The sequence below is a fragment of the Beauveria bassiana genome (genome assembly GCF_000280675.1).
Source record: "Beauveria bassiana ARSEF 2860 unplaced genomic scaffold BBA_S00025, whole genome shotgun sequence".
In the NCBI taxonomy this organism is placed as follows: Eukaryota; Fungi; Ascomycota; class Sordariomycetes; order Hypocreales; family Cordycipitaceae; genus Beauveria; species Beauveria bassiana.
Window position 1 is genome coordinate 35,159 of NW_007930860.1, and position 65,713 is coordinate 100,871.

The window sequence follows — 65,713 nt, forward strand, 5'->3', positions numbered from 1 at the left end:
GTCCCCTACGGCTTCACCGACGACGAGGCTGGCGTCGGTGGCGCCGTCTCCATCGGCGTCGGCATCGTCACTGCTGCCATCACCTCCCCCATTATCGCCCGCTTCCACAGCCTCATCCTCTCCATCAAGATCCTCATCCCCATCCTCGGTCTTTCCTACCTCGTCCTCCTCTGGATGCCCGAGACCCATGATGCTGGTGGCGTCGCCGGCCCATACGTCATCATGGCCGTCCTCGGCGCCTCCAGCTTCGCCCTCGTCCCCGTCGCGCTCGAGTTCCTCACAGAGGTCAGCCACCCGCTTGGCCCAGAGGTCACCTCCACCGTTGCTTGGGCCGGCGGCCAGATCTTCGGCGCCGTCTTCCTCATCATCGGCAACCACCTCGTCGACGGCGAAAACGGCGACCCCCCGCACAACATGAAGCGCTACCTCATCTTCCAGGCTGTCGTTTGCATGGTCATCGTCCCCGTCCCGCTCATGCTCGGACTCTTTGGCCGCAAGGAAAAGGTTGTCCTGCGTCGCTTCAAGGGCGACACGGCACCCAGCGAGTCGTCTCTCAGCCAGGCCTAAAAGATTGTTGCATTTGGAAAAAGTCAATGCAACTTTTTTTGTTTTTTCACAAATTTTGTCATCATTGTTGCTTGGATAGCCTACTGCATTTTGTATATACCTGGAATGGTGCGTGGGTCATGACTTTTTTGCAAGACGTCTTTGTCTTGTATGTATTTTTTGAGTTTTAAAACGTCGTATATATCACCTTTTCACCTTGTCAACTACCAGACTAGCTACGAGGATCAAGATTTCTAGAATGAGAGGACCATGAGAAAGTCTGATCAGGAGAAAAACACTACCATGGAAAGAAAGAGAGTTGATGCAAACCAGTGCTTATATTAGTAATATGTAATGATAGTATACGGGAAGTCATTTCGACCTTTTTGCAACAATAATGATGCACGCAAACCAATTTATTGTGCAGCTTACAGCTCCAGAATCTCCTCCCACTGCGTTCTCATCCTCTCCATCTCGCGCCAGCACTTCGCGCCCAATTCCTCCATCCCCAGGAGCTGCTCCCTCGTCACCGTCCGCGCGCCATACCGCCTTCCGCACTTTTTATTCAGCGAGCCTGTCGTGTCGTCCTCCTCCGGGTCCTCGACCTCGCCTTGCCAGCCCCAGTCCTCGACCTCGGTGGGCTTGACAAACGAGTCGCCCGCGCGGTCGTAGGCGCTGCCCCACTTGATACGCTCGGCGGCGAGCTCGTCGAGGATGGACTGCTCCTGCATCGTGAGCCACACGGGAGCGTAGGCGCCGCGGTAGCCGGTGGACGTGTGCCAGGGAGAGCCGGCCCAGCGGCAGAGCACGAGGGCGAACTGGTACAACCAGAACAGGAATGCGGGGAGCGGGAAGAGCGTGCTGGCGACGATGCCGGGATGCGAGAGGTACATTCGGGGGCCGACGAGGGCGGTGTCCTCGGATTTGGTGGTGTCTTTGACGTCGGTTGACTTCGGACCCGGACGCGACGGCGTGGTACAAGCGGTAGCGTCGTGGAGCAGGCTCCGCGCGTACGGACGGACATGCGGCAGGGTGCTGGTGAGGCAGAGAATATCGGTGAGGCGTTTGGCCGACTCGTAGGCCGCGGGATGGGTGAGGCACTGGATGTCGTCAACGTCAAAGGTGTTGCGGTGCGCCTCGACGCTGCTGGACCAGATGATGCGGCCGGGAGGCAGGACCGAGCTCCTCGGACGGGTGAGCAGCGGCCTGAGCTTGTGCGTAAGGCAGTAGTGGCCGAATGTGCACGCGGTAAAGACTTCGCCAAGCAGCGGTTTCTCGGGCTATAGAGACGATCAAAGCATGTTAGTAAGTGAGGCCATAAACTAGATTAGGGCCGGACCGGACGGGGGTCTACATACATAGCCGTAGCTTGATCGCTCGTTGAGAATGCACGTCGGCAGCGCAGTCTTGAAATCCGGATACGTCGCAGTCTCCAGCAGGCCCTTTGTGAAAAACGACTTGATCGCGCCACCCCAGTTGACGCCCTCCCAGCCTCCATACGCCGCATTGTACACGACGCTGTCGAGCCGCGGCACGCGCACATTTGTGAGATACTCGTCCGGAAGGCCCTCTGGGTTGCTCACCGTGCTACCGCACAGCGCGTCCGCAAAGGCGTACAGGCCCTTAAGGTCGCAGAGGTCTAGCGGCAGCGAGAGAACATGGATGCGCGCTACTGTGTCCTGCCAGCGATATGCGGCGGCGCCGCCGGCGCGGCTGCGCAGGACAGGGGCGGGTTTCTGCGCCGCGGCGGTGGCATAGGCGCGCAGGACGCGGATAGTCTCAAGTGATTTGTGGGCGCTGCGTGTGGTGGGAAGGAGGATCAGGTGCGAGGTGAGGGAGCGCGTGGCGAGGAACTCGTCAATGAGGCGCTGGGCTATGCCTAGGCCGATGCCACTGTTGTTGATTGAGAACACATTTTGTTAGCTTCTTCTTCTCTGCATGCTGAGGACATTGGCGCCTTGCTAGGAACTTGTGAGAACCGCAGAGTAATTGGGGAGCATTGGAGTTGGCAAAGGGCATATAATCATGAAGTGCTTGTGTAGCTTTGCGGCGTCAGGGGGGGACACTGTGACCAGACAAAAGCGAAAGCCAGAACCGAGAAAGGAGGGGCTTCGAACTACTGCATCAATTGGCATGTCTTTGGGCGACCTCTCCTTATGGCAATCCGCTCAAAACTGCAAATCGCATGGTATTTACCTGTTAGCTCCCGTAATGAGGACAAAGAGCTGGTCGTAGTCAGGCACCTTTTCCCACGGCGCGGGCCGCGCGACGGGAACGGCAGAGACCATGATCGCGGTTTCAGGGAGCTACTCGTACGGCCGAGTGAGGCTTGTAGTCTCTGTCGTCTGCGGTGAGCTTTTTTCTTTTTGTCTGTGATGGGAATAGGTCCGCAAGGGCAACGCGTCAGAGGCAAAAAGACAATCATGCATGATCTGGGGGTTGATGTGACCAATCTCAACTTTTTCAAGCAAGAGCTCCCTTTGGGTGGGGCCGGCACTGCCATCAAGGCAGACCTGCAACAGCTCACAATACATGTCCAATAGACAGCCTCCATATAGACAGTACTTTTATGGCTCGATTCGTTCAAATCATTTTCTTTTGTTACATCATTTAGGTTATAGCTATTGTACTTGTTTTCGCATCCTTCTTGATTCGTCTCAAATGCATGTACTTTAACTGTAGATGACTTGAGCCGGCACTGATTGCTTGCTCATACATTTTCGCCGTAGCCATCCACAGATCAGTCTCTGCTGCTCTGACCTTCCTTGATGGCAGCTAAGATTAGCTCCTTGGCTTTTTCGACACCCTCCTCCGTGCCGATAATTTCAATGGCCTCGTCTTTGGCCTGGTCGCGGGGCACCTGAATCTTGCAGTTGCTCTGCTCGCGGATCGAGTTCACCTTTGAACCGCCCTGGCCAATGACGAATCGGTATGTCCTGGGGTCAGGAAGCACCAGATAGCCCGTGGCATCCTGCTTCTTGGCCTGAGATAGCGCCTTTTCAATCAGTTCCTTGGCCTTGGCAATGTTCTCGGGGTTGCCACGAAGGACCCAGGGGATATCGCCTGTCTCGCCGTTGGCAGTCTTGACAATGTGCCATGAGTGAGCATCGGCAGTGGAGTCGGCATCGTCGGTAATCAGGGGCAGAGCGCCTCCAGTCACACGAGGCCCAGCCTCAGGCTTGCTGGGCAGCTTCTGGCCAGCGTGATCAACTGTGACCTGATGGTTATTGCGAAGCTGGCGGAAGAATTGGCCACCATTGGAGATGGTGTTGTGAAGGTTGCGAGGGATCTGAAGAGTCTCGCCTTCCTGCGACTTCAGCAGAGTAGCAATGTGCTCTTTGGCCTGAGACACCTTCTCGGCAAGTCCAGAGATCTTGACTCCAGTCTTGCCATCGCCCTGGCGAGGGACATCAATGGTGACACCGAGCTTGGTCTCCAGCTGGCGCTTGGCATCACCACCGCGCCCAATCAAGGTTCGGTGCTGGTCAATAGGCACGTCCATCACTTCGGTAATCTGGCTGTCGCGCTGGGCCACAATCTCTTCGATGCGCTTAATGATCTTGTCCACAATATCGGTGCGGCCTTCAACCTTGATAGTGTTGCCATCCGCCTCCTGCTTGGGGAACTGGATCGTTCTAGCCAAAGAACGTCGGTCGTCAGATCCGCCGGCGCCGATAACAATATCGCGTAGAGCAGAGCCTACAGTGTATTAGTAGAGTTTATTAGAAGGAGTAAGCAATCACACTTACCACTAGCTCCGATCAGAGCGCGATGATGCTTCTTGTCAACATCGACCGTCTTGACAACGGTGTCGTCGAAAACGGCACGCTTCTCCTCGAGTGCCTTCTTGGCCTTGGCTACCTGCGAGGCGGTGCCCTTGATCAGGATCTGAACCGTGTCGGTATCACGGTCAGCAGGAACGTCGATGCGAGCACCAGTCTGCTGGCGAAGCTCGTCAAGAGCAGCACCACCTTGTCCGATAAGAGATCCAACCTGCTTCTGCTGAAAGGGGACAGTAGCAGTGGCAGAGTGCTCCTCCAGGTACTTGTGAAGAGAAAAGATCTCGTCGCGAGCCTCGTCAGCACCCTTCTTAGGACCGCGGATGATGACCTCGTCAGGAGCCTGCTGGCGACGGCCCTTGCCAGCGTCGCTTGCGGCGTCGGTGTTGGACTGCTCATCGGAAGCGTTCTTCGCAGAGCGAGGGAAGAAGATGAGTACCTTGTAGCGGGTTTGAAGGCGATTGATTTGGGTACCCTGAGTACCAATGAGTTCACGGTGGTACTTCGGGTCAATCTTGAGGGTGTGCGTTGTTTCATCTGCGAGAGTGCGGCTCAAGTTCTGAATGTAGGTTCTGGCCGTCTCGGCCTTAGCCTTGGGACCCTTCAGCTCAACCTTGCCATCCTGGACCTGAATTTCAACATCGAAGCGGTCACGAAGCTCCTTGATGTTGCTGCCACCCTTGCCAATAAGATGGTTGGCGTACTTTTGAGGAAAGTCAAAAGACAAGGTAAAGCCGCGTTCCTTGTCATCCTGCTTCTCCTGCTCGATGAATGCAGTCGCCTTGGCGGCCAAGTTCTTGACGGCAGAGCTAGGACCACGCAGGGTAACGGTGGTGCCGACCTTTGTGACTCGGATGGGAATCTTGTCAGCAGCACGATTTTCCTGCTCCTTCTTAATGAAGCGGCGGAGTCTTTCGTGGTACTTGGCAGGAACATCAAGAGCAACGCTGTCGAGGCTCTCTTGCTGGCCGATCAGGTCGAGAATATGCTTCTGGGCGTCGGCAAGGCCCTTCTGGAAAGCAGCCACCTCAGCGTCGGAGGGCTTCACGCGAGGAGGCTGGTAGCCACTGTCGACACCGCTGGGGCCTTCGAAAACTAGCAGTACAGAGCCTTGAGGCTGTCCAGCCTCCGGAACAACCAGCTGCACGCCGTATTCCTTCTTGAGACGGGGAGAAACATCGGTGCGCAGGTGTTGGTGGAAGAAGGGATCAACATTGACGTTTCGCATTCTAGCGGGCGGGTGGCCGTTGATGATGCCAGTAATCTCAGACTGGGCACGAATAGCGTTCTTTCCATCTCGCGAGTAGAGTTCCCATGGCAAAGCGCCATCCTGAGAGAAGGGCGTGTTGATGTGGGTGCTGTAGAGCTTCTCGAGGCGGTCAATTTCACGGCGTTGGCGAAGGTAGCGAGTGATATTGGCGGCATGAACAGCAGCCCCGCTGGGAGCATTGCGGTGGAATCTAGACAGATCAATGTTGGACATTTGCATTCCCATAGCAAGATCCATGGCCTTTTCCACGCCAACTTGAACTTGGCCAGGTGGACCGACAATGGTTATCAGGTCGTCCTCGTCATCTGAAGGAAGGATGATGGCACAGCCAGTGTCGGAGAAGAATTCCTCCATGGGGACACCGCGGTTGCCGATAATGAACTGGTGGCGACCACGCTGGATGGACAGCTGCTCAAGTTCAAGCTGTTTGTGAAGCTCCGCAACCTTTCTCTCGAGCTCGGCGCGAACGTTTTGGACAGCGTTGCGATCACCAGCGAGCTGGATGTGCTCATCATCGGCGCCAGCGGGGTGGAAAATGGGCCGCTGGCCTGGAGCGGCCGGGACAGGTCCAGGTCCAGAGCTGAGGTGCTGGTGCGGGGGGACTCGAATCTGAACGCCATGCGCCTCCTCAAGAGCTTGAGCAAGAGAGTTGCCGGGTCCAGCCAGAAAAGGATAGAAAGCGGCAGGGATACCACGGACTTTGGTCTGGGAAGCAGCAGAGCGCTCATTGGCAATCTTCAGAATCTCATTGCGAGCGGAAGCAGCAGAAAGGGCATTGCCCTCAACCAGAACATTGATGGTGGCATCCTCGTCATCGTCGAGCTGTTGGGTATCGTCGGCCTTGGGAAGCTGAATCTTGGCGCCAGTCTTTTCTTGCAGAGCCTTGATGGTAGAGCCGCCCTTACCAATGATGTGTGCGCGAGCCGAATAGGGTATCGCAACTTCAATGACAGTCTACAACGCATATTAGCACATGTTGAGCAGCATCGCCATCTATCACTTACGCGTCGGCCAATCTGATTGACTAGATCCTTGAGTGCCTGCTGAGCAACATCCTGAGGACCAGTAGCATCGAACTTGACGCGGCCATTGCTAACAGTAGACATGGTAATATTGGCACGAGACTTGCGATTCAGGTCGCGAAGAATTTCGGAGATGGGTCTTTTGAGCTTGCTCCGCTCCATGATGAACTGGGGCTCGAGAGTGACAGACTCGACCTGGCGCCCGGGAATTGACATGACTGGAGGGGGGACCTGGCTAGTAGGACCGCCGGCGGCGGTGGCAGTAGGAGCGGGAGGAGTAGCATTCTGAGGAGCGCCATTGGAGCCGTTTTGCTTGGGAGCACCGTTCTTGGCGCTCCAGACAGGGACAACGTTGGAAGTCTTGCCCTTGGGGGCACCGAGCTCAGGGAAGACTTCATGAGACTGAGTATCGAGCGAAGACTGCTTCTCCTTTTGCTTGCCGGCGGTAGTAGAGCTCATGGGGGCGGCCCAAGAACCAGAGGCGTCGTTGGCGGGCTTGGGGAGGTCGACATCGGGGACGTCCTCGACGGTGACGGGGTGGGGGACGTGCTGGGCATGCTCCTGCATGAGCCTCTGGGCGGCAGAGAGCTCGCCAGAGCTTGCGGGTTCGACGGAGGCCATGATGAGGAGTCGAAGTCGGAACGAGCCAGAGAGGAGCGAGGCACTGTCTGAGGTAGGGGTCAGCTTGGATCCATGATGCATTGGGGTTTGCGGAGCCTGGCGAGGGCATGCAAGAATTCTGGAACGACGTAATTTACATACAAAGATCAGTGGCCGTTTATTGCAGGGAGAGGCGACCGACCAATGAGGACGGAGGTAGAATGCCGAAGAGACGAAGGTATTAGATGCGGTTGGTGGTAGTTTTGTGTGTGGAGTGCGCTGGGCGTCTAGAACATTGTGCAGACGCCAACAAAGAGCGATAACCGGTAACCAGAGGAATAGACCAGGAGACGAGGCGGATGCCAGGGGAATTGACGATGATGCCAGATGATGGCGAGGGGTGCAGCAGGAGAGCAGATGGTTTGAAGAGGGTGATGTGGAAGTTTCTCCAGCTTTCTCCACGTTGCGCTTGTCGAGTCGTCCAGAGTCTGGCTATCTGGGTCCGAGTGGACAGGGGCACGAGGGGTTGGACAGCTTTTGGCGGGCAGCGAGCCGGTGGTGGTTTTTTTTTTTTTGTCCTCCTCTCCCTTTTCCTGGGTATTTTCGCAGTCCTCAACTACCTACCTACCTATCCATACAACCGTTTTTAGCTTTGTAGTGGGAGCGCGTGGTGTGCATTGAGGGCGTTGATTATTAGGCAGGCCAGGTAGGTGAGGTTGGAGACTCTCCAGGCAACTTTTTGGCGGACTCAGGAGTGCAAAGGGGGGTCTGGCCACGCTGGAAAACTTGCAAAGTGACACTAATGGCAGAGCATTTGATGGCGATCCCGCGCATTGTCCCTCGACTTTTTCTTTAGCGGGTTGGCCGCAGCGCACAGGTGCTGAGTTCCTATTTATTTTAACTAACTACCTAGCCAATCGCCAGACTACGGTGGCTAGATGCAGTGGACTGACGGCTACTGTACGGTCTGTACCACAGACAAACATTGACGTGACACCATTCTTTTGTTCATTCTCTCTTATTCGTGCCGTTGTTGCACTGACTCTGATGGATCACTAGATTGTGTTGTCGGGGCCGATGCTTTCTGCTGCAAAGACACTGACCCTAGTGAATTACTCGATTGTGTTGCCGGAGCCGATGCTTTCTGCTGCAAAGACACTGGTTCTGTTGAATTACTGGATTGTGTTGCCGTAGCCGATGCTTTCTGCGGCAAAGACGATTTACTCGTATAGCCTAAGCGCCGTAAAGTTGATCGGATAGCGTATTTGCCGTATCGGCCCTTGAAAAGGTCTTCTGAGATCGCTGCAGAAGTCGCTTGACGCCCCTTCTTTGATCCCTTGATATACTCGATCATAAGGTCGACATCTTCGGCGAGCATTACTGGGGGCCGGCCAGAACGAGGTCGAATTTCGGCGTCTTTGGCAGCCACGCTGCGTTTGACTTGATTAATGGTCAAGCCTGTAATGCTAGCAATCCGAGACTGCGTGAAACCGGCATCGTAGTAAAGGGTACGTATCCGAGCACGATCGTCGCGAGTAACGTGCTTCGTGTGTGTGCCGGTGCGTGGCATAGTGACGGACTTTTTGCTATGTGTTGAAAGAGGGTTTGAGATGGTTTAAAAAAGTCCCGTAATCAAGTCGCCGTGAGGTGGGACTAATGAAAGGCTCAAAATAGCCCCTGAATTCTGGCTAGCTGATTTCCTAGTGGCTCCTCGTGACTTTGCAGGGGTGCAAATTTTCAGCCTTCAATCTGTAGACGTGACGATCCAGTTCGGGCTTTGCAAGGCGCATCCAGTGCCATTGGCCGCCGCCTGCGCAGATCTACCCTCCAGATTTGGCACAGTCTCTCGCCGAAATTGGAGATGGATATCGGAAACTAGCACGCGGGTATCGTGATTGAGCTGAAGAAGCGCAATTTTCCAACCTTTATAGCCATCAGGCTTCGTACTTTTCTAGGGTCTCGCACAAAAGGACAACAGCCAAGAGTCAGCGAAAACCGAAGCTCATGAAAATGATACCTGCTACTTCATTCAACATGTCTAGTCGAAGGTTTGGTTGGCTCATTAGTCTTATCGAGACCTGTCATTACTCCAAACCGGCTCGCCGTTGTCTTCAAATGGTTCATGTTTCATGACGCTACCCTGAATCAAAGCTGGGAATAGGACGGCATTATGCGCCAACTGGAATCTACCATCAATACCATTGTTCGTTTGCTGCTATTCAATTCATGTCCTGCTACGATAGACAGATCTATCCTGGCTGTTCATAGACGTCAAAACTTGTGTTGCTTAGCCTGTTGTCCAAGCGCAAGCTATATTGCTATGCTTTGTCCCGAGGGATTGCGGAACCCATTTTCTATTTACACCTCAGGTATCAGGGCTCCGGTGTAACTTGCCAATAAAGTAAAAGTTGCGAATATGCGCACGCAAAGCCGATCACGCAACGTGGCTCGATGTAGGCCCACGACCATGGCATGATACTGCTATTTAACCTGAGTATTGCGGCTTTCGATATTTTAGGATATGCGGCCAACAGCGCATCACAAATTACCATGCAAGGTGGAAATGACGCAAAGGAAGGAAGTACTAATAAGATGGCCATATAGCGGGAGCATGGGGTGCGTCAATCACACCTCAAACAAAGTAGTGGAGGTAGTTCTATAGGTTGATGCGTCTATCATGCATCCTGCATCATATTTATGCCGTCTCTTTTGGCCTCTACGTGTTCGAGTGCCGACTCGAGGCTCGGTCCGCGAGATGCAGCACAGTTACGATACGGCAAGCACAACATCAGACGAGGAATATTTTGCAACATGAGTCAGACATAGAAAATCGAAAATAACAGGGCTGTTTGGCTTCCATCCAACATGGCTGCAGTCGCGAGAGAGGGCCAGAAGAGTGGCACCTTGGCCCAAAGCCAAAACGCCTCGATTCGGCATTAATATCCACACAACAGGGGCGTTGACGGCGGGTAGAGACAAGCGACCTTTTGGCAGAACTGTGCATGAAACAATAGACGTGGGTAAAATTGATGCTGCCTGCAATTTCTCTGACGGCTAAGATGAAAGGCAGCCAGGGCGGCATAGCCGTGCGGCGTATTGTGCATGGGGACACAACAAGCACACACAATTCGTACATACATATGTCAGTGTGACCAGCCAGCAAGGCAGCCAGTGCCAGTGCCACATCAACCGCATGCATGCATCTGTAAATGATGGCGCCTGCTGCAAGATGCATGTTGGCGGGGCTGACGGCTTCATCTACCATGGGACTGTCGCAGGATTGAGTCAAAGTCCAGTCCGTGTTTCGCTTGTGTTTTCTGCGATCCCCGGGCTTTTTCTGGGAGTCTGAGACGCGTCTTGGGCAAGCAGACTATGCGACCTGGTCGGGGTTGGTGGATCAGCCGGTGGCAGATGAGGAGATGAGGGGAGTTAATAATGGAGAGGAGTTGCATGTTTCTGGGTGTCCTGTAATAGCTAAACCAGCAATATCAGTAAGAAGTCTGGGCCAATCGCAGACGATGCCTTTGCTGGTAAATAGTGATGAACAAGTTGGAAAAAAAAAGTCTTGACAATACCAGCCAGCAGCCACCACGGTCCACCAACACCACAACTAGTTATGGAGTCAACTCCGTAATAATACACCAACTCGGCAACTTTGGCAGTTGGTTACTGGCTCTGGCTTCATGATTGTGGAAGCCCGTGGGCGCAACCCACTCACACTTTGTTAACTTGCACTTTTGAGTTGGGTGATGACTGGACGGGGATACGTTGCATGAGTTTGGACGGACGGGGGAGGCTGTGGGCAGAAGGAATTGCATTTGCCGAGTCTTGCTCTGCTTCTTTCTCCCCGTGTCATCACGCGGAGCGTGGCTTGTCGTCGTGCATACTTAATAGTACATTTTCGTCTTTAGCTTTTCGCGTCTGTGTCGACCGCACCAAGCGTGACAATTGGCGCCTCAGGTACTCCGTAGCGGCAATGAGAAGCCCACCATGAGAAGCCCAGGCCTCAACCAACGCGGCGAGTACCCTAGCAGATGTCGACAGGAGAACGGGGCAGACATGGGCGTGTGCCTGGAGCCTGGAGATGTGTGTGCCAGCAGAGGAGCAAAGGACCATTGATTGCCAAGTAGATTCTCCCTCCCCACATTAGCGAGGGTCAGTGGGAATATTCGATAATAGTGTCGAAGTTGGGCGACGCAACGCTGCAGCTTCTGTGTCTTTTGTGAATTGTGCGCTCGGTTGGGTAATAATGAGGTCTCGCCGGAAGAGGACGAGGTTAGATCAGCTTGGTAGCCGCACCGCGTCGGGACGCGTGGGCATACGCTAAGACTACATCGCAGATTAAAGTCAATGTCGGCTTGTGTTGATGTGTAATGATCGTCTGCTTTGTGGCTGCCGCCGTCTTTTCTTTCTCGTCTAGCAGCGGCTGTACTGATTCAGATACCTGAAAGGTATCCATTGGTAGGTAGGTACAAAACAATAGGCCAGGCTGCCAGTTGTTTCCAGGACCGTGCTGTCAAAAGATTTCGCTGCCAATATCTGCCTCTGCCAACTGGCTTCAGTCCCTGCCGACTGGTTCCAAGTTCCAAGTTCCCTGTCAGGTACCTGGGAGCCCACCAAAATAACCCGACGCCCGCTAACCCATCAACTAAATAAAACCGCGCCGAGACCCCTGATACCATGGCAGGTACCTCTGTAACTTATAATTAGCCAGCAAAAATGCCTGCAATAGCTGTACTTGGGAGGTACCGCGAAGCACCATGAGCCTCCACCCAAAACACCACTAATAACATGCATATTGAACGACTAAAAAACCTCGTGAGAACTGCTGTACATTGCTGTCGTGTAGGTATTTACGTCCCGGTACAACCACCCTTTCATCCATCCTTCTAGTTCAACCATCCTTCGTCCACACACACACACCCTCACACACTCTTCAAATTGCGCTTCCACACTGTCATCCTCTAGGTCTTGTGCAGAAAGCTTACAGGCAAACAGATATGGTCCCGGTCTGAGTGAGACCTTGTCGCTCTACCTTCTCCAGACCGACACAGCTAGACACTGGGTGCCGCTTGCTCTCTTGCTTCTTTCCATCCCGCCATCTCTTACTTTTCCTGCCCCCCCAACATGGACAAGAATTCGTCCCACCTCAACGGTAGCTCGCACCGTCGTCGACTTGTCAAAAAGTCATCTCATCATTATTCGCGCTCTTCCTCAGGTCTCGATAGCGCCCACGACGCCCACTCCATCCACAGCAAACGCAGCTCCTCGAATAGCCTTCGGCGCACCCCCAGCGCTCCCCCACCCGTGCGACCAAACAACAACATCGCCGGCGCCTTTGCTGCCTCAACCTCGTCTTCTCCTCGCCATCCCTCCCAGGCTCAGCCCTCGAATGTGTCACCGCTGCTGCAGCAGGGTCACTTCGCCGCCGCCGCCGCAGCCGTCGCACCCTCGTCTTCTTCGTCACGCCTTGCGTACCGCAACAGTCCGTCCTTACCCTCTGAGCATCAGTTTCGCCAGCCCGCGCCCGCCCCAGATTCCGCGCCCACTCCCGGAAAGTCAGTTCCCGACGATTTCATCGGCGCTCCGTTTGACGGCGCCGCCATCCTGAGCAGCATCGACTCGGCATCCTACAGCCCTGCGCCCGTCGCTGCTCCTTCACCAGCTGCATCGACTGCCAGCACCGCCACTACCGCCATCACCACTCCACGCACATCCATCCCCGCCCAACCGCCAAAGTCGTCTTCAACAACCGCCGTCGTTGCTCGCGCCGCCGCACCCATATTCCGTGCCGTCAGTACCAACAAAACCAAACCCGCCCTTCGTTCCTCCAAAAGTGTCACGACCATGGATTCAGGCGTCACCCTCGTCGACAAGTCGGGCACCCGGGTCGAGTCACAGGCCGCCACGCCCAATAGGTATTCGGACGAGTCCGGCGGCATCCCCTCCAAACCGCCCACCGTCCGCAAGAAGTCGGGCTTTTCTGGTTTCGTCAACAGTCTAGTGGGCTCCCAGAAGAAGCCCATGATTTCCGCACCAGAGAATCCCATTCACGTCACCCATGTTGGCTACGACAGCTCTACTGGTCAATTTACGGTATGTCATCAACCCCGCTCATCAGACACACTCATTATAACGCAAGCTTTCTGACTTGACGCAAAGGGTCTGCCAAAGGAATGGCAACGCTTAATCAACGAAAGCGGCATTCCCGAAAAAGAGCGCCGCGAGAACCCCCAGACCATGGTCGATATTTTGCAATTCTATAAAGAGACCACAGAGAGGGCCCCCGAGGATCAGATTCTCGAAAAATTCGGCCACGCTGCCTCAGACAGATCACAATATGCCACTCCCAACCCTTCCAACCCAACATCGCCAACCATGTATCCGACCAACTACATGGGTACATAAACTTCACCCGCCCCCGCATCCACCAGTGGCTAATCCCGTCGCACAGGAAGCTTTGAGAACCCCCGAGCTGCGCCTCCAGTCCCTGCCAAGGGCCATGGCCTACCCTCGTCGAAAGACATGGTGCCCAGCCGACCTGCACCGCGCCCTCCCGTCAGCATGGGCAATCGAGCCGGCCCTCCAAACGCATATCCTACGCCAAAGGATTCTGGTGTCAGCATCATGAATAACGAGGCAGAAAGTGGGCCCATGCTACCCGAAGAGCATCGCTCTCGATCAAACTCGCGTGTTACAGGCCCTGCACCATTCTCACCGCAACAGACCGGCTCGCCTAGTTCTGCGCAACCTACCCTTTTCCAGCAACAGCAGATGATTCAGCAGCAGCATGAGCAGGCCATGGCCCAAGCTCAAGGAGCAATGTCTGGCCAGATCGGACGAGCTTCTAGCAAGAGACAGCCAACTCAAACCCCGTCCCCTATTGCTGCAGCATACGCCCCGCGCGAAGCCAACGGAGTCCGCCATCAGCCTGGCATAACTCCGAACCCACAGGCACGACCTCGTCATCGCTCCCGACAGAGCAACGGCCTCGACATTGTCGCGGCGTTACGACGCATTTGCACCGAGGGCGATCCCCGCGAAATCTTCCGGAGTCTGACCAAGATTGGTCAAGGTGCATCTGGTGGCGTCTACACTGGCTACGAGCGCAACACCAATCAATTGGTTGCCATCAAGCAAATGAATCTCGAACAACAACCCAAAAAGGATCTCATCATCAACGAAATCATTGTAATGAAAGAGAGCTCGCACCCCAACATTGTGAACTTTATCGACAGTTATCTCACTGGTGGTGAGCTCTGGGTGATTATGGAATTCATGGAGGGCGGCAGCTTGACAGATGTCGTGACCTTCAACATTATGACCGAGGGGCAAATTGCTTCAGTATGTCGCGAAACGCTCAAGGGCCTGCAACATCTGCATTCCAAGGGAGTAATTCACCGTGATATCAAGTCGGACAATATTTTGCTCTCCAACGAGGGTAATATCAAGCTGAGTAAGTCGAGTATTGCGACCGCCTCGATCATTGTTACTGACTCGAACACTCGAACAGCTGATTTCGGTTTCTGTGCCACCATTAACGAGGCGCAAAACAAGCGCACGACCATGGTCGGTACGCCTTACTGGATGGCTCCCGAGGTGGTCACTCGCAAAGAGTACGGCCGCAAGGTTGACATCTGGTCGCTCGGTATCATGGCCATCGAAATGATTGAGGGCGAGCCTCCGTACCTCACCGAGTCACCGCTCCGTGCGCTTTGGCTAATTGCAACCAACGGCACCCCACACATCAAGAACGAGAGCAATTTGTCAGATGTCTTTAGAGACTTCCTGTACTTTGCTCTCAAGGTGGACCCCGAGAAGAGAGCTTCAGCACATGATTTACTGAGAGTAAGTTTCCCTTGCAAGCTAGAAGCGATTACAGCTACTAACCACCATGACAGCATGATTTCATGAAGCTATGTGTCGATCTCGGACAACTGTCGCCTCTTGTTCAATCTGCACGAGAACAACGGGCTCACGAAAAGTTGCGCAAAGCGTGAAACAAGCCGATGTTTTGGATAAGTTAATCATACATATTTACTCAGCGGGTTTCCGAATGCATGGCGTGCTGGGCATGGAAGCGTTTGCGCGGTCTGGGTCATGAACTCTATTTACAACAAGGTGCTTGGATATAAGCGTACATCAGCCTCGGTTTTGCGCTGGCTGGAAGTTGTCCGCTTTTTTGTTTATATTGCGAACAATCTCTCGCCCCTTGCCTCTCGCTGAACGTGGGAGAGGTCATGGAATACGGGCGAGCTGGTGGGAATCGATTTTTTTTATTGGTGGGAGGCATTTAGCGACAACAAAAGATTCTTCTCTATTTTTAAGAGTATCGGCAACCGACAGGGAGATATACTCATTGCACGCCAGCTGAAAATAGCAAAGAGAGACGACGGGATGGATAAAATGTAACAAGCATCACACCAAGCGATATTGTACGAACAGAGCTAAAAACATGTATCAGCGCTTAATGAAACTCGAAAGTCCACGATGCCATTCTTCTGGTTGACACGAATCATTGCAACAATTTGAGTTAAGTAGCAGCAATGGTGTAGGTAGTCGTTGCCGCTTCTGCAAAGGTTATAACATTCGGAAGGCGCAGAGGTCGAGCATTCTCGAGCATAGACCAACAGTGCGCTGTTGAACCTCGAATGCATCGTTTCGGCATCATCATCATCGTCATCGTCATCATCATATCAGAATAACCCTTTGGTGTATATCTTTACTATTTCAATATGATTCCAATTCAACCGCTATCTCTCTTTCTCAGCATATTCATACTGCTGGCAGCTGGCGATGACACCTTTGACTGGAGCTCCATCACTCCCTCGGCAGACCTCGTCTACTCTCCGTGCTTTGGGCATTTCCAGTGCGCACGCCTTCTTTTGCCACTTGACTGGCTGAGTGAAAATGGAAGCGACACCACCTCCATTGCCATGATTAAGCTGCCCGCTGCCGTATCCCAAGACCACGCGACGTTTGGCGGTGCCATCTTTGTAAACCCAGGCGGGCCAGGAGGATCAGGCGTGCAATTTCTGCTCGATGGCGGAAGACTATTGCAGTCAATCGTGAATATTCCGAGACAAAAGTACTACGAGATGATCTCTTTTGATCCACGCGGCGTTGGTGCAAGTGAGCCGCGTGTCGACTGCTATCCGGCCAACAACGTTGCCCGCCGCGCCAAGATTCTGGAAACGACGGCCGCCGGCGCACTCAATCTGAGCTCGGCTTCATTTGACTTTGGCTACTTTACTGCGAGAGCTCTCGGAAAGCGTTGCGAGATGACGAACGCTCACATCTTGCCGTTTGTCAATACGGCAAGCGTAGCCAGAGATATGCTGGCCATGGTGGACAAGGTTGCAGAGCTGCGCAAGAAACAGACGATAAAGCAGCAAAAGACGGATGTACAGTCTGACATGCGCAAAGGTGACGTGAGTTCTGATAATGTACCCCGCCTACAGTACTATGGTCTCTCATACGGCACCATTCTTGGTAATTATTTCGCGTCGCTGTTCCCGGGACGCGTGGGCCGCATGGTCTTGGATGGTGTTGTTGATAGCGACGACTGGGCGAACGGCCCTGTCAGTACTGAATCATCATTCACTTACTTTGCTAGATGCTAATGAAGAAATCTTTAGGGGTGGTTGACAATGACTCAAGACGCAGATAAGATGATGGAACTCTTATTCGAAGGCTGCTTCACGGCCGGCCCCTGGGTTTGCCCGCTGCGTCAGCCAAGCGACAAGTCACCGACAGACATTAGCAATCGCACATGGTCTTGGATTAAAGCGCGTGATGCGGAACCCATTGAAGCCAAGACTCCAGACGGCTCTGCCGACGTGTTGTTGCGGTCCGCCGACATTCGCCATTTGATCATGAAGAGCCTCTACCATGCAGACTACCGCTTTGTCACTGTTGCCGGCCAGCTGGCTGAAGCAATGCGGGGCAACCCAGAGCCACTAGCAACATCAGTTCTCCGTATGTTTGGCATATCGGACCCAAGTGATGCGTGCACGATCGGCAACGATACCACATCTACGGCACCAACTGAGACTGCGGACCCCTACAATGCCGTGATTTGCACTAATGGTGTTGACGTCTCTGGCGAGAATTCCACATATTGGAAGAGCTACATGGAGCGTCAAGGCTCCATCTCAACTTTCTTCGGGGAACTTGTGGCCAGTGCTCGCCTTGCCTGCGCTGCTTGGCGTGTACGCCCTAACTGGTCCTTCAAAGGACCCTTCAAAACACCAACTGCTTCCAAGGATCCATTATCACCGGAGTCTAATCGTCCAGCAGCGCCGCTCCTATTTCTATCCAGCAAATGGGACCCAGTGACGCCCCTACGCAACGCACGCGCCATGGCGAGCAGGCATCCTGGAGCGGGAGTCCTCGTGGAGGGCTCGATGGGGCATTGTGCCCTTGGCGGGGGCTATGTGAGCAAATGCCTGAAGAGTGTAGTGTCAGAGTATTTTGACAAGGGTGTTGTACCCGAGAAAGAAGTCTCTTGCAAAGGTACCAAAAATCCTTGGTCTGATATCTTTCACCAGAATACTGCAGCGCAAGGCTTGATGCAAGAAAGAAATAGACATCACTTTCTTGGTGTCTAGTCTAGCTTCCAGAGTAATACAAAAGAATGACATTTTCTACTTGGCAGAATATATGCTGTGACGCCTGAAGATTGCTTTGAAGCAGTGCTGTACGTTGCTCGATGACGAGACTGATGAGGTAAGAATTGGCATACCCAGAAACCTCTTTACAACGGGAACTCGTATCACTCCGTACCATACTTGCATAGAGGTGAAATGGTATCATTCTCGCTTGTTAACTGGTCCAAAGAGGAGAGAAGGAAACAAATGCAGGGCAACAGGTTTGGCCAGTCATGATGCATTTGCTGCTGTCCAAAAACTGTAAAAAAAGAAGAAGAAAAAAAAAAAAGAAGAAACAATAACCGATAATCCCAGTAATCATGCTGAAAAGTAAAGTGAAAACAAAAAGGCTATCGACATAAATTTTGTCTTGTGGCCTCGCCCAGAGTCTATCAGGTCCTCATCTTGACATAATTGCTGGGAAATATACCATGTCTCGTGCCAACCATGCCGGTCCTGGTACTCTATTATTAGTCTCTTGTCGAGGAGGAACAACAGAAAGGAGAGAAAGAAACCAAAAATGAGGAAAAAATGGGGTTGGCAAAACATACCACCAGTCATTATCGCTCTCCGTCTTTTTCAATACGGTAATAACGTCGCCCTTTTTGAAGCCCAAGTCGCCGGGCTGGTCAGCGTCAAAGTTGTACAGGGCAATGGCCTCGTTCTTGTTGAGCGATGCGGCCGTGTTGAATGTTGGTTTCGGGGCCGAGGGGCGGCCGGGACCCTGCTTGCGGTCCGAGGGCGGGTTATCGTAGTAGCCGTTGCCGTTGCCGCCAGGGCCGTTGTCGTGGTTGGAAGCAAAGGTGGCGGCTCTGGAGGGTGCGTTGTGGCCGGCGGGACGGTCGTAGACGTCATCTTGCCAGGTGCTCGTGCGACGGGGCGAGCGGCCGTTGCTGTGGCTGTCGTTGCGGAAGCGGTCAAAGTCGTCGCGGCTGTCGTTGTAAATGGGAACATCGTTGTACATGGACTCGTCGCCGGCGCTTCCGCCGACGCGCATGCCGCTAAACACGCGCGAGTTGAGCACGTTCATGAGGGGTGCGGCCTGCGGAGGCGGGGAGACGGCGCCGGTGAGGAGCTGCTGGGCCGTGTACCGCGTGCCGTAGAGCTTCTCGTTGGCGTCGCGGCGCTCGATGATGGCGGAACCCTCGAGAGAGACGCCGGCAAAGAGTCCCTTTGTCTTGCTGTAGCTAAAGATGCCAGCGACGCTCTTGAGCGAGGCGGCGCCGGCAGCCTCGGCGTTGCGGCCGACAGGGCCGGCGGCCAATGAGACGTTGCCGCCGAGCGTCAGCGAGCCGGCTTGCGCAAAGGTTTTGACGGCGTTGGCGTCATTGAGGATGAATACGAAGTCGGTTAGCTCAAAGCCAATCTGCCCGCCAAAGCCGGCGCCGGCGGTGGCAATGGCGCTCGGGGCTGACCACGAGCCGTCGGGGAGGCGCGCGACAACGAGGCCGCTGCCGAAGCGGCCAGAGCCGAGGAAGCCGGCCTTGAGCACGGTGATGATGGCGAGGCCCTTGGCGTTGGCGAGAATCGACGGTGGTATCACCTTTTCCGGGCCAAACGCTTGCCGCGGGTTGATGAATGAGGTGAGAATCTTGCCGCATTTCTTGCACTCGGCTGGTGTGAAGAAGAAAAAGATGGCGAGGTTAGCATGAAAGGACTCGTGTCATTAATCGGTCAGGGCTTTTTGCGCGCTCTTGGGCAACGATGGCCGGCATCGGGATATTGCACGCGCGCGCGCGGACGACAGCTTGCAAGGTAGGTAGGCAGGTAGGTAGCTACTTACATTGCATGGACGAGGGGAGGGGATTGTTGAGGCCCATTTTCGTAGGTTATGTGATGAGGATAGGAGAAGACGATTAAGTCGTTGAAGAGGGGATTCAGGCCGTTGAACAAGTAAAGAACGTTCCGAAAAAAAAAAGGCCGCCTGATTTTGCGTCGTCTCTTGATTATTTGCGGAGGCGGGGTGTAGGTAGTAGTACGGCTGGGCGTGGTGAATGGCTGGCTTGGGTTAAGGTTTGCGCGGCAGTCGCCACCTGTGCGTGATTGAGCGTTCGAGTTGGTGTTGGCCGCGACAAAAAAAAAGATCGAGAAACACAGAGATTTGAACTGGAAGATGAAGTCGCAGAGAAGGGATCTAGACAGTGAAATTCTAAGGAAAACGAGAACCAGTTGTGGTTGTGGTGGGATGAAAAGAATGGGGTGGTGGTGGCCACACACAACTATGTCATTGAGGTGGTGCCCAGCCCCGCCACGCTGGGCTGGGGCCGCGTGGATTGTGGCGGTGCGTCATGTTATGGCAAAGCCCAAGTCCGCAATGTCTGCAAGCCTTGGTAGGCTTCTTTATTCCTAGGTAGGACCCAGCTCTGACCAGAAGCTGCTGTTTACCGTCCGAGATAGCGAACATCTTGCCCTTGATTTGTGACGTTTTCGTCGACTTGTGGCTAAAGTACCTGTTCGTAAGGTAGGCAGTTGGTTGCTAGCTCACTGCCACGCCCACTTTGTTCAACCAGACAAGCCCTGGCGCGTGTAGTGTGGCTTGTGTCCTGGCTTGCCAGCGTCACATTCAAGTGGCTTGTAATACGTTTCGGCATTGCTTCATGCAACCACTCTTCCCTACCATTTACCGACCTTTTTTTTTTTCACCCAAAGACGCCATCTACCTGCAGCGATCCAGACGTCAGACCGATTGATCAGCGTCACAAAGCGCAAAATCTGCATCATCTTTTTTTCCTGCAACCCGGCTGCAATCATCCATCAAAGCAGTTGAGCCGCCGAATTGGGAGGCCATCACCGCCCCCTTACTACTCTCTTACTCCGTTTCACCTCGGCTGCGAGACTACCAGCGCGCCGCATCGCCCACGACAACTATACACACACGTACATACCACCGCCACTGCCGCCATGTCCGAGTCTTACGAGCGCGAGCGCCAAAACAACTCCCGCCTGGACGAGCTGTCCGCTAAGGTGTCGGCCCTGCGTGGCGTCACCGTTGACATTTACGACAATGCGCGGGCGCAAGACGTCATTGACAACACGGTACGCTTCGATTCCCTCTTGCTTTATTTTCGTTTTGTCTTTTTTCCCCACTCTCTCTTATCTTTTGTCCTGTCCCGAAAGATCCTTGCTAACGTCGTCTCTTTTCTTCCAGTCGGAGACCTTTTCCTCCATGACGACGCAGATGCGAGGCTCCGCCGGCCGCCTTACGCGCATGGCCGCCTCGGGCAACAAGGTCGCTATACTGAAGCTGTCTGGCATCCTGATTGGCGTCTTCATCTTTTTATACTATGCCGCACGTGTGTTTTTCTAAGAAAACCAAACGAGGAAATGTCGGTGGCACAGGTTGCCTAAAAGAGGCAATGAGGCGAGAACTTCTACAGGCGTTTAACGGATGACGTGTCAGTTTGTACTCCCGGACACCACAGAAATGTGGTATCGGGGAAGGACGTCAAATCGGGAGAGTCCGGATATATGCAAGGGCATTGGGATGGCGTTGATACTTTCCTCTTGGTTCTCGAGATTCTTGGTTGAATAGGTAACAGCAGTCTTTTGAATTCAAATCAATATTTACAATTTCACCTAGTAACTCTTTCATTTTAACCCAGTCCACGGCGTTGCGACATCTCTAGTTTTTTTCGGCTTCTTTGTTATTTTCATAGCTATGAAGATTGATACTGTGAAGGATCTTGTTTCTAAAACACACGCAAACGCCCCAGTATACATGCTTGCCGACTCCCATATGCTCTCCATGTTTTCCATCCCTTTTGAACCGAATATGCAAACCGACCTGTTGTATAAAACCAAACGGCCTGACCACCAGTAGAAAAGAGCGACCCGCATCAGCGTCTTTCCCTAACGCTACTGCCAAACGTTGGAAAAGAGATCGTCGTCGCCGCCAAAGCCACCGCCAGGCTTGGGCGCGGCCGAAGTAGTCGTAGTCGTCTGGCCGCCCTGGCCGGTGCTGCTCGCCCACCCGCCAAACTCCTCGTCGGCCGCCACCTTGGGCGCGACGCTGAAGCCGCCGCCGGCACCGGGCACAATCGGCGTGTTGGCAAAGGCGCTGCCCGAGCTGCCCCAGCCCATGTCGTTGCTGACGGCGGGCTTGCTGACGGCGGGTTGAGGAGCGGCGGCGGCGGCGGCGGCGGCGGCTGGTGGGCTCGACGCCGCGGGTGTAGCCCACTCGTTGCCGCCCCAGGCATCGAGGCCAGAGAGCCCCGCGGAACTAAAACCACCAGTGTTTTGGTTGGGAACTGTGGCAGAGGTAGAAGCAGGCTTGTTCTGCGGGGTCGAGAGGTTGAAGACGGAGTTTGTGGGCGGGGGCTGGTGAGCAGGAGGAGAGACGGGAGGCGGCGATGACTGCGACACGGGGGCCGATAGGTCAAATAGGTCGCCCATGGACGAGGACGAGGCTGCTGCGGGCTTCGAAGGGGCGGGAGCGGTAGCCACGGGGCTGGCAAAATCACCGAAGCCGCCGCTGAAGGAAGCTGCGAATTGGTTATTGTTGTTGGTGTTGCCGAAGCCGTGGTTAGTGGCGGGCTGCGGCGCGGGCTTGCTGTCGAAGAAGCTGCCGCCACTCAGACCGCCAAAATTGCTGCTGCTATTGTTGGAGGCGTGCTGCGAAGGGCGGTTACCCATGCCGCTACCCAGGCCGGCAAAGGGGTCGGCAGCCGGCGGCTTCGGGCTCGTCGGGCTGGAGAGGCTCAGGCCACCAAAGGCGTCCGAGAAGCCGCCCTGCGACGGCTGCTGCTGGCCCATTTGCGGCGAGCCCCAACCTCCCTGCTGGCTGCTCTGCTGCTGTTGCGGCTGCTGTTGCGGCTGCGGCTGCGGTTTAGGCGCCGTAGCGTATAGCGAGAGAATAGACTGCTTCAGATCCGGCCGCGACTGCGTCTGCGTCGCCGGCGTGCTCGACGGACGCGGTGGCGCCGAGCTCTCCCCGAGGAAATCGAGCCCTAGCAGAGAGTCCCTCGTCGTCGTCGTTGTCGTCTTGGGCGGAGCCGGAGCGGCCTTGGCAGCCACCGCCGCGCGAGGCGCAGGAGCGGCACCCGCGCCCCCAATCAAGTCGCCGACCGACGCCTTGCGCGCCGTCTCCTTCTTTTCCATCACCTGCTTCTCCTTGACGATGCTGAGCGGAACATCGTCGTCGCCGTCAGCGTCTAGCGAGGCCGGGTCGGGCATCGGCCCGTCCATGACCCAGCGCTTGAGCTCGTACTTTGTGCGGATGAAATTCTCAATCTTGGCCTCGGACGGCGCGTGGCCTGCCGCCAGCTTGGCCTCCCAGTACTTGTTGGCGCGCGCGTTGCCCCAGCGGAGCACGCTCTGCAGCTGCTCGTCTGTCCACGAATCGAGGTCGACCGACTTGACGCGGGAAATGTGCGTGCCCATGCCCCGGTGGATGCCGGAGCAGCGGATGCAGATAAAGACGCCGAGATTCCAGCTCGCCCATCGTGGGTCTGTATGCGGGGGAGGAAAGCACATTGGCAAGTTAGCATGGGGTGCTTCTTTTGTGTATTCATGGCGTATGCTGTGTAGTCCAATGGGCATGTAATGACTCGGGAATGGTCAACATACGCTTGTTCTTCTTGCAGTCGGAGCAGATCTTGTTAGCCTCGAGCTTCAGCAGGTTCTTGATCGTCGCTTGGTTCTGCGCCGCCCGCTCGGCGGCGGGGTTGGGCGCACGTCTCGACATCTTTGGCTATCGTGGTGCGGCGGGAATAGGTTCAGGTTGCGTTTGGATAGAATGCGAAAATGGTTGTTATATGTATCGTAAACGGTGCGGAGCCTGGCTAAACCGTTGCCTAAGACGAATGCTGCATATGTTTGGTCTGCTCCCCCCTTGAATTATCTCGACTGCCTGGCCTTGAGACACATCCCACCGCTAGTAAATTAGCCACAACGAGCCAAGTTGCCCCAGCGCTGTGGCGCATGAGTGGCTGAACATTCAAGCCCCACTGTCTGCGAGCCTACTGGTTATTCCAGCCCTCGGATTCCATGTGGCGTAGGGTTGGTAGTTAGAGTACAGATTTATCTACTTATCTTCTATTCCCGAACACATCTGAATAACTTATCTGGGGAGATGCACAACGCAGGTCTATCTTCTCTTTCGATTTGGAAACTTGTGGTGAGGTCATTGAAGTGCTGAGATCACGGCTCCAGTGGCGACATCACTGTGGGCCTTTCCGTGGCTGAAGCTGATGGCTCTCCGGGATTTAGACAATTGATTCCTCAACCGGTCGGAGCTGTGATTTGTCACTCGAGTGTATATAAGACACCGTTGAATCCTACATCTCCATTCCCGCTGTTAAGCCTCTTCACCATCAATTCTCTTCTCCATGAGATTTAGACCATTCCTCACGACATTTGTCCAGACCATAACTCACTTTAGATTCCGTACCCCGCCACCGCGAGCTGGGCTGAGCGCGTTTCATCAACCAGCCCCATTGCGCTCCATGTCCGGTATCCCATTCTTCGGAGCCCTGTTCGGATCGTCATCTTCCAAGTCCTCCGACATGTCGTATCCCGACAAGCGAACCAATGACGAGTGGCGAGCCGTGCTGAACAAGGGTACGTCGTGTCTTGTCCCCATCTCACTCATCTTATACTCACCCGCCCGCAACAGAGCAATTCCGCATCCTGCGCGAAAAAGGCACGGAGCGTCCCGGTACCGGCAAGTATGACAAGCACAGTCCGGACGCCGGCGTCTACTCCTGCGCCGGCTGCGACGCGCCTCTCTACAAGGCCAACCACAAATTCCAGTCGGGCTGCGGCTGGCCGGCCTACTACGACAGCATCCCCGGCGCCGTCACGCGCCACGAGGATCGCACGCTCGGCATGCTGCGAACCGAGATTGTCTGCTCCAATTGCGGCGGCCACCTCGGCCACGTCTTCAAGGGCGAGGGCTACGCGACCCCGACAGACGAGCGCCACTGCGTCAACAGCGTCAGCCTCAACTTTACAGAGGACGAGAACAAGGTCAAGGAGAGCAAGGCCTGAAAACGGATCGGAGAAGACAAGTCGAGTGTATTATCATGTATATCGTGTGATTGACGTTGAGAGATGGTAGAAGCGAGGCGTTGTGACGACAGCAATGGTTGGGTAGCAGGCGTGGCTCGGAGCAAGTTGTGAATTTTGTGTTTTTTTTTTTTTGGAATGGCGACATCGTACCATAGTTCTTATTCAGGTAGCCGCAAATACAACTGCTGCAATCTCAACGAGCAAGCTGATGCCCTTCACAGGATTCATAGAAGATATCCACGATATTTGGCTGACCTGCACGGGCATGGTTTGTCGGGCTTTCAACATAACTTTGATATCTTGAATTGCTATTCCTGAAAGAAGCCTAAAGATACAGAAACCGCTTGAGACTCAACTAGACTCGAAGAGGAGCCATGGGTTGTTTGTCCCGCTTAGTTTAGTAAACCTTCAAGATAAAATTCCACCAAACACTGAGATCCAATTTGCACCCACATCAATAACAATTGGCAGAAAGAGTAAAAGCCTGGCAAGTTGGCGGGAATCAGCGAGTCAGCTAGGTCTTGGCTGTAGTATGGGTGACGAGGTACCCGTAAGAACCCAACCACTCTTGCTGTATCCTCAGTCGCTATCCCCTCGATATGCTTTTCCCCAAACAATAAACAGGAATCCTCAGTAGAGCAAATAACAATTTGTAGAAAGAAGAATCCACCAAACACTGGAAATGAATTCTCGTCAAACAAAACAACCACAAAATAACGACCACCTCCCGAATCATGGATGCACTGCGAGAGTAGATAATTCAGTTGTTTTCGCCATGCCTTGGCTTATGCCATGATCGCTTGATCGCTGATAAAGCCCGGCGACACCCTTGAAAAGCTTCTAGTGCGGTACGCAATCCATCAATGCAGCCAACTCAGTGTTGGCATCATCGGCAGGCTGCAGGCGGATCTGCCATGTCATCTCCTTGTAACTGCATTCACCCTCAACCACCCTGGTGAAGCCCAGGGCACGAAATCGTCCCGACGCCTCGCTGCAGGCTTTCTTGATGTTGCGCCCAATCTCATTATGCATTTCTCGGTCCATGGTTCTGTCGTTCGGCACAAGATGGCGATACTTGACGCGGCCGGTTGTTTGGTCAAACTTGGTGCCCTTGGGCTTGCTTCTGACAATTTCGCCATTGCCCATTATGACGTACTTCGTCTTGCTAACAAAGTAGCTCCAGACGACGATGCCAGCGCCTTTGGCCTCGCCCCAAGTGAGACTTAGGTCGGCCTGGTCCTCGGGCTGGCGCCATATGGCCCGGAAGAGGCGATGTGTATCGTTGCTAAAGAGGACTTGGATCCTGGAGAGTTGCTGGATAGGAAGAAAGTCGCACACGCCGTTCTCGGGAAGGACCCATTCGTCTGTATCTTCAATGCTCTGCGTATTGGCGACTGGCTGGTCATCATTTGGGACGGCAAGCTCAGAACCAGAGCTCCCTGTCCCGGAGACGAGATGATCCGTAGAGAGAAGTGGTGCAACCCTTTCAAAGAAAGCCATTGTTGATGGTTGAGCTTTGAGCCAATTCGCGATGAATGATGTATTTGTAATTGGTGCAGAGGCAGATCGTAAGCCTTGAACGAAATAGTTCTGGGTAAGAGGAGATATGAAGACAACTTATTTCGTATGCAACGATTGTATGCCGGAGTGAATGTGTGGGGAGAAGGGATTAGAGAATCAGATGAAGGTCGGAGCAGACGGTCTATTTATACATCAACTCTGACTATCCGGCCGAACAGTGCTGCGAGTGACGGTATTGGATACTTTTGAGTAAGAAAGCAAGTCTCTACTCGGAAAGGTTGTCAAAGCCACCAAAGCATAATGAACGATAAACAGTGATATTCAGAGGCGGAAGTCCCAGTTCAATACACCTGGGAAAGAGAGACTGGCTTTTGTGGCGTCCCAGCCTCTGCAGCCACTGAACTGTTTTGTACCAGTAACGAAGAAATTCGATTGCGAAACAGGACATTTACACGAAAATGAGCCAGTCTCGACTAAAGTGATCACACCCGCATCGGCGTGGCTCAGATACGCGGATGAACTCGGGGACTGTCCCTTCTGCTGAAACTTTAGCAACTCAAGATTTCTTGCAAGATAAGTTACTGTACAAGCTAAGATTTGATAGTTTGCAGAAAGTCTCTATATCATCTGTCCGGCATGGAAAGGAACAACATTGTCTAGCTCTGCCAATTTACCATGCCAAAAGTCAAATCGAGTATTGTATAGATTGTCCACATAGTATTGAGCGATCTCGAACCTGTTTGCGCCGTAAGAAAGATCTGCTTCGTACTGATCTATTATTTGCCAGGACATCTTCTTCAAGGCGTCGAGAACTGCAGATTCCGTGATTAGGAGTGTAGAATTAGTTTCAGCCTCGGCTACCTGCGAACTCCCTTTGTAAATATTGGCTTCATGACTAGGACATTCGACTTCTTTTTTTGAACCAGTCTTGTTTTCTGGCGAGCGTGAGCCTGCTTCTGCCAAGTCCGCGGCGTTATCGGGCATTGAACTCGAGGAACCCGCTGTACCTTTCGTGTTGGTAGACTTGGTAGACTTGGTAGGCTTCCGTTTTTCGATCGGCTTGAGACATATTGGTGCTGATGTGGCGCTCGTGGCTTGCTTTCTAGATTGATTCTTCTTCGCACGGCTCTCGCTTGCACAGGCCACCTTCTCTGGTGGCCGCTTTTCCTTTCGGTTTGCGCAAGCCGAAGGTTTTGGTGATATTGTCTTTGCAGATAGTTTCGAAGTGGGAGAAAGGATATTGCTGGCTGGTTTTACTGGTAACATTTTCAGCGCTGGTCTCTTTGTATCTTCTCTGGTCACAGTTTTATGGCGGCTTCTCGATTGAACCTTGGTTCGTGGCGGCTTCTGAGGCTGAATTTTTGTAGTCGCCCTCACTTCTGTGACTTTCTTGTTCAATTTTTCTTTCTTGGCTGGTTGACCAATAACCGCGTCGCTTCCGGTTTCTGTTTCCGAATTCAAACTGTCGAGGACTGTGCGCTCGACGGCGGGCTTCTCAGCCGCGTTGATGTCGCTTGCTTTACGCTTTGTCTGCACGAATGGTAGCCTTCGCACCTGAGGCATATATTGTCGGAAGTCAGAGGCTTTCTTCAAAGAATCGTCGTCAAGCTGCTCAACAGCAAGCCTGTTTCTTAAAGTGTCATCATTGCTGTGCATTGTAAGGGGCGGGTCCGTCCTAGAATGCGGTATTGCTGAAGTTCCTTTTGACCGAGTATGCAAGGGCGAAGCAATTTTGCTAGCACCCGTTTGACTAGCATCCAACAGAGAATTGCTTCTCGAGTGATAATCATGGGCCGGAGAGGCTGCGCTCACTCTAGTGGCAGCGAAGTGGCTGTATGGATTGAGATCAACGGCATATTGCGACGCCACGGTCGATGGAATTGAGCTGCTAAAATTTTGAGTTGGGACCGACTCTGTCCTTAGTACCAAATTACTCGCAGAAGGATCGGTGTGGCTACGACTGGCGACCGGGTTCTGGGAGAAAACCTCCGGCTGGCTCATGGACGGGAAAGTTGTTAGTGATGATAGTCTTATAGGAGCGAGATTTTCAGAGCTTGGGCGGAGTATCGGATCGATGAAGCTAAGAGAAGGTCGGAGATTGCCATTGACAGCGAACCCAGCTCTTTCGAGAACGTAGACGGAGACGTGGAAGTCCCTGGCATTTTCGAAGTGCGCGGTGACTGTGCAGTCCGGGCTGGGGACTTTTACGCATACGATTGATGCTGATGGTTCGGCTGATATCACATGAGATGCAATGCTTGCATTCCGCAGAACATCAGTCAATCGGATGGAGATCTACCTCGCGTTAGTAGAAGAGCCGTACGCAGTCGCACTACTTACTAGGAGCTTGCTGTCTTTATGAATTACCAGAACAAGAGGCTCGCGAATGAAAGAGCTGGATTGCTGTCGCTGTAGTGAGAAAGTCAGTTGTGCTGCATTGTAATTTGGTATGAACACCTTATGGGAAGGGCCAGTCGTCAGCTCTAGTCGTTTCAGGGCTGCGTGAGAGACTGGGCAAGCTTGATGCGCCATTGTCCAGCGTCGATTTAATATGAACAAGTCGCCTAACACGACAGAAAATCTGATCAAATTTGAGTAGAAATGGTCATTCTAGAAACATTTTCTGTTTTCGTCATGACAAACGCCCGCAGGTTTAATCGTGGCTCTTGCCCATGAAGCGGAACCGCTGCCGATTGGCTGTGGGTCACGTGTAGCAAGGCGGGATCTGGCGTCCAGGTTTTGTCGCGGTCGCGCAGCATACACGTTCCCCTGCCAATTGCTAGCTACCCAGCAGTTATGCGCCAGTCAAGTGTACGGCGTGCAACTTCTACATCCTGACCTCGACCAATCGCAATCAGCGCGCGAAGCACGCATAACATTTCGACTTCCAACGGCGAAGCAGTGGTAGCTCACAGCGCATCGATTCCAGACTGCCCGTCAACGACTTGCGCTCCCAATCGACCATTCGTAGATCTTGGAAGCTCCCTGCTGAAGCGGTCGCCGCCATGACGACTTCCGGCGATGAGGTAACGCCTCATACCATCGATCGTACGCCAGAATATGAAGAGTTTATGGAGAAGCTGAAGGAATTTCATAACAACCGTGGCACAGTCCTCGACCCGGAGCCAAAAGTTGGCTTAATTCATCTCGATCTCTTCAAGGTCTTCAATCACATTGTCGCCAGCGGCGGTTATGACAAAGTCTCGGAAGAAAAATTGGCCTGGCGTCGCATGGCTGCTGAACTAGGTCTCTTCTCCAACAACGAAGCGTCGACGGCTTTTGCGCTGAAGGAAAAATTCTACAAGAACTTGGCGGCCTACGAGATCAAGACGGTCTACGGCAAAGAGCCTCCACCGAAAGATATTCTCGAGGATGTTACTGCCAAAGGCGCTGGTCTCTTGACGAGAACTCGAGAAAACTTTAGAGGCAAAAGAGATAGCAACGTGGCCGGCAATGATTCGGCTGCCTCTGGGGACGATGGGACTCCTGTGCGCGAACGGCCCGCTACTGATGTCGTCTCGAGTGCTAGAGCCTCTCGCGGATTGAGGGAAGCCCCCGCACAGCGTGTCATCTTCCAGCCCGACACTGGTCCAAGCAGAATCACACGACAAACTACCACCCAACACTCTTCGACCAGCTCGCCCCAAGTTCAAGGACATCCTGGCATGCAAGGACCACCAGGCATGCAAGCGCGCGGCCCGTCCATCGCGCACCATCCCCCCAAACCTGAGAACACGTCGACCTCAGTAACGGCATATCAGCCCCGGCACATAAAGCCTCTGCAGTTGCGACCTGTTGCGACACCCAGCAATGCACCAAGCGAGTTTCCTAGGACGCGGTTATCTTATCGGGCTGCACCCGAACCTCGCCAACCCATGCTTCCTGGAACTGGTTTTGATGGTCCGAATATTTACACGCGCTGTCTCAATGCTCTTCGATCACGAATCCCCAACGAACAGTCCTTTGCGCTAAATCATCTGGTCAAGATTTCTTTTGAGCGTGGCGACAAGTACAAATTTGACTCCTTCCCTGGCCTGGCCGAGGGCCTCGTCGAGAAAGCTCTAGAGGTTGGGGAGCTTTTCTACCACATCAAGTGGAAAGTCTCATGGAATCCTGATGAGGATTCTTCTGAGCTTGGTGTCTTGGATGGCAATTATGGAACCCCGGACATTCTGGACAGAATCGGAAACCTTGTCGAGAAGAACACGCCTGATATTCTCCAGCCGGGAGAGTACTTTGACAAAATGGTCCTCATTACTGAGGCCATTTTGACGATACGCAACATGGTCACCTTGCCCGAGAATGCACATAACATGTCCGAGTTTCCTCCAGTCAAGGATCTGATCTGCATTGTTTTGCATTTGCCTGAGAAGGACTCGCTGGTAGAGATCAAGCACATGGTCCTCGACATTGCTGAGCAAATCACGTCCTTCATGGTTTTAGACTCGGACGACCCCTTGTACAGGACGCTCCTTGCGCAGATGACCTCGGATGATCGCGGCACCATTTTGAGCGCCTTGCGAGCGCTGGGCCGAATTTCTATGAACCTAGAAGCCACGAATCAGCTTAACGAAGTGCCTGGAGATATCCTGCAGCGCATCACGAGCTGGCTTCTATTGAACGATGATGAACTTATTGATGCCTGTCTAGACTTTTTGTATCAGTATACAGCTGTTGTCTCCAATCTGGACAATTTGGTGCGTTCGACGCATCCGGAAGGCCTCGTCGACCAACTCGTGCGTCTTTTGGCCCATGGTGCCCGCAAGGTCCAATACGATCTCGTTTTGGCACCAGAGCAGCGATTGCCGTCTCGCGATGAAGTTGCACCCATGCCTGAAGATCTCTTGCAGGATATGTTGAAGCTGGAAGAGCCCGATAGGGTGCATCAATGGGTCAAGTCATTCTTTGACGAGGATGGCTCTTCGTTTGTCACCCAGCTGGCTGCCTGGCAAGCGTACCAGGCTGCGTTTTCGGCACCTCTGAAGGACATGCAGCAGCAGATGATCACACCAGCCGACTTTATCAGAAACAGTACTGCAGTCTACAAGGGCTCCAACGCGCAAGTGTTGCGCGAAAATGGAGATGGCCAACAAAAATTCATCATCCATGGCATTCGTGCCCGGCCTAATCCGTTGACCCTGGACGGCAAAGAATACGGACGCTGTCTCTGGGCAGCTGACCCGACACGCCGCAACGCAAAGTGCGGTCACTTTTTCCTCAGAGCGGAACAGATGTGGCACCACATCCTGACGACACATCTAGGGGCTATCACCAACGAAGATGCCAAGTTTGAAGATTTCGAAAAGCCATTCATTTGTACTTGGGGTGAGTGCAACAAGCATACAAAGCCAACGAAGATGCATCTTCGCGACTTTGCACGCCACATTACAACTCACATCTCGGCTGTTATCCCCGGCCATGCTGGTGCCAATCCTGATGGCGTCGCGGCCCCTAAGAAGTGGATCGTGCCTGCCAAGACGATGCCGGTGACTTTTGAAGAGACTGTGACGGTGCGTGACGAGCGCAACCCGCAGGCACCACCGCAGGCGGCCGGTATCCCGCTGAGCGCGGTGCTGGTGCTCCGCAATATTGCGCGCAACATTGTCAAGACGGAGGCCGAGGAGGAGCTGGTTAAGCTGCAGCGCGGCACAGATGAGAAGGGGGGTTGGAATGAGCGCTTGTTCCGCGCCTCGACTCCGCGTCTGTATGAGCTTTTGGCCGAGAACAGACCGATGGTGAGCTGCCCAATGCCAAGCAGACGTTTTACCGGATCTCATGCTAACAACTTTCCACAGAGTCCGTACATTGCTTCACTTCTCGACCTAGTTCAGGTTGAAGTTGAAGCTCGCCATGACGATGATGACGATGACTAAGCTCATTATGGACATGCTGCTTGCTGGAAACTTCAAGGGTGATAAAAAAAACGAGAATAGAGAAACTGTCAACGGCGTATTTGGAGCCCGGTGCGTATTTGGGATTTATTTAATGGCCATCTTCAGTTTTGTGGTTTAGCTGCCTGCGCGCTGATGCAGGAGAGGAGATGTAGTGAGCGAGGTCTTTTTTTATTTGCTGGTCATGTTGAATAAGTGAGCCGGGCTTTGTAGGAGTATACCAATTGGTGCTTTCGACATTTCTTTATAGCCCGACCGAGGGTGAAGGTGTGACTGTAACGTGCGCTGTCTAAACTTTGACCTTGGGCACGTGGTAGACAGTAGCAGCCGGCAAGATGACCATCGACCGATGGGATGCGGATTGATGGTGAACTTGAAGTTGAATCACGTCGTTACTGCATAAGTAAATCTAGTGTGGTATATTAGGCATTGATGTCCATTGTATATACGACTCAATGTACGAATCTATCGCCTGTGCCGCAGGCCTCCCTCCCCTGGCGCATGGCCATCTCTCATCCTCATGAAATCTTGCGAGTCTATAGCTCTTTGTCTTATTTCCTCCTCTCATTTTGACCGCAGTAAATCAGTGAAACAAAATAGAACCAGTGTAGTCTTTCCCAAACTCCAGGACTCAGCGAGAGAGCGATGAAACTAAAATCAAATGAAAGAAGAAAAGGAACGCAGAAATGCAGTGTGCGCATGACTAATGCATAGAACATGCTATGTATGCGTCTCTCATCCCATTAAAAGCTGTGAGTCGAGTAAAGTGTGGGTAACTTCCATCGAGGTATACCATGAGAGAAGCGCGTAAATGAGTTATAAGTCGCAGAAAAGCGTTCACCAAAGTGAGTATCCGCCGTCAATGAGGCAATCGGCACCTTTGAAAATGTTAGAAACCATCTCAAGAATATGCCCGATTCATATTGGGGAGTGTTTGGAGTTGTGGAGTTGGAGATGAGGATCGTAACGATGATGATGCAGGGGATAGACTTACCAGTCATGAAGCTAGAAGAGTCGGAGGCGAGGAAGACGCAGAGGCCATTGAGCTCGTCGACGTTGCCGAGGCGGTTCTGGGGAGTGAGGCCGCGCCAGATCTTCTTCTGGGCCTCGAGGGCGGGGACGCGGTTGAGAGCCGTGTCCATATAGCCAGGGGAGATTGTGTTGACGCGGATCTTGTACTTGGCCCACTCGGCGGCGAGGGATTTGGAGAACTGAATGACACCGGCCTTGGAAGCGTTATAGCAGGACTGCTCCTGGGGGTAGTTTACGATGGAGCCGGACATGGAGGCGACGAGGACGATGGAGCCAGGCTTGCCGGCGGCCATCATGGCGCGGCCGACGGCCTGGGACATGAGGAAGGTGCCGGTGAGGTTGATGTCGATAAGACGGCGGAACATGGCCGGGTCGTACGTCTCGGCCTTGATGTTGGAGTCTGCAATGCCGGCCGAGTTGACGAGGACATCGGGGGCACCGTAGAGCTCGACGACGGAGTCGACGGCGGCGTTGATAGCGGCTCCGTCGCGGACGTCGACCTTGAAGAAGGAGACCGGGATGCCTGATTTCTCGTGGAGCTCGGCGGCGGCGGCGTCGCCCAACTCCTGGTTGGCGTCGAAGATGACAATGTTCTTAGCGCCGGCCTCGGCGCAGGCACGAGCCATGTGGTTGCCAAGGCCACGGGCGCCGCCGGTGATGATGATGGTCTTGCCAAAGACGGTCATGTTCTGGACGGTGCGTGGGAGAGTCTCGTAGACCTTCTTGGTGAGGGGCTCGACGGCCTCATTCTCGGCGGGAGGCGCAGGGCTGTCAAAGGGAATCTGGGCGGCGCCCTCGGGCACGCGTACGGTACGCTTATCGCCAGAGCCGGGCCCATCGTAGATGGTGGCGGGCACCTCCTTTTCGCGAACTACGCTGTTCTTCTTGGGCGTGTCGGAGACGCGCTGGGTAGCGGTGACGGCGAAGCCACGGGTGGCGGTGTGAAGCCGCGAGGCGGGCGCGGCGGCGCGGGAGAGCCGTAGGACGTTGCGGGCAGCGAAAGACATGGCGTCGGCTGTGTGGTTGTGTGAGGGGGAGGTGTTGGTTGAGAGGAGGAGGTGGAGGGAGTAGGAGGAGAGACTTTGTGTGTAAGTCGTAGAAAGATATTGAGAGACGAACGAGAGAGAGGTCCGACACGTAGAGGAGAAATTGGACGGGGATGGATATGATCAAAGAGCGAAAATGAGAATCGGGGGAAGGAGCTCGAGGAGAACAAATATATATCCTGTGTCGAAGGCTCTGCGCTGATGACCCGGGAACGGAGGTGGATGTGTTAGTAGGTTTTAGCGGAAAAGAAAGTGAAGGGGACCCTGAAAAGGGGGGGGCGTGTGCATTGTGTTGTGGGCCACGCACAGTGAAGGGCAGTGGCAGTTGGTCAATTGCAGTGCAGTGGCTGGTACGTACCTGGGACAGTGGCAGTGAGGCCACAGCAAGATGAAAATAAAAATAAAAGAAAGACTGGGACACTGGACCCTCTCCAGTGTTCAGAGGCCCGGGGGGGCGATTTTAGTGGATAAAGTGGGGACGTGCCTGAACGCTGGCAGGAAAGACATTTTCTTGTGGTGCGGCGAGACCGGGTGGCCAAGTCATTCACTTGGGCCTGTGGTGCAGAGAAAATTAGAACAAGTGCAAGGACTCAAAGCCTTTAAACTCATTGTCTATTGTGCTGCAGAAATAGCCGAGGCACAACTATCAGTTTCTTATCCAAAGTGTTCGTCCCTCAACACAGTGGCAAACGACGTAAAAGAAAATAGAGAAGGATCAAACGAAGACAGGCAGTTGCCATGATAAGACATACAAATAGTATCATCAATCATTTCGGCTGCCAACAGGGGGCAAGTCCGAGTTTCCAGGTTTGTGTGCTCTTGCCTCCAGCCATTGTACGAAGTAGTGTTGGCCGAGGAATGCAGCACACCGAATGCAGCCACAAATTAGTTTCGCCTGCCTACCCCAACTTCAAACGAGGCACGGGACACACGAGAGAAGCAGCGCAGCCCTCAAAAAAGTGATAATAAGCTGGAAACACAGACGCCGGGATAGCTCGTAATCGGCAAGGGGTGGAAGATGGGGGGAGTTGTTGGGCGGACGGGCGCCAGATCTGGTCACCCCACTGCCTCGCCTCGCTACAGAGAACCAGTATAAAAAAGCTTACAGCCAGCCTCTACCAGTAATAGAAGCACGCAACAGGAGACAGATTGCACTGACCGCACGCAACCAAGACACTGCCCAGATTGTTTCACTTTCACTAATGCTACTGACAAGAAAGAAAGAAGGAAAAAAGGGCCAAGACAAGAAGTGCCAATATTTTGCGTTAAACATGCCATACTGATACATCTCTTTGTTTGCTCAAGAAGAGGGGCGCTAAGAAAATTTGACTGAGCTATCAATCGCTAGCCAGCCTGATATGGCACTCCGCAGAGCCAAAAAGCTTGATATTTTTAGACGAATAACCTATTTGGCTATCTTTCTGGGGCTATCCCCTTTCTCATTAGGCTTTTATTATAGAAGAGATCAGCTGGTCTCGATAGTAATTTACGCGGGGCCACCAGCAATTACACGCCGCAAAGTAAGAAAAAGAGGCCATGTGCATGCTTTTTGCCAGGGTCGCAAGGACCATGGACTGCGGGATGGAAAATGTGCTGACTGTCACCGTCGGTGGACTGGTGGTTTTCTCCCCATACCTGTACATATATTCGTATGCATGCGCTGCTGAGCTCCCTCGGTCGAGAAAGGGGGCGTGCATGGGCGCAATGCAACACCCGACAAATAGGTAAGCCTCGACTCGCTTCGAATTGTCGGTCAACCAGAGCAGAAATGAAGAAGAAGAAAAAATCCTTTCGGACGCATGACACCTCAACTCCTTCGCAAACAGTATCCGCGTTTGGTATTATTGCGCACCCTTTTTTTTCACTATTGTTTTTTTTTACTTTCGGCTGCCTGCCGATATCGCTGACGTGTTCTCCGTACTGGCAGACACTGGTTTGGTTTGTGTCGAGGCTAGCGTTGGTGGCTTGTTGAGAAGGGGGGTGTGTCGTGCCCAATTCCTAGAATTTCCCCCATGGAGAGGTAAGCCGGGGAAACTCAAGCCTTGTGTGACGTGAAAACCATCTCCATGTTCAACGGAAACAAGCAAGCATTTGCTCACTACATCTGCACATCGCATTCTGCTATCGTAACAAACATTTCTTCAAGCCTCCACACCTCCCAGAGTTTCCGTTTTGGGGTTCCGGCTGTTACGCTGCGCTGCGGCCTTGCGGGAGAGATGTGGCGTTGCCCGCCTTGGCCTAGCGTCTCATTCTTCTTCCTGGTCCCTGGAAACGGTCGGCACACTGGAAACGGCGAGACAGCACAAGTGCAAGGCAAGGTTGCAAGGTACCGGGCTGTCCACTTCCGTTTATTTCTTTTCCCTCCACCACCGCACTTCTTAGCGCCCCATCGTGACGTGCCGCCCATCGTGGGGTCAGAGGAGAAAAAACAAGAAGAAGCGCCGGGACTTTCTGCGCTGCCGAGATCTAGGATCTCTTCTATGCTACTCTACTTCCCGCCACCGCTAGCTGCATGCAATTTCAAAGAAGAACGAGACAACGTTGTGGCTGCGTTGCGTTGTGCCAACGATCAAACTTCGGTAGCCCGCCGTTTCCTCTGCCTTTCACGATGATTTAGAACTCCCCGGCTACCTGCATGAATCCCGCTCGGTCCGCCATCTCTCCCCAATACTGGGTGACGAACAAGATTTACACCCCTCCCCCCAAGTCATGACACGGCGTTCTCGCTTGCTCGCCACCGCGCGGCATCTCAACCGTTTCGCTGGAATTGACCAGACACGGCCCGCCACATTCGAAAAGGCGCTCAAAGGCCAACATGACAGCTCAACGCTGCGTCGTACAAGAATCTCACATGACATGAAAAAAACCTCGCATCGGAGGGCTTGTTCCCGTCGGACGGCTTTCCCGACGCTCGTGGCTTCGTGCCTCGACAGCACAACACAAAGTAACATGCAGGGGCTACACCGCAGCAGCATCGCCACTGTGAGCACAATGAAAATCAAGGAGAGTCGGACTAAGCTACAGCTGGTACGTCTTCGACACGCAAAGTCAACAGCGGCCACTTGCTACTCAACTTCCCTGCAGTAGCTAGTGGGGATCTTACGTATAGTCTGGCTGTTTCGAGGCGTCTTCAAAACCCCGTTTCGCTGTGACATGCCGCATCTCGGTTTGAATGCGCGACAGCAAGCTGCAGCTTGAGGTTCTGCTCTGCGACTCTCTCTCTCTCCGTGTTCAAGAATAACTCTTGTCCTCCTCAGCGACCAAGTCGTCCAGCCTCGACACACCCTACCCAAGCGCCCGAACAAGCCATCTGTTGGCTGCAGCTAGGCCCTAGCTCCGTTCTAAACGCTGCTGCAGCCACGCTTCGGATGCACAGCTCTCCCATCCGTGCGCCGCCAGCCCTCCTCGGACGGACAAGAAAACTTGAGCCCGACAGCTACGGGGGTGCATCTACGACTGACTTCCCCCACAAGTCATTGCCGCCCTGCGTTTCCAGAAAATTTCTCCTCCCAGCCAAGTCAAGCCCCAGAGAGGCACACCCTCACCCCCTTTGGCTCCCGCCCGCTTTATAAAAAGTCAGAAAATAGCTGCGACCTGTTCCTCCGTGAGCCGGAAAACTTTTTCCTCGCCTGTCGCAGGTGGGCGGCCGGTGGCTGTCATCTGGGGCTCACTAGCAGTGAGCTCTCAGGCAGCCATATTTCTCGTCCTGTGTATGGGCAGCCATCTTGTGTCCACACCGCAATCGCTTCCACTCTGGCGTCGGAGAAAACACCAAACATTTGCCGGCTTGGAATTGATGATAGAGAGCGATGTCCACCGCCGGCTTGCTCTATTCGTATGAGCTCATTCGCTCGGACTGCTACCGCAAGCTGGCGAACAAGCTTAATTCGCTCTGCAACCAAGCACTTCATGCGCCATGAAACCGACACAAATACTGGTAAAGGCATATCATATGGGTTTGCCTCAGTTCAGGCAACTCGATCCTTGCCAAGTGTAATTTTTTTGCTGCCCGCGTGACAAGTCATCCATGCTCTGCACCAAACAGAGCCGGGTTTCTCGCTAATGAGCTTATTTCACGGCCCCCGTCGCTGACACCAAGCTCACTTTTCCGCTCCCGAAGCGCGAAGGCCGGCGCGCCGTGTCCTGCTGTGCCTCTTCTCAACAAGACAGGTACCGACTAGCTGGGAAGTCGGCAGCCCACAGCCTGGGGCCAACCCTTGCAACCATTTAGAGATTCGCCTGTGCCGGGGAGCTAGTTCCGGCACTAACTGCTTGTTGAAGACGCCGCAAGGGGGAGACAACAAATCCCACCCCAGTCATCAGGGTAATTGAACTGTATTAATAAAAGCGTGCTGCCCAAAGCCCAATCGCCGAGACAACGTGGCCTGGCCTGGCCTACGTGTCTGCTTTTGGGCATCGGATTTATACTTTCTTAACTCGTAACTAGCACTACCTTGTTTCTATTTGCGAAATGGCACGACAGATGAGCCGCAAATCATGCTATGCACCTGACTAGCGGCCCGCGAGCCATGCTGGGGACTGTCACTGTCTCACCCCGCCGGCCAGCCCCTTTACGCTGTTGCCCGGTTGCATCCTGCATGAGACGACTCGTATCTATGCTCACATTCGGTCTCTAATTAGAATTACTAAGATCTAGCCGAGATGTCGTACGCGCCACCCGAGTCTCTGTGATCGCTGTAATGCCATGCCGCAAGAGCTTTCGATGCAAACGACGCTGTACTCCGTACTCCGTACACACACTTGCTTCGAGATCTTGACGTCCTATTCAGGCTATTCAGGCAGTCCACAAAAGCTGTCACAGTGCCAGGGACAAGAGTGAGAGAGAATAGAGAAGTGAATAGAACAACGTGGCAACCATCTACACGCGTTGACGCCATGTCTGTTCAAATTCTTTAATAATCGGGTCGTTCAGTGGGTTTAATGTGGGAGAGCACATCGGCACTCAAGTACAGCTGTCCTGTCCATGCACATTTGACAGTGTTGGTGGTTCAAACACTGGTCATTCGGCCAGCGGATTGCCTGATGCAGACGTCCCGAAGCAGGGAGGACAGCGCACACCGCTGATCACCGCAGAGCCCTCTTCTACCCTGTTGCCTGTCACCTGTTACCGCAACTCTGCAAATCAACAAAATTCATTTTCATCCTGCCGCGGCCGACTTTGCATCATTCCAGTTCCACGAGTAAGAACTAGGGCCAACTATAGCTCCAGTTTTGTTTCTCACGCCGGCCAACTCTGGCTTATTTTTGATTGTCCACAATTGCAATGCATTTCCAGTTTTTTCAACTCCTACTATGGTGTCAAGGTGTCAAGCCACGGAATTTCGGGCCCCCGATCCAGAAAAACGTGGATTTTATATCGAATAGCTTGCCGCACAAAACGCCACGACGTCAGGACCACAAAGTCTTGTAAATCTCCTTGTCTCGGAATTTTTGTCGCTGCAGGCTGTACTTGGAAGAAGAACGCACTACATCCACTTTTTTTCCAGTCATGACGTCAATCTCGAATTGGCTTATCGAATCAAATTCTTTCGATAATAAAACTCGAGTTCACATGGCAAGCTGATAAGGCATCGTGCGCGGTGACCCCTGGAATTGATTGATTTTTTTCAGGGTCCAAAATTTTGAGGGTGGCGGCGTGGGTGTATTGATGCAAGGCTTCGACAACCTTCTCCCGGACCGATACTGCCGTGGGTGAGTCGAAGAGACATCACGCATAGGATGTTTTGTTCTCGAGATCATTGGATTGATTAGGAGAATTTCCAGGCTCAACTATCGCATTTGGCCGTCTGACCGCCTGTACCCCGTCTCAAATATTCGCTACTGGCATCCCGGTGACACTGGCACCATGCATATTTCGAATCTAGCATCTTGCCATGGACGTTGAATGTGTCTTGCGAAGACGATAATGGCACCAAAAGTTGATCCCGCGCTCGACGACTGCACCGCGACAGCAACAGCGATACCTACTACCCGCAATCTTAAACAACTTCCATGCCATCAACCCGCGCCATGTCTACGATCGCGAAATACATTAGGGTCGCCAGGTCGAGTCGCGCTGCGGGTGCACTCAATCTCGGTCTGGCACTCTGCAGATGCCGCTCTCGGCCGTTCGCAAATGACGTTGCAGTATTCAAACACAACTACGTGGTGCTCGTGTATTCAATCGTGATGTATGTTATAGTAGCCTGATCTTTCCATCAAGAGTAGATCACGTTCGTCTTTTTCGGACCTCTAGTATAAGTTGTTACGGCGGAGTGTGACGATATGGAGCAGAGGGCGACCTTGAGCACCCTCGCACTACCGGGGGTCGTCCCGTGAATCATACGAAGCAGAGCGAGGCCGGTATCGCAATGGGTGCCTACCGGCTATTGTCGTCGTCGTCGTCGTCGTCGTCGTAGTCGCTAAACTCATCACCTTCGCTGTTCGTCTCGCTGTCGCCGATAGAATCCCCGTCTCGATGAAAGCTTTCGGCCCCATTTCTGATAAAGTTTAGCATTCCGAACATATTCTCAGATAATGTCAGGGCTTTCACTGCATTTTCGAATGTGGTTGCCAGACATGGGCAAAGTTGCAGCCTGAAGGAGCCGACCACATTGGCAGAGGTGAATGAGGATGTAGGCCTTCAAGGCTCCAAGCCAGCAAGCACAGGTGGAATATCATGCAATAAGATACTACATAAATTTTAAACATGGACGATGATAGTTACTGACACCCCAAGACCATAAATGGGATCGGTCAACGGCGGTCGAGGAAAGAAGCCAGGCACGAACAGATGATGAGGAGCAAGTGAAGTCTGTTTCTAGAGCGGGATTATACTTGGAAATCTCACTCATTCTTTAGAGAGATCTGTCTCAAACATTCAGCTGCATAGAATCACATTTCCTTCTCTCACATGCAGCTCACTTTCTGCTGGGAGTCCGTACCTCTTAGCCTGCAACATAGGCTTATTCACTGCAGTCTTACGCACTCGGTTTCAATTCCGCTATAACGTTCATACATCGAGGCTCTTTTGACCTTTATTGATCTCCCTCACTTACTTTGGCAGCTCATCCCTCTTGGTTACCCTCAACCATCCCCGTTGACGGAGCTCATACGGACCAAAGCAGGCCTCCCTTAAGCCCGCCAAGTAGGTTTTATTTCATGCGCAAGAGTCATTTCTATGGTCTGATTGATCGTTTGGTACAAAATAACTTGCAACAATGGCCCCGCTCTTTGCCAATCGTCCCAATAGAGAGGCTGACTCAGGTTTACCTCTCAATTGGTACCAGTCGGTCCTCGATTGGGCCTCACCTGATGAGGAGTGCGACAACCCCGGAAAGCTTGATGTATCAGGCAAACCTCTTGCGAGCTTCCATGAGCTGCGCACCCGCGAATTTAACAAGGAATCGGGTGACTGGACCTTCGCGCATGCAGTTCATGTGGCTAGATGGGAATTCCACCAGGCTGGTTACACTTCGACACAGCTACAGGAATCAAAACAAGTTTCAATGCGAAATGATCTACTTGCAAGTGTCCTCAAGGCTTTGAGGAACATCTATTTCCCCACTATACTCGAGTGTACGACTTTCGCGCAAGCTTCTGCGAAGTTCATTTCTTATCTTGACACAACGGCTTGCCTCGTTGTTGAGTTGCTCCCCAATGGGAAATCGCAGACCGAAAACATTTCTCCGAGGCATTGGTTTTTCACAGACCTTGCAAAGAAATGGTTCCTGGCCGCCAAGTTCTCGTCTCCCACTGGTGCCCTTCCGGAACGCCTGCTCAAAAACCTCAAAACGCTCGGCTGTAGTGACTACTTGAACATCGAGGCAAGTTCTATGATACAAACATTAGGGGCCTTGAGACTATCCACTGACCTTGCAAAAACTAAGAAGAAGAATAATTTAAGTTTGGATAAATGCAAGGCGAGTCGGAAGGTTGACGATGACGCAGAAAGGCAGGCCGAAAAAAATGCAACTCGACCTTTTGATGCTTCTCCTTCCAAGACGATGAGCTTCGACCGGAGCTCTCTGCAACTGCTCATTAATAAGACTATTGACGATAGGCTTCACGACTTCAACACCTCCGAAGTTGGCAAGAAACGCAAGTTCAACGATGGCCATCTTGATGAGCCCATCAAAGCCGCTGTCAAGAAGAAGCTTGCTTCTTATGAGGTGCTGTTGGACGATTACACCGGACTTACGGATCATCTTGTTCACAGCTTGGTCAGCTTCAGTGACTTGCCTGAGAAGGCTACGAAGCTCAAACAGCGACGGGAAGAGCTCAAGGCGGCCGCGACACTTTGACCTCCATTCCTCTGAGACACCAAGGTAATGCCGACGACAGCTACCATACTGAGTGGCTCCAGGATGATGAACTGCCGTGTTGCTCTCTAAAACTATGGTAAGACAGCCCTTTATCGGTGGCTGAAGGTTTCTAGTATTGCTGCAAATATGCGGAGTGTTTCGCGGGCCGCGGCACCCGGGCAGGAGCCTTGGCTTGACCGTGGTTTCGAGTCGTGGAGGATGACAAAGACCAAGCTTGCTATTCTGCTATGGAGATTTCATTTGCTTCGACTTTACATTTTAGGCCATGATTGATGGGCAAGTATAGCAATGGGCAAAGATAACGGGCCTGGTACCCACGGATCATGATCATGGGGTTGATCAAGTTTCGAACAAGACACTGCAACACACGATGCACAGTGAGATGTTATTTCACTATTATTCAAGTGAAACCCAACTTTGCTAGACTCAAGATTTTTAGTTACATTGGGAGAGCTTATCGGAAAAGATGTTTCTTCGCTGCACTGTTGCGCTCGAAATGATTGAGCGGCTCCACGTCCATTCCACTTGCTGTTGTTTCTCTCCGCGAAGCGAAGCGAAGTCGACAATACATCACACAAATACAGCGCGGACAACGCTCGACGTATTCACCAAGTTTGAAGCTTCCCTTTTCTTACTTGTTATCTGTCCGGTTCAGAACATATCTAATTCTTTCCACTCCCGTTAGTTCGTGTAATCGTTTGTTTACACGATTATCGCCATGTATTCCTCTTGCTCGATCCTTCATGAGACATGCCCGGCCCTGCACCTCAAAATTCCTCTATACGAGTGCCTACATTCTTCCTCGAAGCAACATTGATGAGATGAGTACCGATCACGAGATCCATCAAGCCCAAGCCAACACTCTTATACACGACGGTACCGTCGCGCAGCCAGCGCACCATGTGATCTTCCTTCTTCTTCTTTTCGCCCTGGTCTGCTGAAGAACCAGACTTTGAACGAAAAGGAAGGTGGAAAGTTGACTTGTGGTTGGACGAAGTCGAGCTCGCCGGACTGGCCGGGCGCGAGGGCTGGCTTGCGTAGACGCCGGACATGGCCGAACCAGAGTCGGTGGTGTCGGTTCGCTCGAATTCGCTGGTCGCGTCAGAGGCAGAGGCCTCTGCTTCGGATTCTTCAACTCGCAATTTGTGAAGCATAACAAGTTCGCCCAGTCTGTGCATGTTAGTAAGGGTCAAAACGAATAGGCAGACTGTGCATACTCAACGAGGTGCGTCGCCGGAATCTGGGCAGAAATGATTTCGCCTGCCTCCTTTAATACACCCTCCAAAGTATCGACAACAATGACGCCGCCCTCTTCAGCATGCTTGTGGAAGTGGCGGTGCGGCTTGTCGTGCTTGTCGTGATGCTTCGTAACCCGGTGCAGCAGTAGTTCGGGGAGTTCGCGCATCTCGGGCGTAAAACTTCCGACGGCCACGATAAGCCGTCCCTTTTTGCGACCCTCGTGATTCGTCAGAATGTGCGCATCAAACAGCTCCTTTCGCGACGGCGTGCAGCAGTAAATGACGTCTGAAGCGCGAAGGTATTCTTTTTGCAGACGGTCAAACTCATGAAACGTCGGCGTCAGAATCGAAAACTTTGCATTCGCCCACCCTTCGCGCTCCTTGATGGCCTGCGGGATGATGGAGAACCTCTTGAGCATCAGGGCCGCGCTCTCGGAGAAGCGATGGTTGATGATGTAGACGTGGCGCACGGTGCTGCCGCGCATCATGAGCGCGAGGCGAACGTGCCAGTAAGCCTGTGAGCCGCTGCCAAAGACGGTAATGTCGCGCACGTGGTTGCGGCGGGAGACGAGACATGCGGAGCCGAGAGCCGTGCGGAACGCGGTCAGGCTGCTGGCGTGGACGACACCGGTCAGCTCGCCGCCGGGTGAGAAGAGGTTGACGACGCCGGTCGGGCTAATCGGCTTTACGGAGGGATCCTGCATTGCGGCGGATGTCGTCAGCGACACGACTATGCATGTTAGCAAAAAGTGTCTTATATGATTAAGATTCCAGTCGTGGGCGCACCTTTGCAGCCCATGCCCTGCGGACCGCATGATGGCATGTACAGAGTCGTGGCCTTTGTCTCGGGGTGCTGCGTGGTGATGCGATGCGGCTGCTGAAAGGCGTCGGCGCCATCTACCTGGGAGCCGGTCGAGAATTCATGCAGCGCCTCGGCGAGGACACGGCGAAACTCTTCGAGCTCATCGAGGGTGAGGCTCTCCAATATCGAGTTGACCTGGTCGTCGGACAGTACTGTGAGCGTCATTGTGACGGATGCGCTGGCTGTGGCGCCGGGTGAGGGCTATCGCGGGGTCAGAGGGGTAACACGAGTCAGAAGGTGGCCGACTGCAAGCGTGGCTTTCTCTTAGGATGAAAGGTGCGCTTTCAAGTTTTACCCAGAGCCGTTCGACGGAGGGCTTGCGTATGCGTCAAGCAAGATGCAAGCTCGAGACCAATGCATGGCGGTTTCGTTCAAATGGGTCAGATTGTTGGTGGCGTCGTGGTGGTCATTGTTAGCTTGAGCCTTCTCCACCGGGACCCGCGACGCTGAGCAAGGCCCGAGGCCGGAGCGCGAGCAGACGGCTTTATGCCGAATCGGAGGGCGACATTAGGACCTTGATAGGCTGGACGGTCGATGCCGGACTTGGCCGGATTGTGAGGATGCGGAGATGAAAACGACGTGATGAGAGATGGTGAAGGTGCGTGGGAAGCAAGGCGGGAAAGAAAGCCAGATCGCAAACTGGTGGGACCAAACGGCCTCGGGTTACCAAGTACTAAAGGGAGTTTTTAAGGTTAGAAATAAACTTTGTTGGTTTTACAATTTTTACAGAAGCTCTATCGCCTCTTTTAAATCAGGCAAGAAGCTAAAAGAAATTCTAGCTCTCTAAAGAAAAATCATCAGTCGTCGAAGAAAAGAAGCCGAATAGAGCTTACAATGACGAGAAGAGAAATAGAAGAAAATAATAAATAAAAGAAAAATACCTACGAGATAAGAGACGAGAAATTCAGTAAGAAGCATCACAACTTTCCTCTCTTAACGACAATATGACCCTGTTTTCCTCAATAAACATTGGAACTAAATGAGTCCGTAAATAGACTTGAGATCAGCGCTGCTGAGGCTTGCGTCGCACCATCACCATACATGTCAACGCCTGTACAAGACCGCTCACGCACGACGGTTACACTGCATTGCCGAATCTGTTCTTAGTTGCATTTTAGGAAATAGATGATAGATTACACAGAACACAACATAGCCTGATCGCCGACGGGCCAATCAGCATGCCTCTTCGTATGCTGCCGATGGACCAACCAATCGGTAGGCTTTTCGTATTAGCTCACGAACCGTTGTAATCGTACTGCAATGGCGAGGTTCACTTCAATCTAGCGGGCGCAGTTCATCATCTGTCCCCGTTGAACATTGAGGCAGGTTCATGCTTGCAGTCTCCGCGGCGCTCCGCTCCTCACCTCATCCATCAAAGTCACCTTTCCAGTATAAAAATGGCCTCTAGAATGTATGCGTACTCGATGAAACCTCGAACCTCACAACCACTACGAAGCCGTCGTGCAAAGGGCTCTGCAGTCCGCGTACGGGTAGGGGCTAGAACCCATATTGCGTGTGTTGGCTGCAAAGACAGCAAAGTCAAAGTGAGACACCCACTATGCTACTAAACTTTGAGTGCTGATTTTTTTATATCATGTATGTAGTGTGATGGGCAGGTCCCAGCTTGTGGCAATTGCCAGCGGCTTCATCTTAGTACGAAATCAGCGGACATTGATTTCTTTGAAGCCTGAAGCTGACCTAACCTATAGCTTGCGTCGTTCAAGACTCCTCGACGAAACGGCGTCAGGCTCGCGACTACCTGAATCAATTGGAGCAGCGCGTCAACTTACTAGAGGAGCAGCTGCGAGAGGCCAATTCCGGCCAAGTACCGGTCCCTGGGCGCGAATCCGACGCCTCTTGGGATGCCGACTTTGATCAGTCCGAGGGCGATGACCTTGCATCCATAGTGGGATTAATATATTCCCACTTACCGGCTCACACTGGCTAACAATGGACAGGAAGTTATTAGCCAGTCAGGCACTGCGCTAGTGCGTTAATCTTAGCTACCACCTACCTTTGGCTTGTTTTGTCTCCTCTCACCATCTTCTTCTTCCCCCTTCCTTTCCTGGCCTTTTCCTTTTCTATATAATCGGCCACTTATATAGATTCGATGCCACGTTCAGTTTTTGTTGGGGGCCAACTCTTTGCTTCTATTTTTCATTTACCTCTTTTCTTTCATCACTTGATTTTCCGACCCCATCTACTACCTAATCATCATTATGGATTTAGAACAATTTATCCAAGCACGGCAGAACGGCACCCGCAGACCGCGATCGCCATCCCAGCGCACCCCAGAATCTTCGAGGCATCTCAACACCGCAGATATTATTGAGGAAAGAATGCAAATTGACGGCCATCGGTCATGGGGGTTCGTAATCTATCGCACCACCTACGCAAACGACGAAGACTGGGCGCGGTGTTTGAGCCGCATTCATGAGGCAACTCAAGATTGCTTTGAGTTTTATAATGGACAAGACGTGCTCGACCTTAGACAAAGCACTATTATGGACAATGTCCAGATTTTTGATGGCATCGACTCACATGCTATACGAGATCACTTTCGCCAATGGGTTACTGATAACCTTGTTGAAGAGCAAGGTGAACAGTCCCAAACTACGTCTTATCTATCACCCCGGTATCGATTTGCAATTCAGATTGATGCCGAAGCACTTGGATCCATTGTCAACCAGCCTGACCTGACCTATCTTATGTTGCCTGTGGATCAGAGAGGATGGCTGAAATTAATTGATGCGGACTGGCGTGCAGGACGTTGGTCTGCAGACGAAGGTTATGAGGCTATCGAAGGGATTACACAGGAGGATGTTGGGTGGATGAAGCAACCTTGGTCAGACGTACACGGAAACCTTTATGCTCGCTGCTATGACCGTAATTTCTGGCCTATATCCTATGTGCGCCCTCCAGCTCTTGCTCATTAAGCAGAATGACCATTGCTATGAGCTTAATAATAATAAAAATTATGTTGATTGGATGGGTATCTACGGAAGAACAAAAAACGTACAACTTCGCGGACAAAAGTCATGCCATCGCGCTTGGTCATCTCGACGCCCATGGGCAGAGGGGATGGGTTCGCGGCCACGCTGAAGAGGACGGCGAGGGCCAAGGTGGTGACGGTGAGGATCTTGGACATCATTTTGGAATATGATTGTAGTTTTCTAGTATACTGCTGAACAGGTAGAGTCGTGGTGTTTGATAAGGTTTCGATGCTTGTCAAAGGGGTGGCAGAGACGCAGCGTTTTTATACCTTTGAACTCGCCCGCTCTTGAGAGTCGACAGCAACCAACCCCGCATTCTACTACCTACGCAATGAAATCACAGCTTTTAGATGCAGCAGAGAGCTTGTTTTCAGTTGTGCATCCGAGGCATGTATGCATCGGAGGACGGCGGACAACTGGGAACCAGGCTCTGGGGGTGACAAGAGACAGGAAAGGAAGTTGATGCTGCCTGTGGATAGCTTCGACGCCTAATACAGTCATTCTGCATACACGTCGGCCATTGCTCTGTCTACTTAAGATTAGGGGCATTGAATAGGCAACGTCGCCCGCTCTCGCTCGCCGTAACACGTGACGCTACACAAGAAGATGTGACAGCAAGGTACAAAGAAAACCCAATTCCTGGGTTTGATCTGCTATTTTGCATCCCCTTGGGCTCGTTCATCAAGGAGGAAAAATAATGGCGTCCAAAAAAACGGCCAGAACCATCCTCGGGCTCGGATTTGCCTGCTTTCTGTGGCTGACTCTCTTCTGTCCCGATCGATACAGCGGCGGCCTGCACGAAATCACAACATCCGTGTCGCTGCCGTCGCTAGGTTTCCTACAAGCGTCGTTCCCTAAGCGTAGCCAGAAACATGCCGACTACTACGCCTCCCGAGCCGCGCACGACTTTTACGCTGCCCATAGTTATACCGTCTTTCGTCCACGCAGCCCCACGAACGAGCGTAAAGTATACGACCTCATCATAGTTAATTCCAAGCTTAACTTTCTTGAAATCCGCCTTAACACACTATATAACTACGTTAACTACTTTATCACTATTAAGTCGCCTAAGACATTCCAGGGCAATAAGAAGCCGCTCGTTATTAAAGAGAACTAGTCGCGGTTTCGTCACTACTATAATAAGATTATTTACTATAAATAATCTTTTCCTAGCTCTTTTAATCTACACCACGCGTGGGATTATAAGGATCTATAGCGTGACGCTATGTATGATTAAGTTATGCCCGGGCTAACGGGCGCGCAGGCGCCGCATAAGGGCGATGTCATGATTGTGGCCGACGTGGACGAGATTCCGCGGCCTAAGACGCTCCTCGTGCTCCGGTCGTGCAACTACCCGCGACGGCTGACGCTGGCGTCCAAGTTCTACTACTACTCGTTCCAGTTTCTGCACGACGGGCCTGACTGGCCACACCCGCAGGCGACGTACTACCAGGGCTGGCGTACGCTGTCGCCGACTAACCTGCGTAACGGCGACGGCGGGTTCCGCCTAACGCGCAGCGGTGAAAAGGGGGTGCTAGGCAACGCGGTCTGGCACTGCAGCAGCTGCTTCCCGACCCTCGCGCAGTTCCTCAACAAGATTGCCAGCTTCTCGCACGGCTGGATGAACCGCGACGAGTACCGCGACAAGGACAGGATCGCCGCGGCGGTGCGCGGCGGCACGGACTTGTGGGAGCGGGATACGGAGACGTTTACCAGGATCGACAAGAACACAGACGTACCGCCGATGGTGCTGCGCGAGCCGGAGCGCTTCGGGTACATGACGAGCCGCGATGGCCCGTCGGCGGGATTCACAGACTATCCCTGATGCGGGGAAGATGACGCCCAGACGAGGGAGACTTGACGAAAAGAAGTAGGGTTCGGCGTTTTATTTGGTTCGTTGTATGCAATGAGCTTATCTGGCGAGCGTGTATATTTATCATGTTACTATTAGCATCGCCGCGGGGCTGAGTTGGAGTAGTTGATACCTATAAGGCTGACGAGTATACCTGGGTCACGACACAACCATTGAGTATTGAGGACATGAAGTCACTGAGGTTGGCCGCTCTGGAGACGTCATACGACCGAGTTACCTTGCCTTCTAAAGCCTTGTCGTGGGTAGCCAGACAACTCGATTTACCGCCTGTCAGCGGCGTATTAGCCGAAGAGGACGACGAGGTATCAGAAGAGGAAGACTAGGTATCATAAGCAGAGGTCGGCGAGGTTTCTCGTGCTAATTGCCCAAGTTGTTCAATGCGTACGCTATACGAGAGGAAGGTATGTCTCCAAATAATTACAGGTAGCACTGAACAGGTGAGATATCAAGGCGACACGGCACGTGTCTATAGATTGATTAAACTGACTTGAATCTAGAAATACATTTACAATATCCCAGATATTTTCGTCCTCATGCAGAATCATCATCTCCCCCGGCGTTGAACAGTCTATATAAACCAAATACAAATTTGTCCAACGAGGCAGTGATGCGAATGCGTGCCCCAGGCACTGTTGGCTGTGATTGAACCAACCTCGTCTAACTTCATGTAGAGCCTGCTAGCCAACCAGCCTCTGCGACATGGTCCGAGTACCATCATGGGCGAGTCTTGTGGAGGTCCGTCATATTGATTGCATCGTGCAGCCAGTAACCCCAGTATGGCATCTCACCGCCGCCGTCTCGCTCGGTCCTATGTTGATAATACGCATCCTATTTCCTCCACGGGCCAGGCTATCCAAGACTTGTGTTCACTGTCGAGCATATCGTGGGCTCTGCGGATGAGTCGGTCACCCCAGCCCCGTATCCACCAGTGCATGTCGAGCTTCTTCAGCAAGACGCAAAAGTATGAAAAAATGGCAATGGCCTCTTGGGTTGGCACTTTGAGCAGCGGAAGAAAGTCGTCCAAGACCAGGTAGATCCATGTGAATGCGTCGGTGATGTCGGCCTGCGACTCCTTCAGGAACACCAAGGCGACCATGCGCAGTTCCTTGATGGCGTATTTGTAAATGCGCAGCGTCTCAGAATCGTCGACAGTCGAGCATACGAGCATCTCAAGCTCGGCCATGGCATCCATCATGTCCGATGCATCCCCCGTTTCCGGCCGGGGGTCCTTCCAGAGCGGCGACTGCCTTGCGTGCGCGAGGAATGGTTCCACTGGACCGCGACTCCCCGGCGGGCCTAGCATCTCGATGAGGGACTTTGTCCATTGAAGAAGAAACAGCCATTCCGGAAAGCTGCTCTCACCAAAGAGAAGTAGGCCATCCGACGGCTGGCTCGGGCCGCCCAGCGCTGCGCCGTTGTTTTAGTTTGGGAGGCATTTCACGCCAAGGATTCGGTTCGGGCAGGCAGAAGAGTACAAACCGAAAAATATGGTCAGGACAGAAAAGAGGAATAGGCTGCCTGCATGCTCCTCGTCAACGTCGGACATTAGACTCATTGCTTCCCTGGACGCCAACCGGTGGTAGGTCAGCGCGGTAGAGATGTACTGCTCCCGCTTCTCTGGTGAGTGGTGGGCGAGGTGCAGCGCCGAGACGGCCAGCATAGCTCGCATGACATAGTCGTACTTGAGAGCGCTTTGGACGGCTTCGCCACGCCAAAAGTGTCGGACTGTGCGAGAAGAGAAGAGGGTGGCGTACGTGGAGGTGCTGAAATGGTGCATGAGTTTGAGGTCAAGCATGTTCAACGCTAGAGCCGACTCATTCTGGTTGAGGAAGTTGGGACACACTCCCGACTCGGCCAGGAACTGGCAATCTACGCCGCGCCTGAGACAGTTGCGACACGAGGGGCGCTGCTCATCGCACTGGTGCCGAAATATCTCCGTCAGCTGATTGATGAACGATGCGAAAACAAGAACAGGATGCACGCCGGCCACCAGGGGAGGGGGCGCAGGACACATGTTCAGCTGTTATCCGACCCGCGTACAAAAACTTGCCTTTATTTTCCGTGCCTTGCATGTCTTGCAGCCCGTCCTGCTCTTGGCATGGGAGCGGCGAGACGAGGGCGGCTTCTGTTCCCTGGTCCGGTCTGTCAAGCCAGCGTCGCTTGATTCCGAGACGGCGGACTGAGCTGGAGACGGATCGGGCATGGCTGAAAACATTTGAATGTATGCCAGCCTCTATGTTGTCGACGACTAATCTTGACGAGCTGAATCCCGACTTGCTCGCGTCGCCCGCCGGACAGAGAAATATGCTACAACCAGTTTCTCGGGAGAGTCCGAAGTTTAGTTTATGTGGACGGCACCAACCCCCCACACGCGCGCGCGCTAACATGATTCACCTCGTTCTCGTTCTTACCCGTCAATGTCAATGCATAGTGCGGGCCCGGCGCCACCGACCGCAGCCGGTGGGCGGAGCACCAAGCACGGAGCTCGGGTTTTCCTCGTACTCGGGCCCGATGCGAGGGTGCAAGACAAGACAGAGATGCTTGACATGTTAAAAGCATGAGCTGGGGCCGGGATTGGCAGCACAGCCTTGCGAGCGATTTTATACCTTTAATTTCTCCTTTCATACTTTGTCGCATCAATATTTCGCAATTTACAGCAGTGCAGCAGCGATTCGTCTCCTGTGTCACCTAGCAAGCAATACAGCAGAGACGTCCTCTACTACCCATCATCCACCACGAATTCTTCCCGGCATTATAGATCGACGCTCATGGATAGTCTCGTTGCTGCTGTCCGCAGAGCCGAGGACGGTCACATTGACTTCAAGCTCTACCGATACGTCCCGTCGCTCCCTGCAGCTGTCGTCAGTCTCGCCGTGTTTGGGCTTTTGACGATACTTCACACCTGGCGCCTCGTGCGCGCCCGGGCCTACTACTTTACGGCCTTTGCAATTGGCGGTGCATGTGAGTTGCCAGTCCTGGGGTCTTGAAAGATGTGTGTCAACTAATCAGCTCTGTTTGGGCAGTCCAAACTATTGGCTATGCCGGAAGGCTGTGGTCACACTTTGACAGTTCGTCCGTTTCTGCATACTCAATACAGGCCATTCTCATCCTTGTCGCTCCGGCCCTCTTCGCGGCGTCCATCTACATGATACTTGGCCGGCTGATTCGAACTCTTGGCGCCAGTCACTTGTCGCTCATCCCCGTTGCGTGGCTGACTACCCTCTTTGTCATGGGAGACGTTCTCTCATTTACGCTTCAAGCCGGTGGCGGCGGTGTCCAAGCCTCTGGAACCATTGAAATGTACAATCTCGGCGAAAAGCTCATTGTCGTCGGCCTGTTTGTCCAAATCGCCGTCTTTGGCTTTTTCGTCGCCACATCTATCCTCTTTCACTACCGCATAGCTACAGCACCGACGCACGCAGCTACCCACGGGGTGGTTCCGTGGAAACGACATCTTTTTGTTCTCTACACCACTAGCACCATCATCCTGGTCAGGAGCGTCTTTCGGGTGGTCGAGTATCTGCAGGGAAATGGCGGCTATCTCATCTCCCACGAGGTGTTCCTATACATTTTTGATATGCTTCTCATGGTTGCTGTCATGGCCATTTTCCTCGTCTACTATATAGACGACCTAGAGTCGAAGCGGGCGCGCAAGGGAAAGGACAACACGACCCTGCAGTGTGAGGCGGACTCCAGCGACGGCATGCTGCATGAATTCCCTCGAAAATAAATAGGATATATATTATACCTTGGAGCTTTTCGTTGAGCTTTTTCTTCGCTGAGTTTTTCTTTTTTTCCCCAATGTAATAAAGTTAGACGTGGTCGCTAGACCTTGGTTATGCTGAAGCGCTTTGGCAAGCAATTCAGCCAAATGCGCTACAGTAGTAGGCAATCTCTATTCGCATGCTTCGTATCAAGTGCGAGCAAAAGGTGGAAATGGATAAAACCCCCATTGCCCCAGGTTCAAGGGTAGAACGACGTGAACAAGAATAAATAGGTACATTTTTGTGCGGCCTTCGACTCATATAAAGTATGGCACATGCAGTGTATATGGCTTTACCGCCCGCTTAGCTATTGTGCCCGAGAACGAGAAGCAAGTATACAAAGCTCTTTGAGACCGCGGCCCTGCTACTAGCCCTGTGAGAAGACTGGCCAGTGAAATTACTTCCATATCGGGATTGTCTTGAGCATATGGCTGCAGTTTGCCAAGGAGCAGGCGTTGCTCCACGAGGCATCCGGCCAGCATTGCATAAACCCTCTTTGACCAATATATCAAATTAAAATCACTTGAGCATGATTGACAGTCTTTTTCCAGCTGTTGACTTATACTCCTTCACAGCCTACGCACTCGAGCAAAAGACGCTCCGCACCACTCACTCCCACGCCGTGGCAACCACTAATGGCAGAATCAACCGAGGAGCGTGGCGTCATCTACCACATAGCCTCACCCGCTCCTCGCAAACGCATGCTCACAAGGCCGAGCATAATATGGCAGCTGCAGGGCTTCGACCAAACAGGTTCTCTGCAGGAAACGCTCAACTTTCACTCTGTCAGCATCTGGGTCTCGCTCATCTCACGAGAGGTCTGCAGGCTACGAAAGACAGGCAGGGGCTCTCCCGCCGTGATCCTCACCCGTGACTCAATGACAGCAGAAGATGAAGCGGCATCAACAATAGTACAGGAAGTATTGAGTGGTGTTGTTGCAGCTGGAAGTTACTATAATCGCCCTGGAAGCTGCTACAGACTCTTTGGTTGGGTATGGACTCGCCATATGGATTGCAGAATCATGAAGCGTGGTGAAGAGCTGTTTGAGATGCTGGTCAACGACCATATAACGATGCATCTGCAAGTAGCTGGAGGAGTACGAAGCGTACCATAAAATCAACAAACCAAAAGCTAACGGCAGGACAGATTCGCCAGACATTCGACGCCACGATAACGTTTACGCCAAGTAGCAGGCGAAAGCTAACCCTCGTCCGTATTACGAATAGTGAAATATGGCTGGCTGGGGACAGCCTCTGGCGGCAACTCGACCAAGAGCCGGCTGGTGGGGGGAGAGAAAGAATGACAAAAGTCCCAGAGATGGAGCGAAATATATTTGAATGGAAGCATTTGGCGACTTTGGCCGGAGTTTTAGTAAGACATGCAAGCAGCTAGTCATCACGTTCTGTTCCCAAGTCTCAAGAGCCGTGATCAATGTCTAGATGTATACAGGCGCGACACCAGTCGTAGCTTCCATAGATGTGCTAGACATTAGTGCCATAAGCGAGAAGGGCGAGGGGAGAGAGGGAGTGTGTAGAGACTTATAATAGGAGAATGCCTCGCAAAGTAAATTCACCGAGAGGCGCTAGTTTAGAATTCTCGGAAAATAGACCACGGTGTCGCGGGAATCGGAGACGCGAAAAGGACATTACATTGTCAAGAAGAAAAGAGCGGAGCAACTCGTACTTCGTATTTTAGCGTCTCTCAATGCGGCAAGGCACTGTGGAGCCGAGTCTCAGCATGAACCACGATCTATTTTTTACATGGCTAGCTTGCCCCTGTCCCTTGTCGAGATTCATCCTGGCATAGCCCCCAGGCCCCTGGCTCTCCACTGCAGCAAGTCTCGGGTTATCCCGAGGCCGCCTTGAACAGCATTTTTGTCAGCGAGCTTCACGAGCGATGCGAAAAGGTGCAGAGATGTTGTGTGCCCACTGCAAAATGCAGAGTCTAAACCTTTTTTTTTTTTTTTTTTTTTTTTTTACGTGAGTCAGGCCTTGTATACGTTTATAGCATGCCTCGGCTTCGTCCCGAGGGCTGTGCGTTGGCTCTGAGATCAAGCCAATCATCTTGGCAGAGGTACAGTGAGGAATAAAGGATTGGGTAAAGCCTGGTGTCAACCGCCCTCTCTAGTACTTTCAAGTAGCCTGTTCAGCATCAACACAGCTTTCTCTTTTGTATGTTGCTCTTTATTCTCTCATTTCGCTGTCAAGAAAGCCTTTTCATTCGTCTCTTGGCCCTTTATTCTCTCTTTTTGTCAGACCTGCTTCTTTGGTCTTTGGCGGCTTGTCTATCCTCTCCTCCATTGATTTTGATCGATACATTTCAAGATCGCGGTTTCTTATTCCCTTTTTATTAATTTCTTTCACGATGGATGTACAACTCCGTGAGGCTACCGCCGACGAAGCCTCGTCCGAGTCGCCCTTCAAGCTCTATCACTACGATCCCACGACAGCTGGAGCCATGATTTTTGTTCTACTATTCTCCGCTACGACCATCCTACACTTCTGGCAGCTATTGCGCTCTCGATGCTGGTTTGCCATTCCGCTCGCGATTGGCGGTATTTGTAAGTGGCGCGGCCACTGGTGGCTCTTTTGTTGGTCGACGAACCGACTAGAGCTTTTTTTTCTCATGATGGTACACATTGACTGACAGTAACTCTCTACCCTTCAAGTTGAAGCGATTGGCTACGCCAGCCGCTTTGCTTCCGGTAAGGAGAGTCCCGATTGGACCCTTACCCCGTACATTATCCAAGCGATTCTGCTCCTCGTTGCTCCGGCCCTATTCGCAGCAAGCATATACATGGAATTGGCGCGCATCATTGTGCTTGTCGATGGCGAAAGCCGTGCCTGGCTTTCCAAGAAATGGATGACAAAGATCTTTGTCATTGGAGACGTTCTCTCTTTTATAATGCAGGGAGGAGGTATGTAACCGGCATTGCTCCAGTTCAGGGCTGCGGTAAGCTAATAAATTTTCGCAAGGCGGCGGCTACCAGGCTTCCGGCACGCTGGCGGCCCTCAAAACCGGCGCAAACATCATCATTGCAGGCCTTTTTGTCCAGCTCATCTTTTTTTCCATCTTCATCGTCACTGCTGTGGCATTCAACATGGCCATTAACCGTTCACCAACCGGAAGCTCCAGGAACGACGCGACGTGGAGGAAGCATTTGAGGGTCCTCTACATTAGCAGCGTCATCATCATGCTGCGCTCCATTTTCCGGGCCGTCGAGTATCTACAGGGATTCAACGGATACCTCTTGAGACACGAGGTCTATCTGTACATTTTTGATGCGCTTCTCATGTTCATCGTCATGGGACTGTTCAACTACATTTACCCTGGAGAAATAACCGCTCTTCTCAGGAACAAAGAACGCAACGACGGTTGGAAGACGGACATTGGAGGCCATCAACTTCAGCGGATCGGGTCTGAAGATGAGTTGAACGGCGGCAGGTTTGCTTGAACTACATTGGTCCACTTGTATACATGTGTGGACTGGCTCTGACACACGACGAGGTCTACAAAGCTACAAAAAGTACAATTGATCAATAGCCAGTTAATTAGCAATTGAACACTAGCTGCTACTAAAGTAGCTGCTGATTGACTGGCTGTTCATTAAAACTAGCTGCCAAGGAATTACCTGTATCATCTGTAAAGGACCTGCAACGCATCAACAACGCATCCTCACCACCTTTGTGAAAAATGCCCTCCTCAGGCTTGGCCGTTGACCCCTCTGGACTTGAGCTTTACTGCCACCCCACGTCATGTGCCATGACCAAGCCCGACCTTGCGCTTTGGCCATTCCAACCAGGACTCCCAGTATTCGCCGAGAACTTCGTCCGTGACACGTACTACGTCCTTGCCCCATCCCTCCATGAACCAATAGTCATTCAAACCATGCAGTAATGCACCAAAGTAGCTAAAGATAATCAATGCGGGCGGCTGGCGTTGATGCAGGCGCGTGAAGTAATCCTCTGATGCGAAATGCAGGAACATCAATGGACCTGACCAGCCTCGATTGTACCCCCAAGCATGCAGCGACTCTTCTGGCATAGCCTCGAACTGGGTGATGTAGAGGTGGCACTTCCTTAGGACCAGCAGTGCTTCATCGTAGACTTGCGAATCAGGCATCCCATGCCAAGCGCCGCGAATTCGGCAAAAGGCTTCATCTTCGGGCGCAGTTTCACTGGCGAGGTCCAGCTCCGCCCAGTTGCCCAAGTTCGTCATGGGGCTCAACGGCCCTTTGCGCACACGGTCGAAGACGGGATGAATCACTGCTTCCACGCCGCGGATGATGGGAATCCATTCCGTGCCGAGGGCGCGTATGTTCCGGGAACGGGAACCGATGCCACCGCTGCTCTCACCATTGACTGGCCTTAGCATAGCAAGGATGTAGATGATGTTCAAAATGGAACATGCGAATAGAGCGTCACTATTCTCGTCGCTCATCTCGCCGATAGCCTGTTGAAAGCCCTGAAGTGACGTGTTGTGGTGACGCGAGGCATCGATGGTCCGTCGCTTCCTACTCGCACTGTCGATATGAGCTATGTGCAGGGCAGCCAGGCTAAGGATGCCATGCATGACGAAAGGGTATTGAAAGCCGATCCGAGGGAAGACTGTTTGCCAGTAATAATCGATCTCGGAAGACCTGACAATGTCTTTACTCGCGGAAACTGACCAATGATGGAGCAGAAGCAGATCATCCATTTCGAACACGGCGACGGCTGAATTCCTGTCCGGGAAGCCCGGCGTCACAGTGGTGCATCTTCGAGACGCGGCTGGGGATTCGACATGCGGGCTAGGGCCGGCGTGACCCAGAGATGGCTCGCTCCCGGGTGATGAATTCGTGCGGCTGGGATTTAATAACGACTGGGCGAAATCGCGATAGACGCACTGAGAGCCCTGACGGACGCACGACAGACAGATCGGTTTTTCCTCGCCGCACTGGCATAGTGACTTAGCATGTGTGTATTTGTCCGAGTGGAGGTATTTTTTTGTGTCAAATTCGTGGCTGGAAGTGGCTACAGAGGCCACCAAACGCGAAGCGACGCATCACAAGGCTCGTCACAGGCCGGCTTTTCGCAGGCGGCGGCGTTGATCTCACGGCTGACCATAACCCGTACGTGCGTTCCAGAGCTTTAGTTGGGGGATAGTGGTCAAGGATCGGGGTTAACGGTTGGGGTCAAGGGCTGACGGTTAGGATCAGGGCGGTGGAATGTTAGGTGTTCTGGTGATGGCCGATATATCCTGTAAAACAGGCCGATAATCCGCCCTCCAGCCACAAATTGGTCGAGTAGTCTTGTGTTGGGTTGACGAATAGGACAAAAAAAAAAACCCCAGTGGAGCGGAAGGAACAGAAGAATTGTGGCGGTTGTGGCGTAACTGAACATACCTTGACACGTCGTCTCCTGCATTCACTGCATCCAGACCTGGATTTTTTGTGCGGACGCCGACGGCCTGCTGTAGCTGGAGCCGTCCCTGCAGGCTCGTTTATCGCAGGGGTCTGCATTAGTTAGTAGGTATGTAACATTTGGTGTTGGTTGGTTGGGGAAAATGAAAAGTGAATGATGTACGACTTGAATACGGTAAACGGCTGGTGGGTCTGCATGTACGAAGCTTAATAAAAGACTGAGTCAGGATGGAGTTACAGTGGGCCTTTTGGTACACTGCCGACTGCTAAGTTGCCACTCGGTGGACAAAAAACATGGCGGTAGTCTAGGTGTCTAGTTACCTACAACCACCGCTAATCGTGGGCGAAAATCAGTGTATACCCGCCATGTTTTTTGTCCACCCCTTGGTTGCTAATCCTGCATCCCTGAAAGATCGTGAAAGCAAGTATTTTGCCCCACTGCATCGCGCCAATCATCAATGAGAACTTTTTACTGCATCGTGCATCGATCGAGTTGCCAAGCTACCCAACAGATCTCTTGGTGACATGGTCTGGGGAACTGGCTTAAAGTTTGTAGTTTTTACCTCTGTCGTCAACCATGGACTATCTCAAAAGCACAGTAGCCAGTCTAACCCACGGGATAGACGGAAAACTATAGGGTAAGACCTACCCGTTGAGAGACAGTCCATGTCATGGAATGATGAGAGAGATGATGATGTATTCAGCAAGTTCTAGCTAGGTGTGTGGTGGAGCCAATCTATGCCACTGTGCCGTTTGGCATATGACAGTATTTATTGAAACTTTCTATAAACGATCTAGTTAATTCCCGAGAGCTCTAAGGTTCATTTACGAACTTCGCTAAAGCGTCATGAGTGGCATAAAACGCAGGCTTGGCGTGATATTGCTTGTCAAACATGAGTGGCCCCGCGTGGGGTACCCAGGTGTAGTTGTGCCCATCTGTAAATCCCCAAAAGTGAATGTCGGTAATTCCTGCGTGAAGAGCCTCGTCAATGACAGCGCCGTAGATGACGGCCTGCTTTGTCGAGTCGAGAGTGTGTACATCCATTTCAGCGATTGTGACTTCCAGTCCGAGAGCCTTGTAGGAATTGACCATGTCTGTAATCACGCCCGCTTCCGGGAGCACTTCGGTGATGTGCATTTGAAGGGCGACTCCATCAATGGGGACCCCGTTCGCCACGAGGCCGGAGACCAGGTCGTAGAGTTCCTGCCGCTTGGCGGGGTTTGATTCGACAAGATTCTCGTTGAGGAGTAGCTTAGCATCTGGGGACGCTGCCCGGGCCATGCGAAAGGCATCTTCGATATAGCTGGGACCAAGTACTTTATAAAAGTCATTGTTGGTCTGCAGGCCGCCGCCATTGGTTTTGAGAGCTTCGGCGACGACATCCCAACGATCAATCTTGCCAGCGTACCGCTCTAGGACTGCCTTGAAGTGAGCTGCCATTTCGGCGCGAAAAGCCGAGGGATCAGTTATGTTGAGAAGATAGTCGGGAGTACAGCAGTTCGAGATGAACCCATGCCCTTTCATCGCCATGTTGTGCTGTTCCGCGAAGCTGACTAGGCGGTCGATGGATTCCCAGTTATAGGTATCTTTGGTCGGGTGGATAAACGACCATTTCAATTCATTTTCGGGTGAGAGGCTGTTGAACTGCTCTGCAAGGACAGCCGCGAACATGGTCTCATTGAGCCAATGAGGATTTATCATCCCGGACCCAAACAGAATGTTTTTCTTGGCCGCCTCCTCCCTCAGAGTGGTGGTGCCGGTGCATGGGACCGTAGCCGTTGCTCCGACAGCGGTAAGAAGCGTGGTGGTGAAGATTGCTGCCTTCATGATTCTGCCTGACAAAAGTGCTGTCGGGTAATGTGTAGAGATGATTGAATGTGATGGTGAATGTTGGATAGCTGCAGTTACAACATCGATGAAGAGACTTTATATTTATACTACGACAAAATGAAAGCTGAGGCGTTTCCACGAGGCTGTGGCGTTGCAATATGGGCATGTACGCGTTGCCAGATCTTTAGCCAGAAAACAAGTCAAAGGTTAATCGAAACCTTGATAACGAGCAACGCAAATAGGACACTAGGACAGAAAAGCCGCTGTTCTTGCCAAACCAAAATGCATTCAGTAGGAGAGGCCTTGACGACTTGGTTCGGTTCGAGTGGACGTCATCGTTCCGATCGGACTCGGCACAAGCGGGAAGGCATAGACATGCTATGGTACTGTTACTAGAAAAGGTGTGGGAGTGGAAAAGAAGCGACTACAGAAAGCGAAACGAGAAGGAGGCTAAAAAACCGGAGTAATAATAAACTCAGTTGAGTCTCTCGCGCTAGGCGACAGCGGCAGCTCGCAGACTCGGCAGTGAACCGAAGAAGAGATTCAGTATGTGCTCGCCACACCGTTATTGCGGTTGTATTCGCTTCACCACGTCAGAGCCTAATATAATCTCTAGACTCGTAAAGGAATACATAAATACGGGATACGAGACACAGCTCCTCCCCGCGGCGGACTCGGCGGACTAGAGGCTTCCATGACCCCCACGCTTTAACGTTAACTTATGGGGTAGTTATTTAAAATGCACTGTAATCATTCTCAGGTACGAAGAACGAGATACGATGCTAGCGCTGTTCCACTTCGGAGAGCCATGCTCGGTACGGATTACTTGCCGACTCTCGCCAAATTGAGTCTATTCCTGTTTTACTTATGTGCTGGTTGCGACGGCTTCAGCTTCTGGTCCGACAGCTGACGACGCTCAGCCCAAGCCAAACATTGATGCTATCGCACCGAATGCGATTTGAACACAATATGAATAATAATCACGAGGGAGAAAGCTCTACTGAGTGCTTTGAGCTGCCCGGTGACAACGAATCATCCCTGCAAGCTACACCCGCCCCGGCCTATTCGAGCTGCCGTGCGACTGTCATTGACGACACTATGTTGGATATTCCCAAGTTCGCTTCTCTGACACACAAAAGCTCTATTGGAGCCAATGCCATGACCAAGAGTACAGTACCCCCATCACCTTCACTGACAATGAAAGCGTTCCGTGTCGCCTTTGGCACACACGATGACGTCTACCCACTACTCGTCAGAGGCACTTGACGCTCACCATGCTGTTAGATGATGGCCGAGTTGATATTGACTGCAATTCGAAGCTTGTGCGCTCCCTTACGGCCGTTTACCGTGGACCGGCTCGAAAGTCTCCCAAAGGCCCGGCGCCCGAGTACTCGGCAGCCAGTGGGCAACAAACCGCAGAATGGGCTACGAAGCTCAATGTCGTCATTCAGGTTGTCGGCAGCCGGGGAGATGTTCAGCCATTTGTCGCTCTCGGCACCGAGCTCCAGCGACATGGCCATCGCGTCCGTCTGGCGACTCACAACATCTTTGACAAATTTGTTCGAGACGCTGGGCTCGAGTTCTACCCTGTTGGAGGCAATCCAGCCGAGCTGATGGCTTACATGGTCAAGAATCCGAGTCTTATCCCAAGCATGGGCAGTCTCGTCGCCGGAGAGGTCCAGAAGAAGCGCCACATGGTAGAGGAGATGCTGGACGGATTCTGGGACTCGTGCCTGCAGGACGATCCGGTGACTGGGAAGCCCTTTGTTGCCGACGCCATCATTGCGAACCCGCCTAGCTTTGCTCACGTCCACTGCGCTCAGGCGCTGGGTATCCCGGTCCATCTCATGTTTACCATGCCCTGGAGCAATACACGAAGCTTCCCACACCCTCTGGCCAATCTCAAAAATGTCAATGGAGACGTCGGAATTGCCAACTATTTGTCGTACGACGTCGTGGAGTGGATGACGTGGCAAGGGTAAGTTTTGTTCCCTGGCTTGACGGTGCCGCTATATCCTAGAGCTGGGCGATTTCGGCTCACTCTGTCAGGCTTGGTGATATTGTCAATAAGTGGCGTAGATTAATCGATCTGGAAGACGTGGCCATGTTTGACGGTCCAATGTTGACCAAGTCACTGAATATTCCGTTCACATGCTGCTGGTCGCCGGCGCTGGTACCAAAGCCAGACGACTGGCCATCTCACATTGGTATGATACATCACAGGTCAACAGCCCCCCTCCAAACACCCTGGTTGATGACGGTATAGACGTTTGCGGATTCTTCTTTCGCGATGCTCCCAAGTTCGCTCCGCCTGCAGACCTTGTCCAGTTCATCGAATCTGGTCCCGCGCCAATCTATATTGGATTCGGTAGTATCGTGCTAGATGATCCAGACAAAGTGCTTCGTACCATCTTGGATGCTGTGCGAGCCACTGGAGTTCGTGCCATAATCTCCAAAGGCTGGTCCGACATGCCAGGGTCAGATTCACCCGATATCTACTGGATCGCGGAGTGCCCGCATGAATGGCTTTTCCAACATGTCTGCGCCGTGGTCCATCACGGAGGTGCAGGCACCACGGCTTGCGGGTTGAGGAATGGAAAGCCTACCATTATTGTGCCATTCTTTGGAGAGTAAGCTTCACCCCGCCCTCTACTTGTGCGAAAATGATGGCACATTATATTCATTAAATTTATGTTTTTCAACCTGGAACTGACATCTTTTTCTGCTGGAGCCAACCGTTCTGGGGCGATATGGTCGCCAAGGCTGGCGCAGGCCCCAAGCCCATACCTCACAAGGAGATGACTGCGGAGATACTCGCGAAAGGAATCCGATATTGCTTATCTGACACGGCTGTGGCTGCGGCAAAATCATTGGCATCAAGAATGGAATCTGAGGTGGGTGTGAGAGCCGCCGTTCAATCCTTCCATCGGCACCTGCCGCTGGAGCGCTTGCGATGTGACCTGATTCCTGATCAACCAGCTGTGTGGATATACGACAAGGCAGAACGGCCTCTCAAGTTGTCCAAGATGGCCGCCGCCATCATACTGGAAAACACATCGGTCCAAACCAAGCATATAAAGATGTGTGTGCCTGGTCCCCGCCATAGCCCTTGGCAATCCCTCAACTTTCAACGAGTCTGGAAGCTGATCGCTCGAACTTAGGTATCAAAGCAATTCTATCATCATTGAGACGACACGCTGGGATCCTATTTTCGGCGGGGCTTCAGCAGTCATGGCAACGACAGTAGATTTGACTGGGTCTGTCACGGGTATATTCACCAAGCCTGTGAAGGAGTGGCGCAACGATAGGCGACAACGGGCCCGCGACCTACAAAATCTTGAAAGTGAAAACAGCTCTTCCGTGATGCACCATGGACATAGTCAAGACCAAAAGGGTCAGACTAGTCTCGACGGACGTTCCTCTAGTGACTCAAATTTAGCTGCAAGCACCAAGTTCTCGAAGAAACAGGGCTCATTGGCTGGGAGGATGGCCGGCGCATCAGCCAAAAGCATCGGTAACTTTGCACCAACTGCTCTCAAGGGCATGCTGGTTGACATTCCGCTTGCCATCACCGAGGGCCTGAACTCTGTACCGAAAATGTATGGAGGCACTGTCCGCGATAACGGCCAAGTCACAGACGCCAAGAGTGGCGCCATCGTCGCTGGCAAAACTTTTGCTCGAGGCTTTGTGGATGGGTTTACCGACCTCGTGGTAGAGCCGTACAATGGCGCCAGAAAAGACGGCGCCCTCGGAGCAGTCAAGGGCCTGGGAATGGGAGCAGTCAGCCTGACAACCAAGAGCGGAGCGGCCATGTTTGGACTGCTTGCATATCCTTCCTCGGGCATTAGTAAAAGCTTGCGAGCTGTCGCCCACAGCAGGACTCGTGGAAGAATAGCTCTTCAACGGCATGCAGAGGGTGCATGGCTGGTCAAATCTGGATCGAGGCGGATCGACTCTGTGCATGTTGAAGATTTAGTTTCGGCATTCAATCGATGGGGGAAAGAACAATAGTACGTAGTTGTAAGCCCGTTGCCAGCCGCAAACTTATCTTGCCTGCATGATAAGGGAAAGCTTTCATCTTGACTCACCTACTTCCTGCGAAAATTTTATTGATTGCAAAACTGGTAGCCATTCAATGCTCGTCTTTGCAGAAATGGCATCGCACGGAGCTATTTTTCGGAAGGTTCTGCTACGGAGGTGCTTTCTGGTATCAGTCAGAGAGTGACCAAAGTTGGACGGTGGTCTAGCTGAATCAATATTATTCCAATTCTTCACCTGACCATGCAAAGCGACGTGGCTAGGATACGCGTAACCAGGCTGTGAGGCTTGCTACAAAAGTATTATTCCCTTTCTGTCAGCCACCTACCTGTGTGATCAGCTAGGCGCAGTCCCAAAGCTGCCATTCTGACTTGTACCCCCCATGAGCGACGCGCATTTTGCATCTACTATTGCTACGTGAATATACCTCTTTTTCCTTATAATATAAAGAAAACCGCAATCTGGCCGATATCACTATAAGGCCCCGTAACATAATACTCACTAATATAACTAACCCTCTAATAGCGGCCGGCTCTATTCTACATATTATTACCACCGGTATATAGCTAATATAATATAAGTTATAGAGATAGAGTAAAATATATTTAAATAGAAGTATTTAGTGACTTTAGCTAGAGTTTTAGTAAAATATATAAGTAAGTAGTTATTATATTTTATTCCTAAGTATTAAGGGCTATAATAAATATATAAATATATATAAATATAATATAGTTAGTTATAGCTTTTATAAATATATTAAATATTAATATTATAAGCTAAAAGGATAAGGGGGGAGAGGCTTTATATAAAAATATATAATAGGAGAATACTTTATAAATTAAATCTATTAAGAAAAGCTAGTTAAAATTCTTAGAAAATTAACTATAATATTATAGGAATCAGAGATAACTAACTATAAGAAGGATATTATTAAAATAAAAATAATAAAGTAACTTATTATAACAATGGCTTAATCCTAATCCATAGTTAGTCTGTTTCTTAGGTAGTAAGTTAGGTTTAAATA

At 52.4% G+C, this 65,713-nt stretch overlaps 26 protein-coding genes across 26 annotated transcripts in view; 14 read left to right on the forward strand and 12 right to left on the reverse strand.

The window, feature by feature from the left end:
* The window catches only part of BBA_07434 (major facilitator superfamily transporter), a gene marked incomplete at both ends in the record, with an annotated part of 1,507 nt that extends 940 nt beyond the window's left edge, over window positions 1-567 (forward strand). Inside the window, one exon of the mRNA XM_008602531.1 lies at window positions 1-567. This exon is cut by the window's left edge and continues 666 nt beyond it. Within this exon, the coding sequence (XP_008600753.1) occupies window positions 1-567 (567 nt within the window).
* Window positions 568-974: 407 nt separating this feature from the next.
* Window positions 975-2,834, reverse strand: BBA_07435 (3-ketosteroid reductase; the record flags this gene model as incomplete). The annotated part of the gene is made up of 3 exons (XM_008602532.1): window positions 975-1,826; window positions 1,905-2,439; window positions 2,743-2,834. 3 exons carry the CDS (start codon window positions 2,832-2,834, stop codon window positions 975-977), a joined length of 1,479 nt encoding a protein of 492 aa, XP_008600754.1.
* Window positions 2,835-3,286: 452 nt separating this feature from the next.
* On the reverse strand, window positions 3,287-7,238 carry BBA_07436 (KH domain-containing protein; the record flags this gene model as incomplete). Its single annotated transcript, XM_008602533.1, has 3 exons — window positions 3,287-4,245; window positions 4,296-6,549; window positions 6,600-7,238. The coding sequence occupies 3 exons, from the start codon at window positions 7,236-7,238 to the stop codon at window positions 3,287-3,289; spliced, it is 3,852 nt and encodes a 1,283-aa protein (XP_008600755.1).
* A 997-nt stretch (window positions 7,239-8,235) lies between these two features.
* Window positions 8,236-8,787, reverse strand: BBA_07437 (beta-1,4-glucosidase; the record flags this gene model as incomplete). The annotated part of the gene is made up of 1 exon (XM_008602534.1): window positions 8,236-8,787. One exon carries the CDS (start codon window positions 8,785-8,787, stop codon window positions 8,236-8,238), a length of 552 nt encoding a protein of 183 aa, XP_008600756.1.
* Window positions 8,788-12,344: 3,557 nt separating this feature from the next.
* Window positions 12,345-15,217, forward strand: BBA_07438 (PAK kinase; the record flags this gene model as incomplete). Its single annotated transcript, XM_008602535.1, has 5 exons — window positions 12,345-13,313; window positions 13,380-13,617; window positions 13,672-14,673; window positions 14,731-15,065; window positions 15,119-15,217. 5 exons carry the CDS (start codon window positions 12,345-12,347, stop codon window positions 15,215-15,217), a joined length of 2,643 nt encoding a protein of 880 aa, XP_008600757.1.
* A 735-nt stretch (window positions 15,218-15,952) lies between these two features.
* BBA_07439 (Peptidase S33, tripeptidyl-peptidase) lies at window positions 15,953-17,827 on the forward strand (the record flags this gene model as incomplete). Its single annotated transcript, XM_008602536.1, has 2 exons — window positions 15,953-16,798; window positions 16,856-17,827. The coding sequence occupies 2 exons, from the start codon at window positions 15,953-15,955 to the stop codon at window positions 17,825-17,827; spliced, it is 1,818 nt and encodes a 605-aa protein (XP_008600758.1).
* A 431-nt stretch (window positions 17,828-18,258) lies between these two features.
* On the reverse strand, window positions 18,259-19,686 carry BBA_07440 (SH3 domain-containing protein; the record flags this gene model as incomplete). The annotated part of the gene is made up of 3 exons (XM_008602537.1): window positions 18,259-18,322; window positions 18,418-19,480; window positions 19,650-19,686. 3 exons carry the CDS (start codon window positions 19,684-19,686, stop codon window positions 18,259-18,261), a joined length of 1,164 nt encoding a protein of 387 aa, XP_008600759.1.
* Window positions 19,687-20,767: 1,081 nt separating this feature from the next.
* On the forward strand, window positions 20,768-21,173 carry BBA_07441 (SNARE domain-containing protein; the record flags this gene model as incomplete). Its single annotated transcript, XM_008602538.1, has 2 exons — window positions 20,768-20,902; window positions 21,015-21,173. 2 exons carry the CDS (start codon window positions 20,768-20,770, stop codon window positions 21,171-21,173), a joined length of 294 nt encoding a protein of 97 aa, XP_008600760.1.
* Window positions 21,174-21,721: 548 nt separating this feature from the next.
* BBA_07442 (stromal membrane-associated protein) lies at window positions 21,722-23,549 on the reverse strand (the record flags this gene model as incomplete). The annotated part of the gene is made up of 2 exons (XM_008602539.1): window positions 21,722-23,313; window positions 23,432-23,549. The coding sequence occupies 2 exons, from the start codon at window positions 23,547-23,549 to the stop codon at window positions 21,722-21,724; spliced, it is 1,710 nt and encodes a 569-aa protein (XP_008600761.1).
* A 643-nt stretch (window positions 23,550-24,192) lies between these two features.
* BBA_07443 (SelR domain-containing protein) lies at window positions 24,193-24,853 on the forward strand (the record flags this gene model as incomplete). The annotated part of the gene is made up of 2 exons (XM_008602540.1): window positions 24,193-24,424; window positions 24,480-24,853. The coding sequence occupies 2 exons, from the start codon at window positions 24,193-24,195 to the stop codon at window positions 24,851-24,853; spliced, it is 606 nt and encodes a 201-aa protein (XP_008600762.1).
* Window positions 24,854-25,714: 861 nt separating this feature from the next.
* Window positions 25,715-26,374, reverse strand: BBA_07444 (uncharacterized protein; the record flags this gene model as incomplete). The annotated part of the gene is made up of 1 exon (XM_008602541.1): window positions 25,715-26,374. One exon carries the CDS (start codon window positions 26,372-26,374, stop codon window positions 25,715-25,717), a length of 660 nt encoding a protein of 219 aa, XP_008600763.1.
* A 639-nt stretch (window positions 26,375-27,013) lies between these two features.
* On the reverse strand, window positions 27,014-28,927 carry BBA_07445 (uncharacterized protein; the record flags this gene model as incomplete). The annotated part of the gene is made up of 2 exons (XM_008602542.1): window positions 27,014-28,690; window positions 28,736-28,927. 2 exons carry the CDS (start codon window positions 28,925-28,927, stop codon window positions 27,014-27,016), a joined length of 1,869 nt encoding a protein of 622 aa, XP_008600764.1.
* A 473-nt stretch (window positions 28,928-29,400) lies between these two features.
* BBA_07446 (arid/bright DNA binding domain-containing protein) lies at window positions 29,401-32,268 on the forward strand (the record flags this gene model as incomplete). The annotated part of the gene is made up of 2 exons (XM_008602543.1): window positions 29,401-32,130; window positions 32,191-32,268. The coding sequence occupies 2 exons, from the start codon at window positions 29,401-29,403 to the stop codon at window positions 32,266-32,268; spliced, it is 2,808 nt and encodes a 935-aa protein (XP_008600765.1).
* Window positions 32,269-33,123: 855 nt separating this feature from the next.
* Window positions 33,124-34,325, reverse strand: BBA_07447 (short chain dehydrogenase; the record flags this gene model as incomplete). The annotated part of the gene is made up of 2 exons (XM_008602544.1): window positions 33,124-33,164; window positions 33,281-34,325. The coding sequence occupies 2 exons, from the start codon at window positions 34,323-34,325 to the stop codon at window positions 33,124-33,126; spliced, it is 1,086 nt and encodes a 361-aa protein (XP_008600766.1).
* Window positions 34,326-36,376: 2,051 nt separating this feature from the next.
* On the forward strand, window positions 36,377-36,976 carry BBA_07448 (uncharacterized protein; the record flags this gene model as incomplete). Its single annotated transcript, XM_008602545.1, has 2 exons — window positions 36,377-36,384; window positions 36,511-36,976. The coding sequence occupies 2 exons, from the start codon at window positions 36,377-36,379 to the stop codon at window positions 36,974-36,976; spliced, it is 474 nt and encodes a 157-aa protein (XP_008600767.1).
* Window positions 36,977-41,584: 4,608 nt separating this feature from the next.
* Window positions 41,585-42,667, forward strand: BBA_07449 (uncharacterized protein; the record flags this gene model as incomplete). Its single annotated transcript, XM_008602546.1, has 1 exon — window positions 41,585-42,667. The coding sequence occupies one exon, from the start codon at window positions 41,585-41,587 to the stop codon at window positions 42,665-42,667; it is 1,083 nt and encodes a 360-aa protein (XP_008600768.1).
* A 788-nt stretch (window positions 42,668-43,455) lies between these two features.
* BBA_07450 (UbiD family decarboxylase) lies at window positions 43,456-44,953 on the reverse strand (the record flags this gene model as incomplete). Its single annotated transcript, XM_008602547.1, has 3 exons — window positions 43,456-43,858; window positions 43,906-44,656; window positions 44,713-44,953. The coding sequence occupies 3 exons, from the start codon at window positions 44,951-44,953 to the stop codon at window positions 43,456-43,458; spliced, it is 1,395 nt and encodes a 464-aa protein (XP_008600769.1).
* A 1,259-nt stretch (window positions 44,954-46,212) lies between these two features.
* BBA_07451 (Putative Zn(II)2Cys6 transcription factor) lies at window positions 46,213-47,724 on the forward strand (the record flags this gene model as incomplete). The annotated part of the gene is made up of 5 exons (XM_008602548.1): window positions 46,213-46,332; window positions 46,393-46,441; window positions 46,498-46,694; window positions 46,747-46,776; window positions 47,041-47,724. The coding sequence occupies 5 exons, from the start codon at window positions 46,213-46,215 to the stop codon at window positions 47,722-47,724; spliced, it is 1,080 nt and encodes a 359-aa protein (XP_008600770.1).
* Window positions 47,725-48,478: 754 nt separating this feature from the next.
* BBA_07452 (glycosyltransferase family 17) lies at window positions 48,479-49,606 on the forward strand (the record flags this gene model as incomplete). Its single annotated transcript, XM_008602549.1, has 2 exons — window positions 48,479-48,880; window positions 49,046-49,606. 2 exons carry the CDS (start codon window positions 48,479-48,481, stop codon window positions 49,604-49,606), a joined length of 963 nt encoding a protein of 320 aa, XP_008600771.1.
* Window positions 49,607-50,462: 856 nt separating this feature from the next.
* On the reverse strand, window positions 50,463-51,668 carry BBA_07453 (C6 zinc finger protein; the record flags this gene model as incomplete). The annotated part of the gene is made up of 2 exons (XM_008602550.1): window positions 50,463-51,061; window positions 51,134-51,668. 2 exons carry the CDS (start codon window positions 51,666-51,668, stop codon window positions 50,463-50,465), a joined length of 1,134 nt encoding a protein of 377 aa, XP_008600772.1.
* A 754-nt stretch (window positions 51,669-52,422) lies between these two features.
* BBA_07454 (RTA1 domain-containing protein) lies at window positions 52,423-53,384 on the forward strand (the record flags this gene model as incomplete). The annotated part of the gene is made up of 2 exons (XM_008602551.1): window positions 52,423-52,615; window positions 52,678-53,384. 2 exons carry the CDS (start codon window positions 52,423-52,425, stop codon window positions 53,382-53,384), a joined length of 900 nt encoding a protein of 299 aa, XP_008600773.1.
* A 669-nt stretch (window positions 53,385-54,053) lies between these two features.
* On the forward strand, window positions 54,054-54,533 carry BBA_07455 (uncharacterized protein; the record flags this gene model as incomplete). The annotated part of the gene is made up of 1 exon (XM_008602552.1): window positions 54,054-54,533. The coding sequence occupies one exon, from the start codon at window positions 54,054-54,056 to the stop codon at window positions 54,531-54,533; it is 480 nt and encodes a 159-aa protein (XP_008600774.1).
* Window positions 54,534-55,783: 1,250 nt separating this feature from the next.
* Window positions 55,784-56,873, forward strand: BBA_07456 (RTA-like protein; the record flags this gene model as incomplete). Its single annotated transcript, XM_008602553.1, has 3 exons — window positions 55,784-55,979; window positions 56,088-56,336; window positions 56,395-56,873. 3 exons carry the CDS (start codon window positions 55,784-55,786, stop codon window positions 56,871-56,873), a joined length of 924 nt encoding a protein of 307 aa, XP_008600775.1.
* A 299-nt stretch (window positions 56,874-57,172) lies between these two features.
* Window positions 57,173-58,117, reverse strand: BBA_07457 (C6 zinc finger domain-containing protein; the record flags this gene model as incomplete). The annotated part of the gene is made up of 1 exon (XM_008602554.1): window positions 57,173-58,117. The coding sequence occupies one exon, from the start codon at window positions 58,115-58,117 to the stop codon at window positions 57,173-57,175; it is 945 nt and encodes a 314-aa protein (XP_008600776.1).
* Window positions 58,118-59,634: 1,517 nt separating this feature from the next.
* Window positions 59,635-60,648, reverse strand: BBA_07458 (glycosyl hydrolase family 10 protein; the record flags this gene model as incomplete). The annotated part of the gene is made up of 1 exon (XM_008602555.1): window positions 59,635-60,648. The coding sequence occupies one exon, from the start codon at window positions 60,646-60,648 to the stop codon at window positions 59,635-59,637; it is 1,014 nt and encodes a 337-aa protein (XP_008600777.1).
* A 1,277-nt stretch (window positions 60,649-61,925) lies between these two features.
* BBA_07459 (sterol glucosyltransferase) lies at window positions 61,926-64,662 on the forward strand (the record flags this gene model as incomplete). Its single annotated transcript, XM_008602556.1, has 4 exons — window positions 61,926-62,629; window positions 62,701-62,858; window positions 62,918-63,281; window positions 63,813-64,662. 4 exons carry the CDS (start codon window positions 61,926-61,928, stop codon window positions 64,660-64,662), a joined length of 2,076 nt encoding a protein of 691 aa, XP_008600778.1.
* Window positions 64,663-65,713: the final 1,051 nt, after the last annotated feature.